At 36.8% G+C, this 72,089-nt stretch overlaps 2 protein-coding genes and 2 long non-coding RNA genes across 5 annotated transcripts; 3 read left to right on the top strand and 1 right to left on the bottom strand.

Annotated features, from left to right (window-relative positions):
• The first annotated feature begins 13,930 nt into the window (after positions 1-13,930).
• LOC120354688 lies at positions 13,931-14,734 on the top strand. The gene has a single exon (XM_039442102.1). The coding sequence runs from the start codon at positions 13,931-13,933 to the stop codon at positions 14,732-14,734; it is 804 nt and encodes a 267-aa protein (XP_039298036.1).
• Positions 14,735-19,287: 4,553 nt separating this feature from the next.
• Positions 19,288-52,472, top strand: LOC120354821. The gene is made up of 3 exons (XR_005573224.1): positions 19,288-19,534; positions 38,786-38,891; positions 52,007-52,472. It is a non-coding gene; the product is annotated as an uncharacterized LOC120354821 (long non-coding RNA).
• LOC120354820 lies at positions 19,928-33,979 on the top strand. Of its 2 annotated transcripts, XR_005573223.1 has the most exons (5): positions 19,928-20,331; positions 21,310-21,439; positions 23,590-23,764; positions 32,103-32,202; positions 33,851-33,979. It is a non-coding gene; the product is annotated as an uncharacterized LOC120354820 (long non-coding RNA). The 2 variants fall into 2 exon arrangements; XR_005573222.1 differs by lacking the exons at positions 19,928-20,331; positions 21,310-21,439 and having other exon boundaries at positions 23,060-23,764.
• LOC120354819 lies at positions 48,533-57,921 on the bottom strand. The gene is made up of 5 exons (XM_039442656.1): positions 57,767-57,921; positions 55,181-55,503; positions 54,308-54,490; positions 52,023-52,273; positions 48,533-49,895 (listed from the first exon to the last, which is right to left on the bottom strand). Exons 3-5 carry the CDS (start codon positions 54,435-54,437, stop codon positions 49,869-49,871), a joined length of 408 nt encoding a protein of 135 aa, XP_039298590.1. The 5' UTR covers positions 54,438-54,490; positions 55,181-55,503; positions 57,767-57,921; the 3' UTR covers positions 48,533-49,868.
• Positions 57,922-72,089: the final 14,168 nt, after the last annotated feature.

The following is a 72,089-nucleotide window of genomic DNA, read 5'->3' as shown; positions in this document are numbered from 1 at the left end:
GCAGTGCGAGAGCACGGCCATGCAGTGCGCAAGCATGGCGAAGTGAGGCAGTGCGAGAGCACTGCCATGCAGGGCGCAAGCCCGGCACATGCAGTGCGCAAGCATGGCGAAATGAGGCAGTGCGAGAGCACGGCCATGCAGGGCGCAAGCCCGGCACATGCAGTGCTCAAGCATGGCGAAGTGAGGCACACGCAGTGCGCAAGCACGGCATGCAGGGCGAAAGTCCGGCCCGCAGGGCGGAAGCCCGGCAAAGGTAGTGCGCGAGCCTGACCAAAGCAGTGTGGGAACACTGCAGCCAGATTGCGAGCGCGTCCGAACGTCGTGCGCAAGCATGACACATCGGTCAGTGAGTGTCTGGATTGTCATTACGCGGACGCACACCTTCGTGTGTGAAAACACGGCACGCAGTGGACAAGCACGGCAGGCAGTGCGCAAGCACAGCACGCAGTGCGCAAGCACGGCACGCAGTTCGCAAGCACGGCATGCAGGGCGAAAGCCCGGCCCGCAGGGCGAAAGCCCGGCAAAGGTAGTGCGCGAGCTTGACCAAAGCAGTGTGGGAACACTGCAGCCAGATTGCGAGCTCGTCCGAATGTCGTGCGCGAGCATGACACATCGGTCATGAGTGTCTGGATTGTCATTACGCGGATGCACACCTTCAGTGTGAAAACACGGCACGCAGTGCACAAGCACGGCACGCAGTGCGCGAGCACGGCACGCAGTGCACAAGTACGGCACACAGTGCGCAAGCACAGCACGCAGTGCGCAAGCACGGCACACAGTGCGCAAGCATGGCACGCAGTGCGCAAGCACGGCACGCAGTGCGCAAGCACGGCCTGCAGGGCGAAAGCCCGGCTATATGTTTCTGTGTTCTGTATATCCTTTTTCCTGCAGTGCGCGAGCACGGCTTGTCCGGACAGGGCGAAAATCCTTGTGCCTTGCTGTGTGCAAACACAGCCCTCCAGCGGAGCGCAAGCTCTGTTTCCTAGTGTAAAAGCAGGGGCTTGTTTCCCGGCAAGTCAGCGGGCGTGTACACTCCGCGACGACTTGAGCCCTCAGGGCCAGTCGGAGGTGCTATTCACCTTTTATGTTTTTTGTGTTTTTGTGTTTTGTGTATTTTCTGTGCTCTGTGTTACCCGCTCCTCCTGGCAGTGCGAGAGCACCGCGACTCTTACCTGCAGTGCGGAAGCACGGCGTCCCGGGCAGTGTGGAAACACGGCGACTCAGCAGTGTGAAAGCACTGCGTCCATTTATGTACAGTGCGAAGCACGACACTTCCCTGCAGTGTCCTGCAAGTGTGACACGGTGATTCCCCGGCAGTGGGAAAGCACTGCGCTCTCACCTGCAGTGCAGAAGCACGGCGTCCAGGGCAGTGCGGAAGCACAGCGACTCGGCAGTGCAAAAGCACCGCGACTCGGCAGTGCAAAAGCACCGCGTCCTTATTTTTGCAGTGCGACAGCACGGCGTTTCATTGCAGTGCGGAAGCACAGCGTTCCCTTGCAATGCTTTTCGGGTTCTCAGAACCGGTCTGAGGTGTTGCTCACCTTGTTTCTTTTTGTATTTTGTGTTACCCGCCCCTCCTGGCAGTGCGAAAGCACCGCGACTCTCATCTGCAGTGCGGAAGCACGGCGTCCATGGCAGTGTGGAAACACGGCGATTCTGCAGTGCGGGAGCACGGCATCCTTTTTGCAATGCAAAGCATGGCGTTTCCTTGCAGTGCGGAAGCACGGCGTCCCGGGCAGTGTGGAAGCACGGCATCCTTTTTGCAGTGCGAAAGCACCGCGTCCTTATTTTTGCAGTGCGACAGCATGGCGTTTCATTGCAGTGCGGAAGCACGGCGTTCCCTTGCAATGCTACTCGGGTTCTCAGAACCGGTCTGAGGTGTTGCTCACCTTGTTTCTTTTTGTATTCTGTGTTACCAGCCCCTCCTGGCAGTGCGAAAGCACTGCGACTCTCATCTGCAGTGCGGAAGCACGGCGTCCTCAGCAGTGTGGAAACACTGCGATTCTGCAGTGCGGGAGCACGGCGTCCTTTTTGCAGTGCGAAAGCATGGCGTTTCCTTGCAGTGCGGAAGCACGGCGTCCTGGGCAGTGCAGAAGCATGGCATCCTTTTTGCAGTGCGAAAGCACCGCGTCCTTATTTTTGCAGTGCGACAGCACGGAGTTTCATTGCAGTGCGGAAGCACGGCGTTCCCTTGCAATGCTACTCGGGTTCTCAGAACCGGTCTGAGGTGTTGTTCACCTCGTTTCTTTTTGTATTTTGTGTTACCCGCCCCTCCTGGCAGTGCGAAAGCACTGCGACTCTCATCTGCAGTGTGGAAGCATGGCGTCCTCGGCAGTGTGGAAACACGGCGATTCTGCAGTGCGAAAGCACGGCATCCTTTTTGCAGTGCGAAAGCACGGTGTTTCCTTGCAGTGCGGAAGCACGGCGTCCTGGGCAGTGCGGAAGCACAGCATCCTTTTTGCAGTGCGAAAGCACCGCGTCCTTTCTTTTGCAGTGCGAGAGCACGGCGTTTTTTTTTGCAGTGCGAAAACACAGCGTTTTCTTGCAGTGCGAATTACGGCGTTCCCTGGCAGTGCGAAAGCACTGCGACTCTCATCTGCAGTGTGGAAACACGGCGATTCTGCAGTGCGAAAGCACGGCGTCCTTTTTTCAGTGCGGAAGCACGGCGTTTCCTTGCAGTGCAGAAGCACGGCGTCCCGGGCAGTGCGGAAGCACGGCATCTTTTTTGCAGTGTGAAAGCACCATGTCCTTTTTTTTTGCAGTGCGAAAGCACGGCGCTTTTTTGCAGTGCGAAAGCACAGCATTTTTTTTGCAGTGCGAAAGCACGGCGTCCCACATCGCAGTGCGAAAGCACGGCGTCCTCCATTGCAGTGCGGAAGCACGGCGGTCTCTTGCAGTGTGCAAACACGGCGTCTCAACGCAGTGCGAAAGCACGGCGCAGATCTTCAAGATCTTCTCTGAAGCTAGGCCTAGGATCTGGCCAGATAGCTTGCTCATTTCTTCAGATGGTGCCGACGCACCACCACTGGTTGGCAAGGAGTCAACCTGGCGCCCAGTTTGTGTTTGGTCTATGATGACCGGCGGAGAGGCGGCAGAATGTACTCAGGCATTTGGGACATTCTGTCTGCTGTTTACCCCTTCCATCCTCACCCCCCCCCTCTCCTCCCCCTCTCTTTCCCCCCCCTCCCTTAGTAGGAACAGTGTGTCACGATGTATATCGTAACTAGAGAAAGGAATTGAGTTTAGGGCTCATTTATTTGACGCTCGGCTATCTTTGATAGAATCAAAGGAGTCAACGTGCAAGCCAGCCGCTGGCCTACCGCTCAGCGGTGCTGCGCATCCTCTCTCCCCTCCCTCTCGGTCACTGAGGGAGGCTCGAGAAAGGCTAGCAGGAGGCAGTGGAGTTCGGAGAGCCAGGGCGAGCGGTCGAGTGAGGTGAGAAGGAAGCAGCGTGCAGCTAGCAACATCACAGTACGTCTTGTACTAAAGTGAACTCCGAATCCTTCAGCGACCGGAGTTGTGTTTGAGACTAAAGACGATTAGCCTCAAACACGGTGAGCTCCATTGCTCAACATCCGTTTGGGCGAGTGCTGATCGACATTTAACCCGTTTAGACGACGGGCTACCAGTTTTGACCAACGGCGACACATCAGGTTTTGGTCAAAACCTGACCCCCCATTGGTATACCACCAGTGGAGCATCGAGGTGCAAGAGGACCTCAAGGAAGGTGTGGAAAAACCTTTCCCGTGACTCCGCGACCGATCCGGACCCCAGGAGAGGACCCGGTGCTCGAGTACTTAGACTCCGCGGCTGCAAGAGAAGTCTGGTGAACGGGCCCCCGCAGCGAGTCGATTCCATTTTGGATCGAAAGAGGACCTCGATTAAGGCCAGGGAAGGCCTTTGCGGGAACTCCGCGACCGATCCGGACCCCAGGAGGACACTTAGTGTCCGGCGAATCAGACTTAGGAAAGTCTGGAGCGCGAGCCGCCGCAGCGCACTAATTCAGTGCGGGATCGAAAGACGACCTCAACTAAGGCCAGGGAAGGCCTTTGCGGGAACTCCGCGACCGATCCGGACCCCAGGAGGACAGCTGGTGCCCGACAAGTAGGACTTAGGAAAGTCCAGAGCGCGAGCCGCCGCAGCGCACTAATTCAGTGCGGAATCGAGAGAGGACCTCTAGAAAGGCTAGGGAAGGCCTTTACTAGAGCTCCGCGACCGATCCGGACCCCAGGAGGACAGCTGGTGCCCGACAAGTAGGACTTAGGAAAGTCCAGGGCGCGAGCCGCCGCAGCGCACTAATTCAGTGCGGAATCGAGAGAGGACCTCTGGAAAGGCTAGGGAAGGCCTTTACTAGAGCTCCGCGACCAATCCGGACCCCAGGAGGACAGCTGGTGCCCGACAAGTAGGACTTAGGAAAGTCCAGAGCGCGAGCCGCCGCAGCGCACTAATTCAGTGCGGAATCGAGAGAGGACCTCTAGTAAGGGTAGGGAAGGCCTTTCCTAGAGCTCCGCGACCAATCCGGACCCCAGGAGGACAGCTGGTGCCCGACAACTAGGACTTGGGAAAGTCCAGAGCGCGAGCCGCCGCAGCGCACTAATTCAGTGCAGAATCGAGAGAGGACCTCTAGAAAGGCTAGGGAAGGCTTTCGCTAGAGCTCCGCGATCGATCCGGACCCCGGGAAGACACCCGGTGCCCAAGGACTAAGACTTAGTCCCGACACGAAGCCCTTTTTCATGACTGACACCGCAAAGTTCCTATTCCCTTCATTCCGCGACCAACCCTGTTTGGCAGTGCGAAAGCACGGCCCCTCTTTCCTAAAAGAGGGAAACATTTCACCAAAACACTCAAGACCCTGTTTCAACCCCCGACTCGAACGAGGGTGGTTGACGGACGCCCCACCAAGACTCCCGTCCCCTGCTGCGGCCCACCCCAGTCGCCGACTGAGTTTAGCCGGCCCAGAGCGACACTGGGAACTCTGATAGAGAAAGGTGTGGGCAAAAATCTACTCAGAATTTAGTGTAGGCCAGCACTAGCTTATACTATTTATTGTTTCATCTATTAAATTTATTTTACTCTCATTAATATTTGAAAAATCTTGTCTGATTATAATAAATATATATCATATTTGCTTAACATAACACAATGCTCATGAATTAAAATTGTTTGGTAACTTTGTTGTAGTTCATTATAATAGTGTTTCATCATGGAAAGCAACATCAATTGTTTGGTATTTCTATTAAAGCCTTTTCGTTATCAATTACACCCACCATTATCATATTAGCTCTTTCTCCTCTCTATATTACAGAAGCTTATATCCTAAAAATCTTGTATGCATGTCTTGTACTAAACTCACTAAACTTGTCATTATTGAAAATATCTTTTTTGCATGATTTGGATGTGATCGTTCCAAGTATGTTTTGTAGAATGATAAGCGATATTATTCTTGATATTATACCAAGATTCAATAGGCCTCATAATTGTGTAATGGCAATTGCTTGTCATAGTTGCTGTTGTAATCATTTGTTTTGAATGCAATAGTGTGTTATCATCTGGTTTATTGTTTTACTGATCTGAAGTAGTTGTTATACTGTACTGTAAATCTTGTAGTCGGCAATTTCTAGCCATATTCTAATTTTGTAAACTACCGTAGTATATAGTGAGGTTCACGCTAAAATGGCAGTGGATAAAGATAGGAGTTCAGAGTTGCCAATTCCCTGTCCTAATTAATTATATTTCTACACTGTCAATAACAGATTTGGCATTGTTGCCGAGCTAGAAAAGGATAGTACTATAAATATAAAGAAAATAAAAATCTCAGTACCTTTTTTTGAAATATTTATATAGGTATCATAAATAGCATAAATGTCTGAAACATGTTGTGATATATTTAAAAAAAAAGGGTACTGAGATTTTTATTTTCTTTATATCTATATTACAAGTAGCCCTATACAGAAAAAAGATAAAAAGGATAGTGTACTACCTGCTTTGTGGAATGATAGACAAATATAGCAACATCAAAGTTAATCAACTAGGTACTGTCATTATAACGTGGACCTCACTATAGTTTTGATCGCAGTAATGTACAGTAGGGTCTGTGGTTGTGGATCACATTCATTTGTGAAGCATGGAATCTTTTCAGGTATTTGTCATTTTCAATTTTCACTATTTTATCGTTCATGTTTGTTCTTTGGTTCTGTTTTCATTTGAAATGGGTTTATGACTGATGGTCCCGTCTGCCGGTGGGCGGATGATTTGTCATACATGACATTGAACCATCTAATTTCTATTGACTGTAATTTTCATTAATGTTTTGAGAGATTGGAAATTTTAGTCGAAGATTTAATTTTGAGTTGTAATTAATTGAGCGATGAACCTTCCAATGTGTAAAAATAAGGACGTGTGTTTCATCTTGAAGGCCACATTCTGTATTGAAGGCTATATTATTGTAATATAAGTGGCTACAATTAAGGTAATATTTTAGATTATTAGTAGAGAAGAAGACGACTGATGTGATGCTGAATTACTAAATGAAGTAGCTCGCATCAATGCCTACCCTCTGCCATTGATAAATGAGACTCTAGAGAACCTAGTACCTAGAACCTAGAAAACAGTTCTCTACTTTGGATCTGCACAGTGGCTATCATCAGCTGAAGATTGCTCCAGAAGTTCGGGAAAAGACAGCCTTCACTACATTGGGCAGCCACTTTAAATATCAAACTATGGCAGTTGGGCTTGCTAGAGCTTCAACAACATTTCAGCAATTGATGGATAATCTTCTAGCTGCAATAACAGGAATTGAATATTATGTCCACCTCGATGATGTAGTGATATTTAGCAACACAATTGAACAATATGGCATGGCAGAGGCTAGGGCATGTACTGAAAAGCTGTTTACTGGGGCCAATTTCAAGGCAAACCTGCCAAAATGTATGTTTGCACAGGGAACAGTCAACTACTTCGGCACCTCATAACAACACAGGGAGTAAGAGGTGATCCTGCAAAAATTCGAGCAGTTAAAGATTACCAGTGACCAACAAACATTAAAGAGGTGTGTAGTGCGTTAGGATTACTTGGCTATTATTGAAGATTCATTACCAATTATGCAGAAGTGGCCCTAAATTCGGCAGAATGCAATTATTTAACCACTCAGAGAGAATTGTTAGCAATTGTCATACATATGACATCAAAACCGATTCAATTTTTATTGAAATATTATTTTGTGAGTTGGAAATCTGGTAGCGGATTTAATTATTAAATGTAATTGATAAAGCGAGAAGATCTCCAATGTGCAAAGATGAACCGTGTTTTTCATATATAAAACTATAACAACTATAAAATTGTATATTCTCAATCTCATAACGTTTAACACGGCTAAGCCAAGTATCTATTAGGGATACTTAATTATTGAGCTTCTAGCATTCGAGTTTTTAAAGAGTCTTTTGTTTTCAAAACGTAGTTTCAAACGTAGCAATTTGTTGCTGTGACCTACATACAATGTTCCATGTCAATCAGTAAATGTTTTGTTCATCTAAATTATTGTTGCTGAAAAATTTTGCTGTCAGCATTTTTCGAGTCAAGATATACTAATTTAAAAATTTAGTATAGATTAGATTGTGATAGCATAAAGTTGATCTATGGTTGCGGTTTACACTATTGTTTGTATAGCATGGATTTCCTCCATATATTCGCCATTTTTATTAATAGTTTATTTATGTTTTTTTTTTTGGAGCCCGGGTTTAAGACTGAGAGTCCAGTCTGCCGGTGGGCAGGTGATATATGTCATACATGACATCAAAACCCATTGATAGGTTGACCAAGTGAGTTGGAAATCTGGTCGCAGATTTAATTATTAAATGTAATTTATAAAGTGAAAAGATCTCCAATGTGCAAAGATGAAACGTGTGTTTTATCACGTTTCGTGAAGTCAATATTATGGTTTTTAGCTCCATGCTATACAAACAAGAGTGAGTTAACTTTTGGTCTGTGAATCAAGGCTGTATGTTTTTTCACATAAATAGATTTTGAATTTTTCTTTCAAGGCCCGTATTCTTTGAACCGTTTGTGAAGTATAGTTGTTGAGTTAAGGCATTGGTTACCTGAAGGATTCAGATTTTGAATTTTTCTTTCGAGGCCCATATTCTTTGAACCGTTTGTGAAGTATAGTTGTTGAGTTAAGGCATTGGTTACCTGAAGGTCTTGAGAATTCAATTATAGGCTGTCACAGTTCGGGCAGTTTAAACCTGCATAATTGTGTTTTCAGGATTTGAATCGTGTAGGGAAAGCTGGTGCTTTGATTCAATCAGCTGGCAGAAGTTTTTTTCTATATACCATATATATTTATTTATTTGAAGTTGGGAGTGGTTTAACCGGACCTTGAGGATCAGGCCAAGGGACAATTTTCAAAGTAAAGTAAGATAATAGTTCATTCTTCATTGTACATTTTTTCTTTCCAGACCCATAATTCTAAATAAATAATAATAATTTTTGTTTCATTATTTTTCAAAAACCTGAACAACCACAGATCAGCAAGCGAGTAGCCCTTAAATTACACAACCCTTCTTCCAGGTTGACATAGTGGATGATACGATTAGAAGAGTTTAACTATAAAGTTGTGCAGAAGCCGGGAAAGAAACATACTGATGCAGATGCACTAAGCTGAGCAGTGGCACAGGTGAATATGTCACTAACCTGATGGTCCCTGATATCTCAGAAGAATAGTTAAACTTTCCTTGGTGCTGTGAGCATCTAGCAGGAGACCTTATGAAAGAAGTACATGGAGTACTATAATGAACTGCAATGGGGAGTGATCGGATCCAGTGGTGCATCACCATCCCTCAATCCCTGATGAATGAAATACTACAACTGTGTCACGGCTCTCCCTGGTGTGGTCATCCGGGAGTAGAGAGAACACTTGCGAGGGTACAACAACAGTACTATATGTCCAAACTGCAAGATGATGTGCAAAAGTATATGTGGGTGCATGTCACCAAATGTCCACTCTGAAAGACACCTAAAGCACTAAAGGTTCCACTGGAGATAGGAGCGTTCGGTAGAAAAATATTATGACATTTTGAATATCTTATTACAATCAGGTAGTGAGAATGTTTTGGAAGACGTGTCCCAGTTGTACAGATAATAATGAGAAATCAGGCCTGCAAACAAATCAATCGAGAATAGAAAAACAGACTCAGCGACGAATGTATTACAGAAGAAAATACTGCTTTTAGAATAGATGCATTCAGTTAATTTATGGTCGTCAAATGTACTACCTACTATGAAATTCATGAATCGATATCTAATAATTGTGTCTAATATGAACAAATTTATGAGAAAATTTGTGTCTAATATGAACAACGAAAACTGATGCTATGTGGAGGAAATATTGAACTACAATATGGTTAATGATAAGAGTAGAATAAGATAATTAGAATAGTATTTTAAATGGATGAAACTATAATTTTGATTGTTTTGATAATAATATGATTCTTTAGCTGCAAGTAAGGTTACATATACCTTTGATTACAAGATATTCAGCTTACTTTGTTGATTCGGATTGCTGGATTAATTACTCTTTTCCGTAATATTTTCAGTACATAGTGAAGATCGAGGTGTTATTAATCATTTTTAATAATAAAATCATGATATTTTGGGGTTCCATGGTTGAATAAGTATAGAGATTATAAGAAGGATTTTATCATTGAAAGTGAGAAAGTTGAGTTTGTTTTATAGTTAGAAATACAATTGAATTTTGGATAAATGTTATTTTTTTCATCTTCTTCAAGATTCGATTATGGCCAGTCTATTAAAATCATAATATCTTGGATTTTTTTAATATCACATTTCATCATTGCCTATCAGAATTGATTATAATATTTATGGGTTTATCATCCAGTGGTTGGATAATAGGATTATATTTTATTTATTTGATCTGTTTTCGATGGGGTCTTGTGATTTAAACCTTTAAATTAAAAGTCCTAATAGAATTTTATAAAAATATTATTACTGATTATTGTTGCTGAAGGTGAAGTCCATATTTTTTAATGGTAATATAGACCAAGTTTATTGTTCATGGGTTATAATAAACGGTTATAGGGGATTTTTTAGCTATGGATAGCAGAGTTTCAGTTTTATACATTTATATCTTCGAATTGAATTTCGTTCTATATTTTTTTATCAGTATAAAGTAATGATTACTCCGATTATATTTCATGATAATATTTGAGTTTATCGTGTCATAGTTCTAATATTAATGGTTTTGAGTAGAAAAATTTTCTTTTTGGCACAATAGGTTGAGTTTAGGGCTTATTATTATGGTTGAGTTTTGATTTTCAGAAGTGATTTTTGGTAATCATTGTAGAACCATGTTTTGCTATATAGAATCAGTTATTATAACAGAGGTTTTTTCATTCCATGACTTGATATTGAAGGTTTATGGTTGATTTACTTCTCAGACAGTAGGGTTTTTGAAATTTGAAGTGTTATATGAGTATTATATCATGCCTATTCAATGTGAATGCTTCAGTATATTTTTTATATAGTTTTTTTTTCACGTGGTATATAAGAAGAATCTCTATTCCATGGTTACATATTTGTAATTTTAGGGTACAGTTACCTATGAAAATTGGTATTTGGCTGGGTTTTACATTCAATTTCACCAGTTGCATTATTGATTTTGTATTGATTGTACAGTTATGACTAACCATGTTATATTTCATAGTCATTACAATTATATCTCAGGTATTTCAAATTATGGTTATTCCAGGAAAAATGAACAGGAAATATGGTTGATGGATAGTTTATCATTGTATGATAACCAAATGGTCATCTTTCATTCACATAATCACATATTCTGATTGCATTCTTGTACGGTAATGAATAATATAACTTTTTTTTTCTCGATAAATCATGGTGCCACGAAAAAGTAATATACTACAGTAATGTAATTCATTGTTTTGATATTTTTTGCGTTTGAACTGATGTGACCTATGTTAAAGAAAGTGCAATTGTCACGTATTTTTGTGTAGTTGTTAATCTTGTTATTCATATCCAGGGCAAGGTCGTTCATTGAGTGACAAGCCATATTGCTACTTTTAAACGTTCACTGATGGAAATTCATAATGAAGCTGTTATAAATCAATTATATTTTTGATGGATGAATATTTTATTCAAATTTATTTGACTTGAAATTCTTTCTCAATAAAAATACTAGAGTATAAGTTTCTTATATTCTGATGATTTATTGTATGATTGTGGTTTTGTTTCCATATGAATCATATATTGTTCTGATTTCAGAATTGTTTCAGTATATAGGCCGGCCTATATAGGCCTATGCACTTCTAATGAATTGTATCATTTCTAGGTTTCTGATTAATAATATATGCTAACCAGCCAGTTCAGTTGTTAATTGTAATATTTTGTTATTCACGTCGAGTTTGTTAATATTATTGTCAAACGTTTCTCTTGATTTTTTTATTACGATTCATTTGCAGTTGCTTTAGAGTTTTTTTTTTGTTTGTAAGAGGTTATGTTACGCATAAATGTCAATTATAGTACATTTTGCGCCATTTCTCATTCTCACGACTTTCACGGCGCGACTTGAGGCAGTAAGGGTCTTCGCGGGAGTTTTCTACAAGGAGCTACGTCACGTATGAATCATCGGTTCCACTAACATATGACGTAGATTTCCTGGCAGCTTAGTTCAACATATTGCAGGCGGAAAGGATGTTCTGGCCTAACTGTCAACAAGAGAATTGCAGTTTAGCGGATGCGGTAGAAGTTTTGTATAATTCTACAAACGGAATTCTTCGCAACAGTCATGCTGCTTTCAACTCTTCAATTCGTTTGGGAACTCAAGCTTCACGAAGAACCAGAGCGATCGATGCTGTCAGCGATTTTCTTCATTTTTGCTGTGCAGTAGCGACGGATGGTGAACTTCATAAGCTGGAATTCAACGAAAAACATGTAGCTGATCACCTCAACGCATTCCAAGGGTTGGTTGCAGACGACCATAAAGATTTAATTCGGATTTCTCGCAACTTGAGGCAGTTTGCTGGAAATTTTTCTCAGCAGTTTCACGATGCGTATAGCAAATTAACAAACTATTCGTAGACAGAATGAGATTATTCGTATGACAGAATGTTTCGGAGGAGAAAACTGTTTTCATAAATCAGTTATTAATTTACATTTTTCACCTCTACTCACATGTAAATATTTTATCACGGCAGGAATTCATAGATACTGTGATAAAAAGGAAGGAACACTGTGATAAAAAGCTTTTACCCTTTTCACTGGTACACCCCAATTTATTACACCCCAGTTCAGATCTCTTCAGATTGGAGGAAGGATATAAGTCAAAAGGACACCAGTTAGCTATACCTCTATCGGATTTGCAGCAATATTTTGATCTTCCACTTACAACTTGTGTGGTGAAGGAGAACTCCATGGTGCTTAGCTCAAAAGTACCGTTGGTCAGCATCGGCGGACAGTTTCAATTGCACAAGTATGTGAGGACACCTATGTACTTCGACGGCCAGATTTGTCAGATTCAGCAGCAGGATTTCGTCTTGGCGCAGAGACAGGAGGACGGTGAGATTCAGGTCATCTCAGGAGATCATCTCTCTTCTTGTCAGGCACAGGACGATTTCTTATGCTATCTTCCGCGGTAGGTGCATGAAGGACATATGTCATCGAGATGTATGCATTACTTGTTTGTGGCGACAGAGCTGAAGTACATCCAACAATATTGCAGTTTAAGCTGTTGTCCAGCTAAGCAGGAGTTGGAGATCGTCGAATTTTCGCTTTCAGAATATATCATCGCAAATATACAGGCCAACACTACAGTCACTTGTGAGGGAGGTTCGTTTCATAATCTTCAACCTATTCCGGGAGCAATGTATGTGGTTTTACCCTGTCATTGCGAGATTTTGGTCGGCGGGAGAATAATGGTGAGAAAGACTTTTCTGTGTGACGCAAATGTTGATAAACAGCCTCAGGTGCATTGGGTTAAGTTTAATTTGTTGAAAATTGATGTTTTTCAGCCGCATTTCAATCATAATTTGGTTAATTTTAGCGAGATTTTAAAATATGATATAGATATAAAGGTTCCAGAATTTCCGGTTCAAGATGTAATATCATCAGATATAATATCAGATGTAATATCAAGATTATCATCAGATATATTTCACAAAGTAGATCTACCCAATTCTTGGGGAGATGATATGAATTTCTCTAGTTTTGTCTTTTATATATTATTTGGCTGGTTAGGGGTTTTAACTTTATTCTGTGCATATTTAGGCATCAGGTTGTATGTGTGTAAAATATCTGCTGTAACGGTAGCACAACCTAATAAGTTACACATAATAGATAGTTTAGAGTTATATAATTGCTTCTTGATGGATTAACTGTTTTATTGTTTTCTTTCTTGACTATATAGTTATAAGTCATATGTACTTAAAGTATTGCAGCTTTTAAAGTAGTTCAATGTTGATTCACACATGAATATTTTGTCAATTGAGATTTTCTTTTCACAATAATTTGAATTTATGTACGTCTTATTTTCAAGATGAGATTAAATATCCAAACTAGTTGCAATGTATATTAATGTGTTTAATATTGAAAGTTAGTTTTATATTTAATCAATGTTATTGTACAGCATAGTTTCAATTTGAATTTTGGATTGAATGTTCGTAAACAGTATCTATTCAGCTTTCAATGCGACCGGTCGTTTCGGCAGCTCCGTAATCAGTGACCTTTGCCGCTGCGCGATAATTCCTAAGACGAACTTTTATTTACTTGAAAATCTCATCATGTCTCAGTGCTTCAAGTGTGAAATAGATTTCACAGAAAAAGAAATCTCAGCCGAGTGTAGCGAGTGTACTAATGTTTTCATCCAAAGTGTACTAGACTTGAGTCAATTGAAAAGTTTTAAAAAATGAACACTCAAGCAAGAGCCGTGTGGAAATGTGATAGTTGTAAGCAGGACAAAAACAATCCAGGTCAGTCATCGGACATTAACTTGAAACAATTTTCCTCTGATATAGTAGAAAATTTACGAAAAGAAATAACCGATTTGAAAACATTCTTCACCTCGAAATTGGACGACCTACAAACAAAACTAGAATCTATCAACACCAAAACAGACACTATAAAAACACAAATAGACACTCTCACACAAGAACACAATAGCTTGAAACTCAACTTTAACAACCTCGAGAAAGAAAACTTGGAAAATAAAAAACATGTTCAGAGACTAGAGAAAGAAATACATGACCTGCAGCAATATACCAGGAAAGACAATGTTGAAATTGTAGGTATCCCCGAAACCCACGGTGAGAATTTACTGGCCGTCATGGATGCCGTCGCAAAATCGTTGAATGTGGAGTTTAAAAAGGACGACCTATCCATTATCCATCGGATGCCAACCGCAAAAGGATCCACTTCCATAGTGGCTAAATTCTGCTCCAGACAGAAGAAGATGCAATGGATCACCGCTGCGCGTCAAAAGAAAGGCATCAAAACAACCGATGTGTGCGATAAGCTGCCTCCTTCAAATGTCTATGTAAATGAACACCTCTCTCCCTACTACAAAGGACTACTAGGCAAAGCGAAAAATCTTAAAAAAGATAAAAAACTAGCCTATGTCTGGGTTCGTGACTGTAAAGTTTTCGTGAAAAAAACTGAAAGTTCTCGCACAAAAAGAATCATGAGCGATGAGGACTTAATAGTATTTCAGTAAAATGGGTGTTTATCAGTATTTTTACGAATATTAGCACAGTATTACATAAAATTAGTTTTCAGTAAAAATTTTCAATACTTCCATTAATATTCAAAATTTGCGCAGTAGGCTGGTTGTATTGATTTTTGATTTCTTAATTCGAAAATTTCCTTTTTTAATACTTTTTTCTGCTTCTGAACGATTCTATTCTTACTTTTCTCTCCACTTTCTTACCTTATCTTATCTTTTTCTGCTTCTTTGTTTAATGAACAATAATTTTGATGATATTGATGATTCACTTATACATGGCAGCGTTAAAAATACAATTGAAATAGATGATTTCTTTTCATTCAATCCATTCATTTATAACAGTCAGGCAAATAAACTTTTTAATGTACTTCATATGAATATTCGAAGCATTGGTAGGAACTTCGATGAATTCCTTTATTATATTAGCAACATTAGTACTAGATTTCATATTATTGTCTTAACAGAGACATGGCTAGATGATTCAGCTAGATTTAATTTTAATATTGATGGTTATACTCCTATTAATAAAAGTAATGTGTTTACAAAGTGTGATGGTTTATGTGTGTTTGTAAGTAATGAGATAAAGTTTGATAGGATAGATGTCAATATAGAATCTGTTAACTTGATAGCTATAAAGTTTGAACTTGATAATAAATTGTATAGAGTACTAGCACTTTACAGATCACCGTCTCTAGATGTTAATGCTTTTCTTATCAGCCTCGACGCTTATCTTCGTACAGAGAGGTCTGATAATTATTCTACCATGATAATAGGCGACTTGAATATAAATATTATCAATAATGACTTTCAAAGTAACGAATATCTTAGTGTCTTGCAACTTAACGGTTACAAATCATTTATAAACAAAATAACACGCGTTCACATAATATTAGTAAAAGTGGCATTGATCATATATTTTTCAAATCTAAGTCAGTAGAGGAAAACGATGCGTTTGCAACCATTATAAAAACTGGTATAACTGACCATTATTGTATTTCTTTCCATTTAAAGCTCGGTTCCAACACTCATCACAACCCTCCAAAAAATAAAAATACGCTAACAAAAATTAACTATGAAGGGCTAATGGATGACTTAGATAAGGAAAACTGGAATTTCTTAGAAATGATCGATGGAAATAACATTGATGAAATGGTTGACGTTTTCATCGAAAAATTAGAATATAATCTTAATAAATACAAACAAAAAATTGAGCTTCCGCATAGGAAAAGACCATTAAAAAAGTGGATTACACCAAGCATGGTATGTGCGATGAGAAAGCGTGATAGAATGGCCAGTAAACTTAAAAATCAACCTTTTAATGTAACTCTAAAGGAGCAATATAGAAACTATAGAAATAACTTGAATACCTTGATCAGGAATGCTAAAATAGAATACTTTAATAACAAATTTCAATTGTGCAGGGGAAATACAAAGCAAACTTGGGAAAATATCAGAGAGATTCTAGAAATTAAGAGAAAGTCTGATACTGAACCAAACGTTGATGTTGGAAGTTTCAACGAGTTTTTTGTAAATGTAGGAGAAAAATATGCAGCCAACCTGCGACAGAACATACTTAATCAAGAAGTTCCAACATCTTTATCCAATCCTCCTGTAAATAGTTTTTATTTATATCCTACAAATTCTGTTGAGATCGGCCACATCATAAATACTTTGAATACCAATGCATCCCCAGGTTTAGATGGATTTACAGGCCACTTTCTGGAACAAATTGCTCCCTATATTGTTAGACCTTTGGAAATTATAATGAATAGTTGCTTCAGTCATGGATACTTTCCAAAACGCTTTAAAATTGCTAGAATTATACTAATACATAAATCGGGTGATAAATCAAATCCAGCGAATTACAGGCCTATTAGTTTATTAAGTAACCTGTCAAAAATAATGGAAAGACTTTTAAAAAAGAGATTGATGGACTATTTGAATAAGCAGGACATCATAGCAGCGAATCAGTTCGGATTCCAGCCAGGGAAATCAACTAAGGATGCTGTTATGTTGTTAGCAGATTTAGTTAACAGGAACTTCAATAAAGGATCCAAAACAGTTGCAATATTTCTAGATTTAGCTAAAGCTTTTGATACCATACCTCACTTAACTTTGATAAATAAGCTTGATGGCTGTGGAATACGTGGACTGGCTAAAAAATTAATTTTGAATTACCTGGAGGATAGAATGCAAATTATGACCTTAAACAATAGAACAGATACACGCAAGCTGAAAAGCTATGGCCTACCTCAAGGTACAGTCTTATCTCCCTTATTGTTCCTAATCTATTTAAATGATCTCCTCAAATTGAATATTCCAAACACAACAAAAATATCTTTTGCTGATGACACAGCGTTAATATTCACAGGTGAGTCATGGATGGAGGCATATGAGAATGCAAATAAAGGTTTAGCTCTGGCCAAGGCATGGTTTGATAATCACACTCTTACATTAAACTTGCTTAAAACTAAATTTATTGCTTTGTCCCCAACTTCGATCGGCGAGCCACCTCCTGATCTCTGTATTAGAATGCACGACCACAGAATCAATACCCCTATAGGTGAGACAAATTGTTTGTGTCAAAAAATAGAAAAAATAAATTCTATAAAATATTTAGGAGTAATGGTTGATTGCCACTTGAAGTGGAATTCTCATCTAGAGTATTTGATTTCCAAATTGAAATATCTGATATCGGTTTTCTACAAAATAAATTTATTGAATGATGTGAACATAATAAGAACCATCTATCATGCCTATGCTCATTCTTTGTTTCAGTATTGCATAGAGGTTTGGGGTGATACTTTTGACTCCCATTTCAATAAAATTTTCGTTTTACAAAAACATATAATCAGGGCAGCCCTTGGGAAACCTAGACTTTACCCTAGTAAATGTCTCTTCATAGAATTTGGAGTTCATACACTGAGACAGGTTTTTGTTAAAAACATCATAATTCACATAAATAGAAATAGAGAATTATTAACCCTAAATACCAATCCCTATAACATTCGCCCTTCAGTAAACAATTTATTCAATACATCATTTAACAGATTAACAATAAATAAACATCGATTCTCATTCTATGTAGAATTTTATGCCAATAGAGTCCCAAATCATTTTATAACTAGCAAACTTACAAAAAAGCTTCATATAGAAATTGATGAGTGGATCAAGAGAAATATTTATTTTCATCTCTGCTGATGATAAGCTGTTGTTCTCTTGGATGATAATGAAGATGTTCCTATTAGGTTGATAATTATTACGTTTTAGGATAGTTTTTTCTATTTTCTAATATTATGATGGTAATATTTGTCCTATTATATGTTGCTCTATTTTTGATGCATCAAAAGCCAAGTGCTTTTATCTCTTTGTTGTGATTGAATGCTTATTGTCCTAAAAATGTATTCTCATCTTTAGTTCATTCATTTATTTATTCAATTTGCCTTTTTAAGATTGATTTCGAAAAGACTAGTATCTCACGTTAACTTTTTTTTATGTCATGAGTGAATTCATCTTTATTTATTCATCTTTATTTATTTAATCTTTCCATCTTTAAACTCAAATTAAATTGTCTAAAATTTAAAGCCTTACAAAACTCTTTTTTGTCTATAAATAAAAATTATCTCTTTTATTTTATCCTTTCATTTTAAGCTATTCATTTACAAATTTATTTTTTTTCTATTCTTTTGTTTTTTGTATTGAATCTATTGCTGTAAATGCTGAAAATAGAAAATGCTTTTCCTTGCAAAATAGAACTCACTGCTGGCGCTCAAGTTGTACTTCTGCCGGCAGTGCCAAAAAAAGTTAATAAGGTGCTATTATTAGGCCAAGATAGGCTTACAAGTATTTTTATTTGATAATATTAAAAGTTGTATTGTGTCAAATTTTGTATATATTGTTTTTTGCACTTTGTTGCTTCAGTCTGCATAAGAATTTTGTATTTGTAATTTGTTTTTTGTCAATAGATAAATTCATTCATTCATTCATTCAAATTCATTCAATTCATTCATTCATTCATTCAAATCAATTTGAGTAGACTACTTTCCAATGTGGTTGTTGGATTTCATCTTTGTAATTTAGTTTGAGTAACCTACCTTTCTATGTGAATGTTTGATTTCAATGTATAGTAGCATTATCAAGTCAATCAGGCACACGTCTGTTTCCGAAGTATATCATTTTGTTTAATTATTTTTTTTAATTGTTGTTCCCCTCTTGACTACAGACTCGTCAGGGACGAGTCTTTCAGCGGGATGGTTGATGTGTCACCTGGTCATATGGGACATAAATATGAATCATATATTCATCTCATATTGATTTTAGAGTTTTCAAATAAAAAAAATTCAATTGACAGTGTTTTTGTCTTTGAACAATCTTTGTCATCGACAGAAAGATTGTTTATTTCATTTGTTGTCAAAATTTAACGTAGCTCCTCTTTTGTTTCTAATAACAAACGTGCCACTTGTGCGACAGATAAAAATATGTACTTGAAATGGCTCTCATGTTTGGCATTGACTGAGTTTATATTAATACCCAAATTTTAACTTTTGGAGAGAGCTCGTTCGTTAGGACTGTAAGTTAAGTCCGGCTGATCCAGTGAAAAAGGCTAGATTTAGTTTCGTTTTATAATACAGTTATTCTGTCACAGATCGGGCAGTTTCAAAATAATTGTATTGTTAAGGGAGACGGGTTCTGAGCCTATTCATTGGTTCAGTTAATATTTGTTCTTTTAAAATACTAAAGTCGCGATTAAACCAGTGGATGCCAAAAGGGGAAGCCATTTCAAAAAGGAAGGTGACTACTGGATCATTGTACTTAACGTAACTTTAATTCAATTAAAATATTAACTGCTTCTTATATTTGATAGAGCTTCTCAATCAGCGATCTATATAGCAGTCCATGTAGCATGTTTCCAGTTTTCTGCTGAAGGATAGAACATGCAACAAAAAATGTTTTGTTTCATGGTCAGGAATTTGCACTACCCTATTCAATTTTCAAACAAAAGGGAAGACAGCTTTTTGTCAGTGACATTTTGGGCTGAAAACAGGAATCCAACACTCGCCCTCTAACAGTCTCCTTCACTCACTCACTCTCTCTCCCTCTAACACACACTTTCTCACACCCACTCTCTCACTCACTCACACTTTCACTCTCTCTCACTCACACACACATACAGTCCCACACATACACAAACGCACATGCACCTACTTTCTACTTTCTATTTTCCAGTCACCACTATATTTCTCCACTATACGTGCTATAGTGTGTCCAACGGCCAACTCCAAGGTACGAAGTGGAGAGGGGATGATGGTTTGGTTTTGAATTTCTGAGACAAGACAAGAGTTCTTCCATTCGAGAATTTCTGTTTGTTAGTTCACTTTTCACTACGGTTTAAACTTTAAAGCTTTAAAGTGGATGACATATCGCACAGTGCGCTCCAGTAATCCAGTGAGATAGTTAGTTGTAGTGTATAGGTTTGTTTTAATTATTGAGTTTCTATCTGTTGTTTCTCCTGTTTCCTGTGTTCTTCATTTTTGTCTTCGTTCCTCTTCGTTACTGTGTCTGCTCCTGAGTCTACAGTGTCAGTGCAGGTAAATGAAAACTACAACCATATTTTTTTATTACGGTACCAACTTGATTTATTGTATTGGAAACAAAATTGTTTTGAAAATTCTTATTTGATGTCGTCAGATCCAGTATTGTCAGAAGTTTCAAATAGATTTGGAAATGAAGTCGTCTTTCTTTATAATTTTCTCAATTTTTAAATAATTTACAAATATTGCCCACTTCTTATTTATCTACAAATTATTTGAAATAGTATCAACTCTATTTTTAATGTTGAGTTAGAATGAATCAAAATTTCATGCAATCGCTTTTGATCTTTCACTCAGTCTGATAGCTTATTAAGAAAATACCTATAGTTGAATGAATCCACAGTTATTTTCTCTTCAAAAATGTTCTATGTCTATCCCATTTTATGAAAAATATTCAAATTTTGAACACTAGTTGTTCACTGCTTTTGGAATTTGAATTTGGGATACAATATTCCTGAATAGGACACTCCTTGTTTTTATAATCTTTGATCACTTGGTAGAGAGTTACTGGGAAGGATATTTTTAATATTCTTTCCAAAGAATGGACATTGATATGTCCAAAGCTCCGCCAATTTATGTAGATGCATTACAATATTATCTTGTATAGGTAGTTATTCCAAATTGATTTTTTTTCATACCATTGTACAGTTCAATAATTTTTTTCTAAGTTTATGTTATGTAAATTCATCTAAAACTTTGCTGTATTGTAAGCTATTGTATAAGTTTAGTGTAGGCCTATAAGCCAGTATATATTGTAATCTACATAAATAAAGTAATTAATCAATCAAGCTTCATTTTATGTTATCAGGAAACTTTTGACATTTTCTTTTCCCTTTTAATATTGAATCCCTAATTTCAATCAACTCATTTTTTTAATAGTAATACGGTACCAAAGTTACGAGAATTTTTCTAATTTAATTGCTATCTTTAATTAAAAAAATCATGACCTAATTTCAGTTATTGTTTCTATTACAGCGAAGAAGCGAGTCCAAACAGCAGTGAAATAACAAGAGCTTGCATAGATGAGGAAATATCATCAGATAATCTTTACTTCCATTGAGAGAGATGGACAATTTCCAGTCAGAATGGGAGGAGAAAATCGTTTGTGAGTAACTCCAGCAATATATAATATTTTATATAATAAATATTTCTTGAATAGAAATAAAAAATAAAAATCTAAGTACACTTTTTTAAAATTTTTAATATACCTACGACATGTTTTGGCCATGATGCCATTATCATGTAATTGAATAGAAAATAGCATTAAATAAATACTATCACAAGCTACTTATTCCTGATCACTTATGCTAGTACATTGATATGATTTTCCAGACTAGGACTATAAATTTTAAATTTATATTTGCATGATTTTATCAAAAATAGGGTTATTGATGTCCAATTGAATTAAATTTATTATTTTACCTCTTATTAATTTTGCCGGCGCATAAATGTGAAATTCGTCTTTAACATTCCAGTGCAGGTTTCAGGGCCCCAGTTTTACACTTATATTTCCATGATTAAACTGAGATAAAATAATAAATTCAGTTCAATTGGACATCAATAATCCTTTTTTTATAAAATCATGCAAATTCAACTGGATGGCTAGTTAGAGTAAGTGATAATGAACCGGTCTAATTATCACTTACTCTAACGAGCCATCCAGTTGAATTTGCATGATTTTATAAAAAAAGGATTATTGATGTCCAATTGAACTGAATTTATTATTTTATCTCTGTTTAATCATGGAAATATAAGTGTAAAACTGGGGCCCTGAAACCTGCACTGAATGTTAAAGACGAATTTCACATTTATGCGCCGGCAAAATTAATAAGAGATAAAATAATAAATTTAATTCAATTGGACATCAATAACCCTATTTTTGATAAAATCATGCAAATATAAATTTAAAATTTATAGTCCTAGTCTGGAAAATCAGTTCTGGAAAAAGTTCTAATCTCGACCGGGGGCAAAAGTTTTTGACCACAGCACAATCACATAGATATGGTCTTTCAGAGGAGACGATAAGCCGACGGTCTTGACTAACTAAAAAGTAGTCACCTCTCATCATCATCCCTCTCACTCATTACCCACGCACAAGCCTAAGCTTATGTGGGCATCATCCTCAGTATTATTATTATTATTATCATTATTAAATATAAATTCAAAATTAACAGTTTGAAAAATCATATGAATGTACTAGCTATGATCAGAAATAAGAAGCTTGTAATAGTATCTATTCAATGTTATTTTTTATTCATTTTATTTTATTCAATCACATGATAATGGTATCAAGGTCGAAACATTTCGTAAATAAACAATTTAAAAAAAGGGTACTTGGAGTTTTATTTTTTATTTCTATTTAAGAACAGCCCCAACGAAAAAATATTATATAGGTATGTCTTGATTTATTCATTCAATTAGTTATTTATCCATTTAGTGTATTATCCGATAAGTAGCCTACACCAAAGTCAAAGACGATGTGGTTTACAATCTAGGTATGGTACATTATGCTCATGCCTTGTTATACAAAGTGTTTCAGAGGAGTATTTTAAACTTTTAATTCAAAAAAGGAACGCATCTACCGATACAATTTCCAATGAATAGAAAAGGATCTCTTATCAAATTTATAACTTTTTTCTTTTAGAGACATTATGATGACATGAATCGATTATTCCCAACGCAAAATTTGTTTGGATATTCAACAGAATTAGTAAAATATTTTCAACTTCAATGTTTATTAGAATTCGCAAGGTTTTGGAAGGAATATAACTGAATATTTAATAATAACCTTGTATCTTGAAAGGATAGAACTTGTGTAAAGTTCAATGCTGAGAAAATTTAATGACCATTATTCTTTAAAATTAACTCAAACCGTGGAAATCGTGATTACATGAAGACATAACATTGAATTGTCAAATACTGTAACTGTATGTTTGGATCTCTTCAACTAATAGGAAATATAACCCCTATAGTGAGTATAGTTATGAAATTTTCTGTTAATTTGTATTGAACATAGGGAGTCTAAGAGTGCAGGGCCCCCACGCGCGCATTTTACTGCATCATTTTTGGAACGTCATCTGAGAGACATCGTAGATTTCTTTCAGCTTCTTTCCTAGAATAATCTTACTATAAGTTAAACAGAACTGAGCTCCACTCAAAAATAACGTTTTTGCGGAATGAATGTCCTTCATTTCGCAAACCATTTATGACTGATCATTTTACACAGTACTAATAAAATTGTTTTGATTTTTTTAGATAAAGCATATGAGGACAGTGGGGAGCGCTAATATTGGCCAATGTGTCAATAATATCTTGAGAAGATTAATGATTGATGAGCTGGCCATGAAATAATTCTCATATACTGGCCGTGCATCAAACGGGAACACAAAAACTCCATTTCATGGGAGTGAGATATCGAAATGCATACTGAGTAAGTAGGCTACCGTATTCCTTTATAGTCGAATATATGACATTTTTGGTTATGTAAATATGGATGTTACTTATTTTTATTGTATGTTAATTTATATGTTAGCAAGGTTAGCGTTTTAGGCCATATTTACACTGCACTGTAGTAGATGTATTTTCAAACCATATTTGTTTTTCAAACCATACCTGTAGGTACCTATGTACGAATAAAAACAAACAGAAATTCAAGTACCATTTTAAAATTAGCATATTTTTCTTAAAAATAAAAATATTAGAATATTATTTCTATATTATAGGTACTATTCCTATTTTTCTTAGATTTATATTTTTATGTATTATTCAAGAGTAGCCCTAAAGAAAAAAGACTATAGGTATGTTTTTTCCCAGTACAGTAATGCGTTCACAATAGCTTGCTCAAAGTTGCAACCATATTAGTCCAGTCAATATAGACATGAAAAAGGGGACCTGCTGGCAGTTTATATTCTATTTCTGATTTTTAATAACTATATTTTTTGATACATCAATGAAATTTAAACTTGAACTTTCAGCAGTAAAAACTTAAAAACATTTTGGGACATTATCCATTACCTAGGTATCAATATTTGGCAATAAAATAGTTTTGGGAAAGCCTGCTATTGTTTCCCAATTATATTTATATTATTTGAGATTGTATCCACAAATGGATAGATAAGTTCAGAACCAACCAATATTTTCATGATTATATTTTTCTTATAAATAAAAATATTAGAATATTATTTCTATATTATACTATTCCTATTTTTCTTAGATTTCTATTTTTATGTATTATTCAAGAGTAGTCTTGTGCTATAAAGATACAGAGTGGCCCAAAAACCTTGTGTTTCTGATTATTTATCCAGTTTTCAGTTATTTCCTACAAATCCAGTACCTAATCGGACAGAGAAATTCGTTCTCGCCTTTTTCAGATGATGGAATTCTGAAAAAAATGAGACCACTCGGAACTCTTTATCTTTAATAAGAGAACCGTACTGAGTTACAATTTTTCAAAAATGAGTAAAATTTCAAGGAAAAAATCAACTTTGTTGAATTTTAGTTTTTGATTATCAATATCTTCTGATTTTTACCATTCAAATCTTGCCGTGCTACCAATTTCTCCTAAATCGGTTGGATAGCATGTTTCACCTATTAACCTAAGGATAGTTATTGGCTCCAACGTAATAGATTCTTGATAAACTATGAATGGATCTATTGCCTATGAATGAGAAATCCAGTTTTCAGAGCAAACCAACTTATAATCTTCAGAAGAATTTTGGCAATATACTATACAAATACACAAAGAACAATACCTTACACACCTAAGCATCTAAAGTCACTACAAGCTAAATACTTATCCAATTATGTAGTTGAAAAAACAATGGCTATAGGCTTGTATACACAAGAAACAAATTATAGACAAAATAGAACACTATAAACTGTTCAAAACTCAATTTAAAACATTAAAAATTCACTTAAACAGAAAAATATTCAGAGAGCACCAAATTACAACACACATAGCCAGCCATCATTTTTAGAGAGAAGGCCAGCACAAAGAACAGAGCAAAGACAACTCAAACCAGTGACGACTTCACGGACACGTCACCAAAAAATTATAAATTACAAGTTTAGAATTCACATTTTACATTTGTTCTCAATAAAACTTTATTTTGAAACTATTATTTTAAATTTTTATATATCATCTCTATTTAAATAATCCATTTATCTGTTAATTCTGTCAACTCAGCCTCGGTGACACCATGGAACATGCAACACAATCATTTACGATAAATTCTCAGTCAAAAAGTTGTCCGTAATCAATTACTCTGATATTTACTATAAAGTTTTATAGATCTCGAATTGAAGATTCGATTCCAATTGAGAAAAAATGTAATATTACAAATACCCCCCTCTTGACATAAAAAATTTTACTGTTTGAAAATTTAAAGAAAAAAATTACATTGACCCAAATGGAAATTTTTGAATTGTAAATTCGAGAACAGTAACAATTTTTCTATAAGAACATTACATGTTGTCCTATAATATTGAAAATTATTATAAAAATTCATCAATAGCATTTGTTATATGTTTCCAAACAATATTTCAAAGTATAGAATATCAAAATTACTTTTGATTTAGCTTTATAATTTAAAGGAAAATATCTCAACAGAAAGTTTAATATATAAAGAATAGTTTTTTGAAATTGCACATAAATTTAATAGATAGAAAAATTCAATTTTTATTGCATAAAAAAAAATTTAGTATGTTGAATAAAAAATTTATTATTATTTTTTTTTTATGAATTGATGAATTGTTATATTTAATTTTCACATAAAATTTCAATAAATCAAAAAATGTTCATTTCTTTCACTATTGACGCGGTTGATTTTATCGATGCAAATTTTGGAAAACAGTCCGTTAAGGCACTCAGTATGATTTTCAGTTAAGTGTGACTCCAGTGTGATGACATCAGTGTTGGGCTGATCCGAATACTCGTAGTGTTGGGCTGATCTGGATGCACGTAGTGTTGGGCTGATGCTTGTAGTCGACTGATGCATATCAAACTCGATACAGGTGACATCTCAGTTAGCATTGCCTCATGCTTGTAGTAGACGGCTGCATACCAAACTCGATACAGATGACATCTCAATTAGCATTGCCTCATGCTTGTAGTAGACGGCTGCATACCAAACTCGATACAGAGTCACGTAAATTTTGTATCATATTTGTAATTATACAATGTACATTTCAGGCTTGAAATGACAATGTAATTTGTTTTTTGGAAAAGAGATAGACGCTGCATACAGGATTAACTTAGGTGAGGATTAATTTAGGTAAGGTTTGGTTTTTTGATATTTTCAGCTTTCAAGGTTTAGAGTTCTGCATACAGGAATAATTTAGGAGAGGATTTTTGAATCAATTCTTTCATGATACTGTGACTGTTATTCTGAATTCAAAGTTGCAAACGTGAACATGGATGGCAATTACCTCCAGGTAATGTAGTAGTGTTGAAGTTTGAGTTACATGGTCAGCAATAAGCGTTGGTATTGTCATCAACATTGGCACAGGCATTGGCATCGGCGTAGGCATCAGCGTAGATATTGGCATTGGCATCAGCACAGGCATCGGCGTAGTTATTGGTGTAGATATTAGTGTAGATATTAGTGTAGATATTGGCGTTGATATTGGCGTTCACATTGACATCAGAGCAGATATTGGCGTAGTTATTGGTGTAGATATTGACATCAGAGCAGATATTGGCGTTGATATTGGTGTAGGCATCAGCGTAGATAGTGGCGTAGTTATTAGTGTAGATATTAGTGTAGATATTGGCGTTGATATTGGTGTAGGCATCAGCATAGATATTGGCATAGTTATTGGTGTAGATATTTGTGTAGGCATCAGCGTAGATATTGGCGTTGATATTGGCGTTGATGTTGACATCAGAGCAGATATTGGCGTTGATATTGGCATAGGCATCAGTGTAGATATTGGCGTAGTTATTGGTGTAGATATTAGTGTAGATATTAGTGTAGATATTGGCGTTGACATTGATGTAGGCATCAGCGTAGATATTGGTGTAGACATCAGTGTAGATATTGGTGTAGATATTCAATTGATGAGTCACACTAGTTCGAAAATCACCCAAATGTTCTTAACACTCTTCATGGCATTCACTTGTCGTCAATTTCGAGATTCACGTGATAATTATTTCAATATTAATGTCCATGCTGTACCTGTTATCTTGAAATGCTTATAAACTAAAAGGAAAATTTTGATTAGGCTATCAATACAATCTAATACACATGAAAATTATTTCTAAGTATATAATCAATATAAAATTGAAATTTGTTAACATCTTATTATACATTCAGCAATACATATATTGTGAAATTTGGAGACATCAATTACAAAATTTTAATAGAAAAAAAATAATTTCATTTTCATTTATTCATTGTTCAAATATTTTATAAAAAGCAAATTATTCAATATTATTAATCATCCTTTGTTGGATACTATAGTTTATTTCGACTTTTCAATGTTCTAAACACAAACTACATTTCATGACAAAACTTTACTATCAATCATTAAACAAGAAAACATTCAAAACATCAATAATATTTTGCTTCAAAGGCAATCAATATACATAAGTAATCTGCATCTATGGCAATCAACATTAGTAATCAACACAAAAAATATTATCTCATTACTGCCTCTCTAAGTCATAACCTCTGTTATTCCTTCTTTAGGCAATAATGGGTTTCCATCTCAAAAAACAATCACATACCAGCAAAATTCTAATCAGCAAACCCCACTAAAAATTCTACATACACTCCAGCATCCATTTCAAACGATAATCAATCATATCAAAATTTATAGAATAAACAGTTTAAAAAAAAAAAATAGAAAAAGACATCAATTACAAAAACTTTAGTGAAATTTTAACCTTTAAGTCATTTCAATTAATAATATGACAAGACGTTTTTATTTAATGAAAACATTATTATTCAAGTTAACTTTCATTAATACATCTCATATATATGGTGACACAATTCCTTAATACTTTCAAATTTTAAGGTTTATTATTATAACAAAAGAATTTATACATAAGATTAAATTTCAGCATGTTCTAAATTGAACCATTTATTTTTTAAATAAATTCAGAATTTGAAAACTGTATAATAAGTACAAACATTTTAAGATTACAATACAAAGACGATCAAGATGGATAATGGGTAAATAAGTTCCCTAAAAAATACAAACAAGAGAAAAAGAAAATTGGGTAAATAAATTTCCTAAATAATACAAAGAAGAGAAAGATTAATTAGAGCCTATCCTACATGTCAGTACTGAACTTTCATAAGGAAGTATATTTAATAAAATATACTGAAAATGAGAAAATGGGACATAAATTTGCTCTGAAAAACCTAGTTACCTAATATGATACTTGACAAGAAAAATAGACATAATAAAATATGTAATACATGATGAAAAAATATACCACAAACAATTATTTACACTACAATGGATAGATTTTAGAAAAGTTAAGTTTTATCAACAATTTAAAGATTAGGAAAATAAGCTACTATTTTAACTTCCAAAATTATTTCAGAAAAAATACAAATTTAAATGACTATGGACAAGATTGGTTAATATATGCATCATAGAAGAATTTTACTGAACATTACACAAAGACAGGAAAGAATCGAAATTTGAAAAGATTAATGGCCAAGAAAAATAGGCTACAGGAAAGAAAAAAGACACAATTATGGACTCTTACCATACACTGCATAGCGATTATGCTATTCTGAATCCCGGCATAACACAGGATTCCTAATCATAACATAGTGCTGGGGAATACCCTTTCATCATGTGATTCACAGTCATCATCTTGTAAATAAGCAACTTGAAACAACCTTTGAATACTAACACATCAATGGAAACTTTGTGCTTTGTTTTCTTCAAGAACATGATTTTATTCATGGGTTCATTTGTTTCAACAAAGCCATTTTGCTCACAAAAGTCAGTGATGTTCACTAGATAATGCTTTGCATACACCTTTTCAATTTTCAGTTGAAAGTTGAATTCATCAACTTGATTCAAAGCAAGATTCATTTTGTTTACATTGTTCCTAACCTCTACAGAAACCTGTCTCATGTAATCATTCACTTTGTTTATAGTTTTCCTAACCTTCAATGTAGCAATATTACTTTCATGATAGTTGACTTTCAGTGAAGACAACTCCCTACCTACTTCTTTACTCAATTCTACTATCTCATTAGGGTTGACTTTTTCAACAGTAACTAGGCCTACATTGTCAGAAACTTGAATGAGTTGATCTTGTATCTTAACACTACTATTATCATGCTTCAATTTGCTTTCATCTTTATGATTTTTAATCAATGTCTCATGTGCATCTTTCAATAGAAGGTTTATACTAACCTGCTCTAGTCTTATACTAGTACATTCTTGCTTCATATCATCAAACCTAGCACTTTGATCTTGTTTCAAATTATCAATCTTAGCATTTTTCTTATCAAACTTAACATTTTGCTCATCAAATCTAGCATTTAGCTCATCAAACCTAGCATTTTGCTCATCAAACCTAGCATTTTGCTCATCAAACTTTTGTGTTAAGAATGCTATAAGATTCAGATCATTTTTAATGTTTGCCATTTTGCTAGTCTGCACAGATAATATATTCATTAGGACTTGATCTCTCTTGACCGATTTCCCACTCAGCAGTATACCATTCATAACCTATCAAGACATCTATCCTAAACATAATTTCTATAACCAGGGATTTCATGGTGTACCATTTGGGACATATTTATTTTGTAATTCGGTCCCACCACAGGGGTAACATTTGCCGTGCTACCAATTTCTCCTAAATCGGTTGGATAGCATGTTTCACCTATTAACCTAAGGATAGTTATCAGCTCCAACGTAATAGATTCTTGATAAACTATGAATGGATCTATCGCCTATGAATGAGAAATCCAGTTTTCAGAGCAAACCAACCTATAATCTTCAGAAGAATTTTGGCAATATACTATACAAATACACAAAGAACAATACCTTACACACCTAAGCATCTAAAGTCACTACAAGCTAAATACTTATCCAATTATGTAGTTGAAAAAACAATGGCTATAGGCTTGTATACACAAGAAACAAATTATAGACAAAATAGAACACTATAAACTGTTCAAAACTCAATTTAAATCATTAAAAATTCACTTAAACAGAAAAATATTCAGAGAGCACCAAATTACAACACACATAGCCAGCCATCATTTTTAGAGAGAAGGCCAGCACAAAGAACAGAGCAAAGACAACTCAAACCAGTGACGACTTCACAGACACATCACCAAAAAATTATAAATTACAAGTTTAGAATTCACATTTTACATTTGTTCTCAATAAAACTTTATTTTGAAACTATTATTTTAAATTTTTATATATCATCTCTATTTAAATAATCCATTTATCTGTTAATTCTGTCAACTCAGCCTCGGTGAAACCATGGAACATGCAACACAATCATTTACGATAAATTCTCAGTCAAAAAGTTGTCCGTAATGGATTAATCTGATATTTACTATAAAGTTTTATAGATCTTGAATTGAAGATTCGATTCCAATCGAGAAAAAATGTAATATTACAATCTATATGAGATAGAGCACTCTACCTGATCTCAGATTGTGGAGCACAAAATCACGACCAGAGAGAATTCGAATTTCTCATTTAAATGGGAACAATTGGATGATATTGATGATCAAAAACTGAAATTCATCAAAATTAATTTCTTCTCAAAATTTTACTCGTTCTTGGAAAATTCAACTCAGTACTCATTGGAGAGTTGAGAATAATATCATTTATTCAGAATTTCATAATCTTAAAAAAAGGCTACAGCGAGTTCTTCTGTCCGATTACTGGATATGTTGGAAGTAGCTGAGAACTGAACAAATAACTGAAAATACAAGTTTTTGGGCCACTCTGTATCTAGTAAAGGAAATTTTGCATGAAAAATTGGTTCTGGATTTTTCTTCTGTATCCGCACAATATATTAAGAAATCAGAACTACAATTTAAATTGCAAGCACTATATATATAGTGACTGGACTATTCTGGTAATCACAACACTAGGATTAAAGGTGGCATTCTAGCCGCGGTTAACACTTCTGCCAGTTCACTCATTCGTCAAACTTCTTGTAACATATCCAACATTGGAACTGTACCTTAGAACAAGAATCAATAATTCTAAAATTTGAAATTTTGAGACAAGAGCATTTAAGAAATTAAATCAAAATTATCTATAGCATTGAAATGCTATTTTTTGTCATAAAATTATCTATTAGGCTATAACTAGTTCTACAATTAAGAGCATAACAATAATTCTTATGGTCTATTGTAAGGCTGAACCTATGCTGCTTCTTGCTCATTGATGCGGGGGATCAAGGTTTTGCTAAAATATTTTCATTTTCATACCATACGAGAATGTTATTTTATTAGAATTTTTTTGTGGCAATTTTGCAGTATTTTTGCATCAATAGGATTCTGTGTTTCTCTTGAATAAATTCTGACTTATGATTATATGGGTTGAAGTTTGAAAAAAAAAACATTTGTTTACATTTTAAGAGAATTAAAGATGTTGGTAATCTCCAAGAGGTATATTTCATCATGAGTTCAATAATATTGATGCAATTTTTAATTTGCCACCTATTATGTAAAATAAGGTGATCTAGTAGCCCATTGTTTGCTATACTATCACTATGACTGTATATATCAATGTATTGCTATATTATTTCTTATCCAATTTTGTTACAGTTGCTGTTCAAACGTTTTTTGGTGACATTGCAATTGAAGTGAAATATGAATCGTTGGCGTCGAAATGGTTTCAACAAGCCAGAACAAGGTTGTTGAGAAGGTGAGTGAACAATTTTTTATTGTTTGAAATTACAACGTAAATTATTTAGGGGATCATTTCTAACCATGATTTTTTGTTATTGATGAAAAAGTATGGAATAATCATGAATTAGTGGTCCCAATACATCTGGAAAAATTCCAAATCAGTTACTTGAATCAAAGAAGAATCCATCATTTCGTCCACTTCACCGCTTGCTCCCAATACTCTTTTCCAATTTCTTCTACATGTTTGCTTTTTTGCATCCAATATCTAATCACTGCTATCCAAAGACGGAACCTCCTTCAAACACAGTTTTTCAACAACCTTTGAAATTCAACGATACATATGCACATATACAGAGTGAGTCATATGTATGGAAACCCTTCAATAATTTGGAGACTGTTGTAGATATAATACTGTAACTTCCAGGATAAGTTATTGATAGAATACTCTACCTTTTAATGTACAACTGAGTTCCAACCCCTCATAAGGGGTTTACTTGGGGGTTGTAACTGGAATATTTGAAATGTAAACACCCATTGTGTGGTTAATCATTGTAAAGGTATTATTAAAACAAGAAAGGTGGCATCAATAAGAATGTTCTATGATACTTGTATCCACAATGGCGGCTGATTGAAGTTTTAGTTTTTAAAGAGATGAGGGGTTGTAACTCAAATATTTAAATGTAAACACCCAATGTGTGGTATATAATTTTAAAGGCCTTTTTTAAACAAGAATGATGACATCAATGAAAATGTTCTATGATACTTTTATCAAAAATGGGGGCTGATCTAGTTCTAGTTTTTATAGAAATGATTGATAAAAGTATTAAAACTTAAAACAACACTTTTTCAATGAATAACGAAACACATTGAAAAACTGATTATTTATTTAGTAATCTGTTACATTTAATTTCAAATGATGCTCGAAATGCTCCCCTTCTCTCGTTTGACAGTGTGCCAAACTGTCATAAATGTGAATGATATGTCCTTTTGAAGGCCTAAGTCAACCCCTTATGAGGGGTTGAAGTTCATTTATGTATGTCAAAAGGTAGAGTATTTGACCAATAACTTATCCTGAAAGTTACAGTATGTATAACAGACTCCAATTTATAAAAGTTTTTTGCATGATATTTTTGAAATGGCATGGATATCACTCCAAGAACCATATGGTACCTTGCCCTTAAGTTTTTTCGAGGACACGTAGACAAAGCTAGAAGACAAAAATAACTATATCTCAGTAATTTATTATAGGAATTTACAAAATCAGGCATAATTCTCTTGAGAATTGGAAGCTCTGAATTTTACTCATCATACACATTTCCATTGAACCATGATTCAGACAGTAAACTTAAATTTAAAACTTTAATGTAGACATGATTCCATTCTAAATTTCTAAGGAAAATGTTCATCCATTAAATAAATATGGTGATTATTTTTAAAAAATTAAATGCCGGATTACATGAAAACTATGGAGGATTCAGAATATACCTTGAAGAATAGAATACCGTGGTTGTGGTAGTACTGATGTATGTATTTTTGGGACACTCTGTATGATTTGATAAGCTACATAATCAGCATTCTGAGAATAGATTACCGAGAAATTTCATATTTTACTCATAATAACCTATTAAGTTATCCCACTAAACTGTACATTTCATATTTTACAGGACCAAGAGCAGAGAGACTACGCCTCATGAAGCTCAAATCGAGGACGATAGCAGTTCAAAGTAAAAATATATAATAAGTTAAAAATTAAAAGTTCAATTTTTGTAATATTTAATAAAAATCATTGCATTTTATTGAAAATAATGTTTTCTTATTTACATTTTTCGCTCATAATGATATACTCTGGAATTGAGCTTTAAAGAAAATAAACTAATATAGATATTAATATATAATATTTAATATTTTAATAGATATTCAAAGTAATAATTGATGTGTTACTCAGATGTATATGAACTGTATTCCATTTGAGGTGTTGCAAGCATAGAGGGCTGTTTGAACTGGAGCAGATTTGATTTAATTAATTCATCAAATGGCGAGTGACTCATGCACTGCTCCCTCTCAGGACAGTCTGCAAGCTGTTATTGGTTAGCAGAGGTCGATCTCGACTCAATTAATACAGCTACAGAGACAGTTTATAGACTGCCTTGACAGGAGAGAATGAATAAGTAATTTGCCATTCACAGGAGAATTTTAAGGAATATTTCAATTTGAATAATATTGAAAATATAAAATATATATTAATAATCTGATTCAAGGCCAGTGCAATCCAATATCAATGCTTAATAATAATTCAAATTTCATCCAGAATTTGAAATAAATTCTTATTATTCATGATTCAATTATTCTTCCAAACTAATGCTCCAATCTTACTATTGCCTTAATACTCTATTTCTATACTCAGTGGACATCCATACATTCTATATATAGAAGAAATCTATACAAAATATATATATTATATAGTCTATATATATATATATATTATATAATCTATATATATATAGATTTCATCCATATATAGAATGTATGGATGTCCACTGAGTAAAGAAATAGATTATTAAGGCAATAGTAAGATTGGAGCATTAGTTTGGAAGAATAATTGAATCATGAATAATAAGAATATTACAGATTCATTTCAAATTCTGGATGAAATTTGAATTATGATTAAGCATTGATATTGGATTGCACTGGCCTTGAATCAGATTCATGATTCGAAGCTGAAACAAGCTCACTTCAAGAAGGCAGTATGCCTTGAATCAGGATTGATTCACTCCAAACATACAGCTTGAATCAGACTCTGATTGATCTAGAATCACAATAGAATCGAGCTTGCATTTAGTGAAAGGTGTGCCAGGTGGCCTTGAATGGGGGGATTGCATCCAGCATGCGTTTCAAGCCTGAGTCAAGACTGCATCTCAATCCTGATTCGACCGTGCATCTCGGGCCTGAATCGAGCTCGCAACGCGACCTTGATTTTAGCTCGCAGCACCAGCCTGATTAGAGCCTGCATTTCGAGCTCGAAACTGGCTTGAACGATGTATAAACGGACTCTTGAATTCAACTCATTTCGAGAAAACGCATGTGAATGAAATCTTGAATCAAGCCCTCACGTTTGACAAAAAGAGCTTGTTTTGATTTCGATTCAAGTTGATTTTGCTGATTGGGTCCCCTCGTGCTCGTGCTTACATATTTGGTGGAGGCTTCTCCCCCCGTTCCTCATTTTGCTTACAAATTCAATAGGAGCACAAAATTATATTGAAATGAAAGGATTGACTTCTGAATCGGGTTTGAAAAATATTGATAATACCTACCTATTATTGACCTACCTATTGAGAACTACCTATTCAATTATTGATAAACAAAAAGCAGGTCGTGTAAGATATTTTTACTATCACATTGCAATAAATTGATCAAAATTTCATCATGTTTTTGTACAGTGTTCCCATTAACAAATTCATCTGGTTCACTTTTATTATCCTTTATATCATACAGAAAATTACAATTATTCAAATCTGACTCAGTGTTTTTTATTTCACTGTTCACACGAATTGCTGATTCACATTCATGTAATCCATTCAATACAATATTTAGGCTACTTTCACACGATAGGAGACGTGCAACTTGAACACTGAACAGTGTTCACGTTTTTTTGTTGAAGTACATTGAGTCAAATCGTGTCTTTCACATGGTGACTCCTATCCAGGAACCTCGTTTTGTCACGTCTTTTCCCCTCGAGGCAAGCAGAGGCAAGATCTAACAACAACGCCGACGTTTGCTCAAAAGTATGACTCATCACTTTTTCTCAAAGTCTAACTTCCTTAAAAATATAGATGGAAGATTTCTGATTTCGGATTTGGACTCAGCGACCCCAAATTCTTTAACGCGTAAGTCCCGTTTTCGAAAATATCCGAAAACAAGGAAGTTATGGCTGTTTTTAATAAAGCTTTCTATTATCATATAATTATACGGTAAAAACGAACAGGTACTGTACTATACAGTACGTAAGTACTGTAGCTATTATAATACAACTTACACTGTATTCGTGTAGGAAATTTAGTAGGATATTTATCTTGATTTCTGAAAATACCCCAAAAGTTGTTAGATATTTATTATATTCACTCATGTAATTGACACTAATGCACAGTGAGCGGTTCTTATTTGTTTCAGAGAAATATATTCAGCCTTTGGAGATACGATAAATTTGCTTTAATTGAAAACTTTTCTTTGGATTGAAATTTACTATGATTCTTAAGCTATATATTCGTTTGTAATACCTACAGCTACTATTTATTATTTTAGCGAATTACATTTTGAGAAAACTATATGGAGTTCATAAAATTATTTTTGGCATTGAGTTTTTGCAAATTCTAATTTGAAATGAAAATATAATCGTAGTGTATGAACCTTGATTCATTTTGAGTGTTGAGTTCAATGACAGTTATTGGATCGTTTTGTCACGTTTGAAGCTGTTATTCTTTTCATGTTTTTCTTTCATGTTTATTGATATTTTCTTTTTCAATTTAAGATTTGATTTCTGAGTTATTTATTTTTGTCATTAATAATTTTGACCTTCCTTTTCAGAATTTCTGAGTATTTGCACGTAATTAGTCATTAACCAGCCAATTATTATAGTACAAGTTGTTGATGTATTATCAATCTGTATCAGTAGAGTTCTTATTATTATATAATGTTAATTTTAATTAGATTTAGGGTCAGTGTGGTTTCAGTCAGAGTACAGTTCTCTCATTTGTAAAGAGGTTCTCCTTTTTTCCCTTACCTTGTTATAATCTTCCTTATATTTCATTTCTCAATATGTATTACCCAGTATTTACATCTGTAGTTTTCCTTACGTCGCATGTACATGTAGGAGCAATCAACATTTTCTCGGGAGTGTTCTTCAAGGAACTTCATCATGGGCTCGCCTACGAGTCATCGGTTCCTCTCATGTATGAGGTGGATTTTCCGGGGGCTCAACAGGAGGTTCTAGAAGTGGAAGGAGTCTTCTGGCCATCTTGTCAGGGATCAGATTGTCATCTGTAGGAAGTTGTCGAGATGCTCTACAATTCAACAAATTCGATACTAATGAGTGGACATCGGGCTTTCAATACTTCGACTTGGATGCTTTCTCGGAAGACAAGGGGCATTGCAGCTATAGGAGATTTTCTGCATTTCTGTTGCTCAGTCGCTATGGATGGCAAGTTATATAAACTTCAGTTCAATGAGGAAAAGGTTGCTGATCACTTGAATGCATTTCAAGGATTGGTGGCTGACGATCATAAAGACCTCATCAAAATGTCACACAATTTAAAGCTGTTTGCAGGCAACTTTTCGCAACTGTTTCATGAAGCATACAACAGAGTGGTGGACGACGTCAAACTGTACATTCAAAAAAATCAGTATGTCAGATTTCGTTATATAATCAGAATTCGTTTTTTGAACAGCGACTTCTTGCATACGTTTTTCATCTTCATTCACACATCAACGTATTGGCAAGGCAGGAGTTCATTAGTTCAGCGCGGGAGCGTTGCGACAAGAAGCATCTATCACCCAGCATGGTGAATCCAGTTATTTTGCGAACAGATTTATTCAAGCTGAAAAAAAGTTATACATTGCAAGGATATCATCTAGCAGTGTCGTTAGAGGAGCTGCAGCATTACTATGAATTTCCCCTTACTACATGTATCTTCAGGGATGAGGCAGTTGTGTTGAGCTTGAAGGTGCCATTAATAAGCACAGACGGGCAGTATCAGCTGTTTCATCATATCCCGGCGCCGATGTGCTTCAGGAACCAATCATGTCAGCTGCCAACAAAGGACTTTGTGCTGGCTAAGCGGGTGCAAGACGGGCGGGTGCAACTTATCTCCGGTCATCATTTGTCTACCTGCCAGCCACAGGAGGACTTCCTCTGCTACTTACCAAGGAACCTGAGGGATGGTCAAATTTCATAACAGTGTATGGAGCACGTTTCGTCGTCGCCGGATCTTTTGGAGCTATACCAATTTTGCTGGTTAAAATGAAGTCTGGCAGGAGAGGGGATGACTGTCATGGAATATTCACCTACAGAGTACATCATTTCCAATATTCAACAAGGATCTCGTATATCATGTGAGGGAGGTTTGTTTCATAAACTTCAACCTATTCCAGGAGCAATGTATGTGGTTTTGCCTAGTCATTGCGAGGTTTCGGTTGGAGGAAGGATATTGGTGAGAAAGACTTTTCTGTGTGATGCAAATGTTTATGAACAGCCTCAGTCTACATCACTTACCTTCGCATTGGGTCAAGTTTAATTTGTTGAAAATTGATGCTCTGAAGCCGCTTTTGAATCCAAAGTTTGTTAATTTTAGTAAGATTTTAAAAGATGATATCAAAATAAAGGTTCCAGATTTGTTGGTTCAAAATGTGTTGTAATATGGGGAATATTGAGAGGTTTGTATTGTAGTTTTTTTTGTGCCTTTCTTCCAGGTTGTTGAACTGATCAAGATTGGACTGAATTTTTCCAATATCGTACGATATCGTACCATTTTGGCAATTTATGTTTAGTGGGGGGTTATCTGTTGTTCAGCGATGACGACAAATACGAGGTTTCTTGATTGATTCAGGTACCCTAGCCGATCATTCTAATTCCAACCGTCACCTGAAGAAGACCAAGAAGCAGCGACCACAGGAGGATGGAGTGGACAACTGTGAGGGTGTACATTGTGGCTGGTGAGTCCCTAATTCATTTTTAAGCTTGAGCCACCCATTGTTTCATTTTGACCAGTCCAGTTTAATCATTGTAGCCTAATTCCCTCTTTCAAATTGAATTAAAGTCTTTCAAATATTTTTCAAGTTTTAAAAGCCCTATTGGAGGAGGCCTTCTGCCTACTCGAAACCCTGAGACACAGAGATTAAGTAACTGATTAATAGTCAAGTGTCTTCAATGTTAGCACATCGTTAATATAACCATCGATAAATTAAGAAATTAAGTTCATTTATAATTTACTATTCTTTTGGATTTGTCACCTGGTCATATGGGACATATATATGAATCATATATTTATCTCATATTGATCAGGATTTTAGAGCTTTAAATTGGAAAAGTTTAATGAACAGTGTTTTTGTCTTTGAACAATCTTTGTCATCGACAGAAAGATTGTTTATTTCATTTGTTGTAAAAATTAATGTTGCATCTCTTTTGTTTTTAATAACAAACGTGCCGCTTGTGCGACAGATAAAAATATGTACTTGAAATGGCTTTCATGTTTGGCATTGACTGAGTTTATATTTAATACCCAAAATTTAACTTTTGGTCAGTGTGTGAGCTCGTTCGATAGGACTGAAAGTTAAGTCCGGCTGATCCAGTGAAAAAGGCTAGATTTCGGTTCGTTTAATAGTACAGTTATTCTGTCACAGATCGGGCCGTATAAAAATAATTGTATTATTAAGGGAGACGGGTTCTGACCCTATTCATTGGTTCAGTTAATACTTGTTCTTTTTAAAATACTAAAGTCGCGAAATACCAATGGATGCCAAAGTGGGAAGCTATTTCAAAAAGGTAGGTGACTACTGATACATTGTTCTTAAATTTTCATAGCCGCAAACATTGAATCATCATTAGCAGCAAACGAGTGTTTTCTCCATTAATTCATATCAAATATTGTTTTATAATCAAATTAATCTTGTTTTGTTCAAATGTTAAAGATTCATTAATTAAAGTTCTAGTTATTCTGTTCTTTTCTTGTTATCATAGTTCTTTTCCCCTTACATAATTGGTGAAGGCACATCTTGCTTACATATTTGGTGGAGGCTTCTCCCGCCGCTCCACAACTTGCTTACAGATTTGAGTAATTGAATATTTTTAACTGATGCTTAATAGTCTTTCCATCCATCCTCCTCAAGGTTGTTCTGTTTAATACCTCAATCACCACCTTCTCTTTTGTATTGTTGTGAGAGGAGTAACGTTATATTTGTATTTTCTATATTTTTGATACTAAATTTGTTCTTATTTGCCTCTGAGAGAGACCAGCGAAGGCCTAGGCTGTCTTCCAGAGAGCTGTTAAAGTAACTAGTGAGGTCAATGAATACCTAATCTCTAGATAAACGTTTTTTTCGGTTAAAGTCGGTTTTGTTTTCAATGCTTTTGAGCTAGATATAACTTTCGATGTCTTAAGAAATGAGAAATTTGTTGGAAATCCAACCCCTGACAGTTAACAAGCTAATTTATTTTTCCATTTTGTGTGGTTCATGACGTCCTAAATCATATGTTATTTTATTTTTCATTTTGTTTAGTCATTGACGTTATAAATTAATAGTTAATTTATTTTTCCATTTTGTGTGGTTCATGATGTCCTAAAACATAGGTTAATTTATTTTTCCATTCTGTGTAGTTATAATTATGTTCTAAATTGATAGTTAATTTATCTTTCCATTTTGTGTGGTTCATGATGTCCTAAATCATAGGATAATTTATTTTTCTCATTTTGTGTAGTTAGCGATGTTCTAAATTAATAGTTGATTTATTTTTCCATTTTGTGTAGTTAATGATTTTCTAAATTGATAGTTAATTTATCTTTCCATTTTGTGTGGTTCATGATGTCCTAAATCATAGGATAATTTATTTTTCCCATTTTGTGTGGTTAATGTCATTCTAAATTACAGGTAATTTTTTTTTCCTTTTGTGTAGTTGATGGCATTCTAAATCATGAGCAAATTTATTAGTTGGATTTTGTAAAGTCTCACCCTTGATATTGATTCATTTAGGGACTTGGTGTGTAGTCCTTTGTCAAGCAAAGAGTGGATTGATAAATGAATAGACATTATCTTCATTATCATTAAATTGGATTATTATTAATCAAAACAAACTTCAATTTTGATAATTCCGATACTCCCTGAGAAGATCGTTGTCACAGGTTATTTACTACTTTGAACTTAATCAAGTATTATCCATCTTATATTATTATCTATTATTGATCCTTTTCGCCCTTTGGGGAGAGAGCACTCGGGAAGGGCTACTAGTTTAACCTTCTGTTGTTCATACTAATATCATCTTATTTGCTGCATGTATTAGATTTATATTGCTTTCTGATCCCATGAAATTCATAGTTCTGATTGACCAATCTTTATTCATTTGAGCTACTAGTTTTTATTACATAATTTTATTTTTTTATTATTTAGTAGTTATTACATAAAATACTAGTTTAACCTTCTGTTGTTTATACTAATATCATATCTGCTGCATGTATTAGAATTATTTTTCTTTCTAAACCCATGATATTCATAGCTCTTATTGACCAATATTTATTGATTCATTTGTGTCAGATTGAATTATTGAGCTGAAATTATTAGTCCTTGGCTTGATTTCCTTACTTGAGTACCATTAAATTATCATTTTTAATGGCTTCAACTTTAATTATTTATTTATATGATTAATTGAATAACGAATTTTGTCTTTAATCTTCCATTTTGATTTGTTTGAGTGAACTTCACTAGTAACTGAAGTTTTAATTATAAAGTTAATTTTATTATTTATTTATATGATTAATTGAATTACAAATTTTGTCTTTAATCTTCCATTTTGATTTGTTTGAGTGAACTTCACTAGTAACTGAAGTTTTGATTATAAAGTTAATTTTATTATTATAGACTTAATTTATTACTATTATGAATTGATTCATTTTTTTAGTCTATTGAGTTGTCCGAAGCTCAGAGATTACCTATTATTGTTGGAAAGCCACTCGCCAAACATTTTACAATTTTCGAGACCGTTGATATGTCCTATACTGCACAGCCAATGCCCCGAGATTGATCTTAGTATTTTCTGTTTAGATTTGAGAATATTTTTATTTTGAGTTTATCGTGTTGCCACTTGTTCCTCTTTAATTTTGTGGAATAAAATCAGTGATACTATTGTTGCCATAATATGTGTTTAGATTAAAGAATATTTTCTTATTTTGAGGTTGTCGTGTTGCCACTTGTACATCTTTATTTTTTGGAATAAAATCGTTAACACTAATGTTGCCGTAATTTGTGTTTCGATTTGAGAATATTTCTAATATTATAATCTATATATTATAACATATATCTATATATTATACTATATATATTATATATTATATTATATCTATATATTATAATCTATATAGATTTCATCTATATATAGAATGTATGGATGTCCACTGAGTATAGAAATAGAGTATTAAGGCAATAGTAAGATTGGAGCATTAGTTTGGAAGAATAATTGAATCATGAATAATAAGAATTACAGATTTATTTCAAATTCTGGATAAAATTTGAATTATGATTAAGCATTGATATTGGATTGCACTGGCCTTGAATCAGATTCATGATTCAAAGCTGAAAGAAGCTTACTTCAAGAGGGCAGTATGCCTTGAATCAGGATTGATTCACTCTAAACATCCAGCTTGAATCAGACTCTAATTCAATTCAATTCAATTCAATTTCTTTATTCCAATACAAAAACAATGTACAATATAGAACAGAATAATAATTATGGAATAATTATTTCCCCGCATGGACTGTTGATCCGCATGGACAATTGATCTAGAATCACAATAGAATCGAGGTTGAATTTCGTGAAAGGTGTGCCAGATGGCCTTGAATGGGGGGATTGCATCCAGCATGCGTTTCAAGCCTGAGTCAAGACTGCATCTCAATCCTGATTTGACCGTGCATCTCGGGCCTGAATCAAGCTTGCAACGCGACCTTGATTTTAGCTCGCAGCACAAGCCTGATTAGAGCCTGCATTTCAAGCTCGAAACTGGCTTGAACGATGTATAAACGGACTCTTGAATTTAACTCATTTCGAGCTAAACGCATGCGAATGAAATCTTGAATCAAGCCCTCACGTTTGACAAAACGAGCTTGTTTTGATTTTGATTCAAGTTGATTTTGCTGATTGGGACATATAAAAGAGTTTTTCCACCAGTCTTATCGTGTCAGCAAGCACCCACACTCAGGGCCCGAGGGTTTGAGTCCAACTTCCTGATGGACGCCACGTATGGGTGAAGCCATAATCAGGGCAGAAACTGTGCCGAGCACTATTTTTAATTCAGGTCTTTTCCCAAGTTTGATTTTATTAGTGATGGTAGATAATTATAATTTTTTTCCAAAGAAGTACAGAAAGTAGAGAAGAAAGTTTTCAGTTATGTTACATTTGAGTTATTGTTTCTGAAGATATATTATTGTAGAGTATTGCTGAAAGTCAGGAAGATAGTCTTTAAATTGGAATGAAATTTTTAATATTATGTTCATATTGAGTTTAAGACTTGCTAAAGTTTTATATATTCTTTGTGTTTTCTCATGGTGTTAAGGCGATTAAATCAGGCATGGCAATAACTTATCGTAGTTTTCCTGACTCAAACCTGTTCGCCTGCATGAATTGAAATAGTATAGACTCAGATTCATTTTCTAGATGTGCCGGCCTACTTTAAAATTCTAAAAATTTTCTTCAAAATTATTTTTATTTTATTACTTTCATAAAGGTTAGGCAAAAACCCAGTGATAACAGTGCGTGAGCACGGCCACCAGCAGGGCAAAAGCCTGGCAATAGCAGTATACAAGCATGGCGAAGTCAGGCAGTGTGCAAGCACAGCCACCAGCAGGGCGGAAGCCCCACAATAGCAGTGTGCAAGCACGGTGTAGTCAGGCAGTGCGCGAGCACGGCGCACCTCTGCAGTGCGAAAGCACAGCACATCTATGCAGTGCAAAAGCATGGTGTATCTATGCAGTGAGAGAGCACAGCACATCTATGCAGTGTGGAAGCACGGCACATCTCAGGAGTTCCGCTTTTATAGGGGCGAGGTATGGCAGATGCTGCCAAGAAGCATATGGCCGGACATTCTACTGCTACTCTCCTTGACAATGCAACTCCATTGTGACTGGTTGGTGAGGATCCAACCTGGCGCCCAGTTGGTAGTGCAGTATCATATGACCGTCGGTGATATGACAGCATGTCCACTGTGTATTGGGGCATATGTCCATTGCTTACCCTTCTAATTGCGACCCCCCTCCTCCTCCCCGTTTCTCTTTCACTCAGTAGTCAAGATATATTTCGTGACTAGTGAGGGAAATTGCTTTTAGAGTTAGTTTTTCGACACTTGGTTATATTTGTGCAAGATCTCGTTGTCTAATGAGCAGCTTAGGCACTGGTCTACTGCTTAGCTAAGCCGTGCACCCTTGTCTCAACTTGCTCGGCTGCCAAGGGAGGCTCACCAAGAGAAGAGAGAGCCAGTTGAGTCAGTTGGTCTAGAGCTGTTGAATGGAGCAGAACACGGCCGAAGTGAATGCAACTTGTGTCACAGACATCCTACATACTTCTACTACACCTTCAAGATACACCGTTCCTTGGCTGTAATTGAGGAAAGAGGTGTGTGGCATCAATCTGGTAAGAAGGTGAGGTTTGTACAACATCATTTGCACTTTGTAGCAGCTATCCAGCTTGTCACAACCTGCTACGACAGGTTAGATTTTGACCAGAATCTAATGAGACTCGAGAATATTCTGAAGTGGTTCGGAATAGGAGAAGAAGACATCTAGAGACCGGACCAATTTGTTCTGTATTGTTAGCTGTATTCCTGACGACTCCAGAGAGCTGGTTCCAGTTAGGCGACTTATGGCGAAGTCCTGATCTGGGGCTTGTTCATCGTTTCAACTCGGATTGGAACAGCAAGAGGACTTCCAGTAGGGATTGGGAACACTCTTCCCGTCCCGCAAATCGCATTCCTGAAGGCTACAGACAGCCGGTAACCGAGATGTTGGACTTGGTGATCTCGAGTGAAGCCTTGCTCCAGGGCCCTTTCAAAATTCCAATTCAGCTTGGAATAGCAAGAGGAACACTTTTCCCGTCCCGGAAATCGCATTCCCACAGGCTACAGACAACCTATCAATTGGAGTCCCTGCTCAGAGTCCTGACGGTAGGCCACTCTCATAGCAACATCAAAGTCGATCTTTAAAGGAAGAGGAAATTGAGAGAGGACCAATGACACCACTTCGAGGTGGCAGACACCACCTTTGTCCACAAGGAGGACCTGGTCACCAGACTGTTCCTACTCCCGTCTCACCACACCCAACCCTGTTAGGCAGTGCAATAGCACTGCCCCTCTTTCCTAAAAGAGGAAATCATCTCTAGAAGGCATTCAAGGCCCTGTTTCAACCGCTGACACGAGCCAGGGTGGTTGACGGACACCACACAAAGCGTCCCGTCCCCTATTGCAGCCCACCCCAGACGCCGACTGAGTCTAGCCGGCCCAGAGGGACACTGGGAATTTTGATAGGAAACGGTGTAGGCAAAAACCTACTCAGAAATTATCAAATTAATAATATGATTAATTCAATGACGAATTTCTTTTTTAATTATCCATTTTTTTTAGTAAAATTCACTATTAACTGAAGTTTTGATCAATCTATTGAGTTGTAAGAATTTTGGGAATTTCCTATTGTTATAAAGCCACCTGCCAACCATTTTCCAAAATTGGAACCCTTGCTATTGCCTATTAACCTACTACTGGACGCCCAACGCTCCAAGATTAGTATTAGTGTCGCCATATTTTGTGTTTGGATTTAAAAATATTTTCATTTCCATTCTGTCGTGTTGCCACTTGATTCTGTGGAATAAAATCGTAGTTAAAATCTTCTTATCGTCCTCAGTGTGTTCTACACCAGCATCCTGCACAGTCCAATCCAACTAGAAGGTAATAGAATTCTGGGTGTCATAGACCCAAGTCGATGACAGAAGTAGGCTACTACAACCGACCAGGAGAATGTTCGCCATGTGTTACGGATTAATTGAAAAGTAGGCTACATTTTAATATACAACTTTCTGAGTAGTTGTGAATGAAATATTTTATCCATACTGAATAAAATAGTATGTCTTCTTAGGTTTCTCCATCTCATTTAAAAAATTAAAAAAGGATGTAGAGATCAATGATATACACTTATTACCTATACTGTTTAATAGCATACAGCAATGTTTAAGATCAATCTACAAAAATATAAACTGAATAATTATGGTATTAAAGTACGCAAATATAGTATATATTTTCAGAAAACATGTCCCAGGGTCTCACTTCATTATGGAACAAGAAGGTAACCCGTGCTCTGCAAGGGCCTAATTGAAAACTTGACGTAATGGAATCTTGGAAAATTGAAAATAGGCCTATAACCATCCTCGGCGAATGAAAAATTTCAAGTCCAGTGTAGTTCAGACGTGATGATGTGTCAATCGTGAATTTCCTAAGCCAGTTTTTTCCTTTATTATATAATATAGATTTTTATTTTTATACCAATTTTTAAACTCAATATAAAAACCTCAAAATCAAATAAAAACTTATAAAATGTTAAAAAACAAATAAAAACCTTCAAAATTACAAAATATAACCTTGATCGAGACTGCAATGTTTATTATGATGTACTAGGCGTCATGATGCGAAATTACAATTGACAGGATACGAGGCATTGAATAAAAAAATGCTATCGTGATAAAAAAAATATAATACTGAGGGTATAATGCGCGAGGAAGGCCAAGACTGGACCTATGTAGAACAACTGAAGAAGGATCTGAGATGTGCCAACTATAGAGACCTCAAAAGGATGGCAGATGACAGAGAGGCATGAAGACGAGTTGCTGCCAACCAGCCCAACAAATGTTAACCAAAGAAGAATAATACAGAAAACCACAGTAACCAACATAAGTGGTGCCCTCATAGCACAAGCAGTAAGTTCCGAAGTAAGAGGACTAACGTTTATGCGGTCAAAATTTGGCCTGCCCTTGAAACTGGTAGGGTGGATACAGGATTCGGCTCCAACATCTGCGAATTCTAGGCTTTGGCCCCCTCACATCATGATATGTTCATGTAGGAGTGGCGTGGAAATGACAAAAATTGTGTGTGAATTGAGCTTTAGGCTCTTAGAATCATTCTGAATAAATGATCGAGCTTTTCCTTCTCTTAAAAAACCCAAAAAAGAAAAAGTATGCAATATTTTTTAAAAGTTGGTAAACAAATATGAAATATTACATAATAAATATTATACTTCCTGCAGATCCGCACCTTTCAAGAACATAACACACATAAGAAATTCAAAACCATTGTTCAAAAATGGATACCGTAATAAACCCAATATTTCCATTAGGAAGAACATTACTTTCATTGGGAGAACATTATTTAGAACTTTGAATATTAATGGTTCGTATTCCGGTATAAATCACAAAATAATAACCAAAGATATTAACTTTTTTCTAATTAATTTTATGATTGCCTGGCTTACTTCTTGAAATGGTTAGGTACGATGTAATTCTGTTTATTTTTCAGGTACATTTCTTTGTTCATCTATTGGTTATCAAGAGTTATGAGCACATTAAACTGTAATCCTTGATACATTGATTTTATGTTATTTTTCTATTGATTGTAGTCAAGTCATACATATTTGATACTGTCACTGATATATGTTCAAGATGATATGGAATGAAAATGGATTAAATAGAAATACTCTTCATTCAACAAGGTAACTGCTCTTTGCAGCATGATTCAAACTACTGCACTACTGGACATTTTTCGGGAGTCTGTATTGAGTAGGAAATGGCAATGCTGTCTGTTGATGTCGAAAAATGTCTGCTGATTGTCAGATCGCCTACGTGTCATTGAAACTCCATCACTATTCAATTAATCTGTGATGAAATGTGATGCATAAAATAATAATCATGTCAAAAAATATATGATACTAAAATTTATACCTAATACCTAATTTTAATACATAACATGAACTATAATTCGTCATAACACATTTTAAAAAATATATTTTTCAATTAAAGCTCTACTGTTTTAGTATAAGTGGATTGTAAAATTTGCGAAATGTGATAGCCTATTTTATGAACTTATTTGCTAGTTCAATAATAATGTGTTGGATGAAAGTCCCAAAACGAAAATATCAAATCCTCACATGAAATTATAGCCTATTTAATTTACATATTAGTTAGTTCAATAATGTCAAGTCCCAAAACGAAAATATCAAATCCTCACTTGAAATTATTACCTGCTGTGACTTGGAAGCACTCCACACAATGCCTCTACAAAAAGTTATTTCCACAAGAACTTCATTACAGAATATTCTCTTGAACACAAGATATGACTAGCATAGTCATCACTATTACACGTGTAATGTAGCCGATTATTTGACATGCATTTTCACAATTCGAGAGTACCCATTGTTTAAAAATTGAAAGTGTCGACGACGGTGGAAATTCATGACAAATAAAATTGGACTGAAAAATGTATGGCTCTTGGCAGTCGGTTACGAGGACGGGACCCCTGGAACTATCTACAGCAAACGGGCCCGTTTATCTGCTGTAGATAGTTTCAGGTCCCGTCCTCGTAACCGACTGCCAAGAGCCATACATTTTTTAAGTTCAATTTTATTTGTCATGAATTTCCACCGTCGTCGACACTTATAATTTTTAAACAATGGGTACTCTCGGATTGTGAAAATGCACGTCAACTAATCAGCTAGGTACATTACATAATTATGATAAGAGTGAACATTAGAAAACATCTCTGTAAAGAGGTGAATCTCATAGGAACACATATAAAGGTTAACAATCAAATTATCTCTTGCTATTTAATAGTTTTAACTGCTATGGTTGCTTATGGTAATTGAAAAAATTAAAATTAAAATACGGGTGAACATGTGATACTAGTTTTCTTCAATACTTCGAGGTGAATAAGATAAAATATTCATTAATATGGTTATTTAGCTAAACCTAAAATCAAGTTATTGACAAATAATATAGATAATGAATTTTTATCCAAAAATTTGGATAACATTAGTACAGAGCTGAATCCAATCAAGATAGAAGTCGAGATTATTTTAAATTCTTGGATAATGTTGAAAATATATTATATTGGTGTATATGTTTACAAAATGAATATGCTGGCTCCCTGTACATTGCGAAAGAAGGTCATTTTAGATGAGATAGATCAAATACATTCAAGATAACCAAATTAAGATTTCCATTTTCATTAAATAATTATAAAAAATATTTCATATAATGAAACACATAGGCCTAGTATCCTTCTCCAGATATCTCTATAATTTGAAATTTAAATCTCAGATTGAACTCTATTTGCAGTCATTCAATAAATTATCAAATAATTGATGAAATATTAAGTTTATTGTTATATAAAAATTTTGATAGTAATTTCAATTATTAATAAAGATTGATTGACAATCTATTTATGAATTCTTGGAGAGGTAGGCCGTAGTTTATCAATGTACAGGGAAGCTCATAAACATATATTCAATAACTTAAAATAATATATTATCAAGCTCAAGCTTAACTGCAGTAGTAATAGATGAATCATGATGAGGCTTCACTTATTCGAATAAGACTATTTAAATTACAGAAGAATTACACCTAGGCTGCTAACAACTATAATGTGGATCTGTTCGGAAATTCATGCTGAATGATACTCGCCTGGAGCCGCCAGTTCACTCGATTGGTGACCACATTTTTCCGATTCTCCGAGTTGATTCCTTGTGTGATTTGAATTACATTGGGTGATGATATGTTCCATTTCCATGTTCCAGTGTGTTCCATGGATGTTGTTTGGATGCATGTGATGTTGTTTCTCTCTTGAAATGTAGTTGTAGTAGCCTTGTATTAAATGAAAGTGATATAGCTTCTTATGAAGATCAGAAGTATGGTCGCAAATCTCGTATCTGAAAAAATATAGTCCAGTACTTAAAATAATTAGTATATTATATAATTGGTATAATATTCAAGTATGAAAATACAATTGGTAATTATGCATTTAATACGTATTAGAAGCATGAATACCAATTCCATGTGCCACGTTGCTTATTATATCAGAAGAAAATATTATTATTGATAACCTCCATTGGAAACCATCTCTAGTATTTTAGTGTGACCGATCATAAAAGTAAATTGCCATTCATAAAATATGAATACTAAATTTTATTCTAAATTCATAATATATCTATTTTACTCGAATCTTTATTCTAAGATCCCAGGAGCTGGCCAGAATAAGGTCCAAAACTCATCTATTTCTCAAGCTACATGAAAATAAATAATATTCAATATGATTATTTGTATGACTCAAATAACTGGGTAGTACCCTTTCAGTTTTCTATATTTGGAGACACAACATGCATTTTTAATCAATATAATTACTTTTTCAAACGGAAATTAAGGAATTGCTGAACACTTATTTTATTACACATCAGTATCGGAGATTTTGTGAAATATGTTTACTGATATTTGAAATAGATATGAAATAAAAAAGGAATATGATGTCTTTTTTACTGAAAAAGTATCATTAGCACAAAACTTGAGCTTTGATGAAACTACAGATTAACGGTATGTTTGTTTATGGCATCATCGTCATTTGAGTATTCAGTAAAAGTAAAATGCTAGATGAGTTCTGGATTTATACGGTAGTGGTTGAGGTAGTCAAATCTCTCCAACTGAAAATTGTTCCATGAGAATTAAAACTTGTTTTTTGTGAATAGATAGATTACCGTAATAGAAGTATCTCAGTGGAAAATCGAAATACAAACTATGTTTTAATTCATTGCGTGAATTTTGTTTTGATCTCTTTGTGTGAATTATCACTAATTTGAAAGATTTTTTCATGATAAAAATTTAATTGATTGTTTTCAAAAAGCACTGAGATACTCACATACAGAAAAGTTGATTCTTTGAATATTTTATAATCTGAATACTATTTTGATCGATTTTTGAGTGCATATAGGGATGGGCATATAAATACACTAATATTTCTCTAGCACGAAAATGACTATATTCATCAATTTTTTCTACTATAATGAAAAAATATATTGAATGAAGCAAGTTTGTTCCTCTGAATATTAAAAGACAATAAAAAATTCAAAATATGTTTGTAAAATAAAAACCAATTCTATATATATTAATTATTCAATTTAAACCTGTAGAATCAGCGAAGATAGATTAAAATTACATATATAGGAGTGGTATATGGAACTAGTACGGTATAGTTTGCGCCCCGTTCTCTGTAAGGGTCTGTCGAATAGATATAATTATTTTAACCGATATAAGAACATAAAGCACCTTTTATTTAAAACATTTTTGAGTGCATATAGGGATGGGCATATAAATACACTAATATTTCTCTAGCACGAAAATGACTAATTATTCATTAAATTTTTCTACTATAATGAAAAAATATATTGAATGAAGCAAGTTTGTTCCTCTGAATATTAAAAGACAATAAAAAATTCAAAATATGTTTGTAAAATAAAAACCAATTCTATATATATTAATTATTCAATTTAGACCTGTAGAATCAGCGAAGATCGATTAAAATTACATATAGGAGCGGTATATGGAACTAGTACGGTATAGTTTGCGCCCCGTTCTCTGTAAGGGTCTGTCGAATAGATATAATTATTTTAACCGATATAAGAACATAAAGCACCTTTTATTTAAAATATTTTAAATGAAGAATACTTTTTGTTTTTATATTGTGTTTTTTGATAATTTTTAAAAGTAGCCCATGCAAGTGAAGTGATTTTATTTTAACCGGTTTATCACATGTAAAATTGATTGCTGATTCTTGTTGATAATGATTAACTCTAAATAAAATATATTTTATTCACCAATAAATGATTTATTATCATTTCATTATAAATTTGAATAAATTAAATGAGATAGGAAAGGATAGAGCTATCTGCTCTGTCGAATGGCATATACAAAAAGGATAGCAACACCAATGTTAATCAGATTCTAACTTTATAACGTGAATCTCACTATAATGATCAATGTCTATGTTTAGGTGTTTTATAGCTCACCACAACAGTAGCCTGTTTGAGGCCAGTGTATCCATCGCAGCCGGAATGCAGATAGGGCTTGATGGCAAGCAGGTACTTGTGGTTGGGATCGGGATACTCGTCGCCCACCCTGACCAGCGAGGCATCCACCCTCTGCCCGGGTGGGGCCGTCGGGTCGAAGCCAAAGCTCACTCCGGTCACTTGCGGGAACCGACCCTCCAGGCGAGGATAAGCAGACACAGCGTTCTTCAGAGCTAGCAGAATGTCTGCACCTGGTCATAGAATAGCATAGAAATGAACTTTATTTATTTGACAAAACAAATTTAGACTACCGTAGTTCTTAATCCAATAAGAAACAAATTGAAAGAAATAAAAAGTTCATAGGGCTTGGCACTCTGCCGACAGCCAAAGTTTGTGTTAAATTATAATAATTACCGGTAACTCTTGAGGCAGAATAAAGAACATGAATATATAAATTGATCTCTTTTCTGTATAGGGCTACTTGTGATATAAATATAAAGAAATAAAAATGTTGTGATAAAATATTTCAAAAAAGGGTACTGAGATTTTTATTTCTTTTTATTTATATAAATTGAATATGTATATACAAAATGAAATATGAAATTGGCTTGGTATCCGTTTCATAACTAAACAAACTGCTTTGAATTAATAAATATCATACATAGAGTTTAAAAGTCAAAATATTGAACAACAAAAAAATGCACCCGTTTTTCTTCAAGTAATATTAATGTTATATGTGATGGGAATGATAACACGCTATCAATTGCAGAATTTTACAGTAATAATAATACTGTGATGGATGCTCGGTAGTAGTATATACACGACCAAAGATTTATGGTGTTAAGATAATATCCATTTATAACCCCTCCGCCTGTCGGGCGGACTTGCCTGAGCTGGCAAGTTGAATTTGGCATGTATGCAGAGGGTTTACTTGAATAATGGTAGGAATACATCTGAAGCACATAATACTGTATAATGTATCATGCATCGTTTTTTCTCAGAAAATCTCCAGGAATAATATTTGGAGATAAAATCATTTTAAATTTGTTTTCAATTTTCAATTACTTATAAGTTTTTTGGACTGAACACAGATTTTGAATACCGTACCTGGAATACTCATAAGGGTCATCTACATTTATTATGAAAACTTACAGCCTGAAAAAATGCATGGAAGGAGACTTATATCCTAAAATATGTCATAACTATACTCCGTACAAAATTACTTTGAACTTGGGAGGGACATGCACAGCAGAGAAGTCATACATACAGAGGTAGGGATACAACGGCGGCGAAGATACCGTTCTGAACTGGCTAACATTCTCTAATATTTTTAGTGAGTTTCCAAGCGCTCATGTTAAACTTGAGGAGTTTCCTCTCTGGATGCATTCAGTCGACTGACTCTAATCGACAAATTGGCAACTACGATTCTACCTATGACTTTATCCATCACTGTGATTGGCTGATCTCCCTCCAATTTCTCTGCGAAAAATATATTTCTATATTCAAAGCTATGTATCTCGGTAACCCGTTACCTATTTTGACTTGATCTTGAAATGTCTTGAAGCTTGTGTCAAAAGTAATGAGTGTTTGAAATGTTAAACATAGTATAGAGGATCACTAGTATATATGATTGTCATCTGGATAAAGCTATTGAGATGGATGAGGTACGGTACATGTAGTTTTGAAAAAAAGTTTGTGAGAATAAAGCCCCAGGAGATGACAAAATACCAAGGGAATTTTATAAAGAGTCACCAATTGAGAGAAGAGAGCTACTATTGCAGTTTTTCGAGTGATACCGAAAAGGGTGAGCTTTCACCAGTTCGATCATATTCCTTCTGCATAAGAAAGGCGATAATTCAATTTATTGTTTCCAACTACCGGGCTATAAGGATCAGCAATATCTTTCAATTGTGTGTTGAAACAAACACATCTACTAACAGCTGAAGATGTTTTGGTTTCAAAACAAAACTGCAGTCTTGTGTAAAAGTCTAATAAATGTGGATGTGACAAAAAATGTGTTTTTTTCAATTATGGAAAGATTACACAATATCAATATTCTCATTCAACAAATTTTATAATCACAGGTCTCTTTATAACATTAAAGATTTCTTAGATCTCTAATCTTTTTCTCTGTCCATCTGGGACTCCTTCATTGCATAATCTCAAAATACCTTATATTCCTTAAGATATCCCAAAACTCCGGCTTTCCCTCTTCAATAAATGTTTCTACTAAAATAGAACTATCAAATTTTCTCAAAGATTAAACAATTCATTATAGAGCTTACCTCGCAAACCAGCTACATTGTAAACAACTATCCCTAGATCACAAGTATTGTCCATTGTTCGGCTGACGGTCTCACTCCGTTTATTTAGTGGTTGCTGGTTTCTCGGTGGTACCTGAGTGGTCTCGTTCATGGTGCTCAAAATCAGCGCTGCTCGATCCCCGACGATCCAGCTTTGCTCTGCACCTGGTCATAAACAATCACAATTAAATAGCATTATAAAAATTGCAGTATTTCGATTCATTCAAAATATAAAAGTCTCGTGTGTCGTGTCTGGTTTCATCAAACTAGGTCAAGAGATTTAAGTTCATAGTCAAAACAGGTACACTTTACAGCGAGTACACTAAAGCATATAATTTCTATGGTTATAGTTACTATCCGTAACTCCAGTACACTCGTAAATCATACCAGTATGTTCAAATGTATCGACCACGGACCAAGCTTGGTGAAACCGGGCATAAGTGTTTCAAAATTGAATAGAGGTATTATTCTTCAACTTCAATTATGATCTGGATAAAATTATGAATTAAATGAAATAATCTATTATTCTGTCATAATCAGCCTATATGGATTATTTTCAATACAGTTGAATATCCTTAGCTGAGAGTTTCGACGGAATATCGGTAGGAACACAGAGCCTTCTATTCCAAAGCCGCATAGTCATAAAAGTATATTCTATTATTTCAGATGTTTCTGAAATAACCTCCTTGAGTTTAAAAAGTCTGATTATTAACTTTGAACCTACATCATGTTATAAAGTGGACAACATATTGGAATGAAGAAATGAATTTCGTCTCGACCAATCCTTTCTCATTTTTTTGAAAACTTTAAATCAATTTGGACTGAATGAATATGTAAAGTGTTTATTCTACTCACCAATAGCTCAATTTTAATAAAGTAGGCTGTTCTAGATGTATGAATCTGTCTCCAAGCACTGTTGAACTCAAACTGCGTTTGAGTTGCTGCGTTGGTAGCTGCGAGCTCAATAATTATTATTATTGAGTACAGAGAAAATATTGTTCCGACGAGTGCTCGAGAACAATGGATGAATATTCCACATCAACTGCGAGGCAATGAGAGAGAGGAGAGAGGAAAAATGACGCGTCAGCAAGAGCTGTCTTTCCAACTGCAGTCAACCAACGACCACACAGCATTGCCACACAGTAGAAATTATTGTGAAAATTCCTGGTATCGAAATTCTGAAAGACGAATAATAATCATAAATAATGTGATACGTATTGAAAATGTTGAGAACTGCTCCACTTTCTACTAAAAAGTGAACAACGAACTATTGAAATCTGAAATATCGTAAAATCGTGAGTAAAATGTATAATAACAATCAAAGATTATGATATCACTGTAATCTATTATCACTATTAAAGATTACAATGCAATAGATTAAAGCTCATGGGACACCCCCCCCCCTGAAATTGGGGGGAATATTCAGCTGCTACCCCCTCCCTCGAATTAAAAAAAAAACAAAAAGATGACTGCTGACTTTTCATCTCCTTTTTTTGGGACCCGCCTCACCCAAAACGTGTGGGCACCCTTGTAATAGAAAAAGGCTTTAGATTCTAGCATAGAAAAACAATAGCATAAGTAGATATTCCATGGTATAAGGGCGCAACTATTTTTAACGTTTATGTCGCAACTATTACTGCTAACTCAAACCGATTACTGTCGATTATTGTCGATTTTTACTGGGGTGAGACTGTATGAACGGCACAATATGAGAGACTATCAGCGTCACACAGCTTCACGGGAAAGAACTACGTGGACTATCGGCTTGAGATAACAGTAAAAGTTGCGACATAAACGCCCTATACCATGGGATATCTACTTAAGCTATTTTTTCTCTATGATTCTAGTTTCTGGATTCTAAATTTGATCAGATTCCAAATACGGTAGATTTTGTTCTTTGTAAATTGTGAGGAAGGGATTGGCTACAGAGAACACTGATTGAATAGAAAATTGGTCACGGAACAAGGAAATTGATGAAGCTTGTTTGCTAATTCCTTGCGTACAGACCTGAGCGCTACGAACACGCGCATTTTGATTTTCATCAGCTGATTGAAGCTGATGATTTACATTATCGCTTATTATATTATATATATTTATTTGTACAGATACAGTAAGATACATAATTATATAATAACTGTAACGCAAGGTTGGCCGAGGTAGTAGCCAGATAGAGACAGCAGTTCCCAAAAACGTAATAATATTCTCTCCCATCCTGGGGTACAGATTGCGTAACTTGCGTAACTTTAGAAATTGACTCAGCTTAACTATCTTCCACTTTACTAAAATGACACCAGCCAATTTAAGTAATTAGCAATAACTTTAAAACCGTAACATTACACAAATAGAATTGGAATCCTAAAATTAAATAAGTTAATGGACAATATTTATGATTTCAAGTCTCTGTTCAATGTATGAGCCTCACAACACTCCCATGAACTCTTTATGAATCTCAAACTGTAAATTACTTCGACAATCTCATAACTCAATTAATTGACTAAGTTCTAGACTTAAAACAGCTGGAGTCAGAAAATTCGCTTTTCGAAACGGGAAGTAGTCATAGTCATGTTTGAATTAAATTTCGAAAAACTAGAAAATCGTACACAAAATAAAATAAAGAGAAAATATTGTAAAGTTTCAGCTATTTTGAATTATTTAGTAATGTTTAATTTTGTCAAGGAAAAACGTTTACAACTATAGAAATGAGGAAATGAAAACTGCCACTACTGTCATAAAAACTGCGACCACGCCCCGTTTTGGAAAGCCAATTTTCTGACTCCAGCTGTTTAAAGTCTAGAACTTGGCTAAATCACGCGCTCGGAAGCCGGCCCTGAATTAATTGTTCAAAGCATTATCCTTCCATACTACTGACAATTATAACTGTCGCTAGGGCGACACCAATTCAATAAAAGTGAGCAGATATTAAAAAAAAAATTGAAAAAGACATTAGTTGATAATTACTTAATTAATTTGGACATAAAATGAACTCATAGAATAATGAGTTTTAGAGCAAATGCATAAAATAAAATAAACAAATTCAATTTCTTGACCAATACTACTAATAATTCATACGAACAAATTGATTCCGAATGAAGGAATTATACCAAAAGTAATAAAACAATAATTTTGTAATTGAATTATTCGATTCCTAATTGAATATTTAGGAATCAGCCTTCCTATCCAAAATTTAAAGCAATGGGAACAACAAAAATAGAATTGATAAAGCTATTCAAAATTCCACCTCCTATTACGAGAAAGAATAAAATTCTATAGTAGGTCTCTGGATGTCTGAGAGTTACAAGAGAATATCAATCTACAGAATAATTATTTGATTCAGAATAAAACGGTACATTAATAATACAAAGAGAAATAATGTGTCGCTTGGATATGAAATAGTGATTGAGATTGTAATGTTTTATAGTGATTGAGATTTTGCCAACTCACCGAGCACAATAATCACACCGATTCTCGATTTATGCATTGCCTCAAGGAACCCGTCCTGTTTTCACCAGAGTTGCACACACCGAACTGACAAGCGCCGATCAAAATTTTTCCACGACGTGGAAAATTCTCCGGGAGCCTGTCCGTAAGGTGCTGCTATCCGACGATTCACCAGAGAAACAATCAATTGAAAAGAAGATAAATAAGAACATTATTTCTCCTTCCGAGTGAAAATTTACTATGGTGATGAGCAGGATTGCACAAGTAAATGAAGTAATGAGACACTGGCTGCTGAGACAGCACATTCCGGCGCTGTAGCTCAATTCAGTCAAGGCTACAACAGTGGATTAAATAGAATGTATTTACGTTCTATACTCACTGGCTACAATAGACTTTTATTTTTTACACTAAACTCTATATAATTCATAAAATTAAATTGTTCCTACACATTATCACATAAGCTGATGAAAGTTCATTCAGCTGATGAAAAGCGAAATACGCGGGTTCGTAGTGCATATTCTGTATAGTCTGTATAGCGCATAGTCTGTAGGCGCATAAGTCTGTATGCACCTCTACACTAAGCAATAGAATGAATAAGCAAAGAGAATTGAGACATTGGATGCTCTTGCCCCTCTTGAAAAGTCCAGCTTCAAATATGAAATTTCAATTTTTATCCATATTAAATAAATTTGGGGCACGTTATAATATCAAAAGTCTGATTATGAGAGGCTTCACTTTAACCTCATGTACATTAAAATTTTCATCTTTATGGAATAATATCTTCACCTCTATTTACTCACCCCTTCTTCTATGATTTATTCTCCATTTTAATGCCATGGGTGGCACAGTTCGCCACATTAACAATAGTCATACTACACAAAGAGCAATTTAATTTGAAATTGAAAGTTTCCATAGAATTAAATCCTCTAGTTTTTGGTGGACTGTAGGCCTATTAATTTTATCATTAAAAATAATATATCCAAGCCAGCCAACAAGTACTCGAACTCAGGAAAATAAATAATCTATTTATTTTGGAAGACCTGTTACTCAATCCAAACTGTGATTTAATTATACCAATTTATTACAAACAGGGGTTTCGGTGGTAAATTTGTAAAGGAATAGGCTATAATGAGTTTGATTCCTTAGTTCTCACACAATGGAACTGACTGAATATTTGACTCAACGTATGAACAAGATGGAGAGCGTTGGTTTCACTTTTTTAATATATTTCAACTAGTGGAGGTTATAAGTCACTATAAACAAATATATTCAGTTGTACAATATGTTGGGCCGAATTTCCCTTTTCCAGTTGGGCCCTTTTCCGGTTGGAAAAGGCAAGGTAGGAGAGCCCTTGCACCGGGCGTTACTACTGGTCACCGGGTCCCTAACCTCGGGCACCGGCTATTTCCTGCGGCTAGGATCGTGTCTCGTGGTCAAGAAAGGCCATCCCAAGCCTTACTCGAGGTCCTCTGGCTTCTCCAGTTGGAAATAGCAAGGTAGGAGGTCCCTTACACCAGGCGTCACTGTTGGTCACCAGGTCCCTAACCTCGGACACTGGCTATTTCCTGCAGCCAGGATCGCGTTTGGGGGTCGAAAAGGCGTTCCCGAGCCTTACTCGAGGTCCTCTTACCGTTCCTGGTCCTATTTATGATGTCCCAGGGTCTAGTCAGGTTTTAGCCAAAACCCGACTTGTCGCTACTGTGAGTGCTGAATCTCGGAGCTTTCAGCGCCTTTGGTTAACTCCAGTTAACCTAAGACACAACTCCTAGTAGTCAAAGGAGTTGGAGTATACTCTGGACACGAGTTGTACTCACTTGCTAGCCACGCACTGCTTCCTTCACTAGTTCTCGACCAAACGCCTGCACTAGACTGAACTTCTACTGCCTCTCTGCAAGCCTCCCTCGGTAGCTGAGTGGGAGTGGGTAAAGGTGCACAGCACAGTTGAGCAGTAGCTCAGCGGCTGTCTTGCTCTTTGGACAATGAGATCTTATCATGAGATTACCGAGTGTCTCCAAAACTAGCCCTAAACTCACTTCCCCTCACTAGTTACAATATACATCGTGATACACTGTTCCTACTAAGGGAAGGGGGGGGGAAGGAATGGTAAGGAAGGGGGGTGAGAATGAGAAGGGTATGCAATTGACATATGTCCCCAAATACCGGGTACATACTGTCACCTCTCCGACGGTCATGGGAGACCATACAATCGTTTGGGCACCAGGTTGGGTCCTCACCAACCGGTGATGATGTGGCTGCACTGTCAAAGGGAAAAGCAGTAGGACATGTGGCCATGTTCTCGGCCTGGTCCCATTGGAGTGGAACTGCTGAGTTGCGCCGTGCTTCCTCACTGTGTAGGTATGCCATGCTTGTGCACTGCTTGGGGGTGCCATGCTTCCTAACTGCTAGGGGCGGGGGTTTTCGCCCCACCAGGGAGCGCCATGCTATCACACTGCACAGGAACGCCGTGCTCTGGTACTGCTTGGTGTAAGGATTTTCACCCCACTCAGGACCGCCATGCTTTCGCACTGCTTAGGGATGCCATGCTCCCGCACTGCTAAAGGACACCATGATTCAGCACTGCTTAGGGACGCCGTGCTTCCGCACTGCATAGGGACGCTGTGCTTCCACACTGCAAAGAGACGCCATGCTTCCACACTGCAAACAGATGCCATGCTTTTGCACTGCAAGGAGGCGCCGTGCTTCCGCACTGCAAAGAGACGCTGTGCTCCCGCACTGCAACGGGACGCCATGCTTCTGCAGTGCAGGATATAGGGAAACACAGAACACAGAACACAAAACCATAAAAGGTGAATAGCACCTCCGACTGAGTTCTTACTCAAGCCATCACGGTGTGTCCACATCTGCTGACCTGCAGGAGACTGGCCCCTGCTTTTACACTAGGTAACAGAACTTGTGCTCTACTGGAGGGCTGTGTTTGCACACAGCAAGTCACGAGGATTTTCGCCCCGTCCGGACAAGCCAAGCTCAAGAAGATGATGAATAAGTGGAATAAAGGTGGAAGAAAGAAGGAGAAGAGAAAAAATGAAAAGAGAAAGAAAGTGAGATGGCAAACATACAGTACTTGAAACAAAGATAAGAGTCACTCAGAAAGTATGTCCTTGATTTTAATGGTAATTATCCATTCAATAGTTCTTTTTTTAAGCAATGTAACAGAATTTGGATTAATATGCTCCATAAGGTAATTTGGAATTTCGTTGATTAATTTATAAGCTAGGTAAAGGTATTGTCTCCAGCAAACATTAAGATTCCTTTTTTATATTTTCAAACCTATTTCTGGAAGGTCGTAAATTGAGGTTTGATTCACCAAATAGAAAAATATCTTTATTACTCCTAATGAAATTACCGATATGTCATGTTTGCACACAACGTTTGGACGAGCTAGCAATCTGGTTGCAGTGTTTCCACACTGCTGAGGTCAAGCTCGCGCACTACCTGTGCCGGGCTTTCGCCCTGCGTGCCAGGCTTTCACCCTGTGGGGCCGTGCTTTCACACTGCCTTACTTTGCTGTGCTTGCGCACTGCTATGGCCGGGCTTACACCCTGCAGGTGGCCATGCTCTCGCACAGCCTTACTTCACTGTGCTTATGCACTGCTATGACAGGCTTACACCCTGTGGGTGGCCATGCTCTTGCACTGCCTTACTTCGCCATGCTTGTGCACTGCTATGGCTGGGCTTACGACCCTGCAGGTGGCCATAGTCTTGCACTGCCTTACTTCGCCGTGCTTGTGCACTGCTATGGCTGGGCTTACACCCTGCAGTTGGCCGTGCTCTCGCACTGCCTTACTTTGCCATGCTTACGACTACTGCTATGATGGGCTTATGCCCTGTGGGTGGCCGTGCTCTCACACTGCCTTACTCCACCATGCTTGTGCACTGCTATGGCCAGGCTTATGCCCTGCGGATGGCCGTGCTCTTGCACTGCCTTACTTCACCCTGCTTGCACACTGCTATGGCCGGGCTTACGCCCTGTGGGTGGACATTCTCTTGCACTGCCTTACTTCGGACATATGAAGCACTCAATGCTTCATCTACGTGCAATGTCTGTTGGGAAGGCAGACCCGGATCCTCGGTTGATCTGAGTGTGGGTGTCTGCCAACCCAGAAGGACTGGTGCATCAATTTCTTCACGGTGGGCCTGTCTCCAATGGTTAGCAGGGCAAGGCCCCGTCCGCGGTCAGTGGCAGTCAACCAGATGGGTGGGGGCAGGGGTACTCCCTCTCTCTCCTCCCCAGAGGAAACCACCATCACCTCCAGTGCTTCCAAAGGGGTCAAGCTGGGCCTGTCAAGAGGTGGTAGAGGCAGGTCACAGGTGTGGGAGGAGTCGGCTGAAACCTTGGGGGCGCCGCGTGCCTCCGTGGGAGCTGCTCCCCAAGCCTCTGTGAGACCCCTCTCCTGAACCCAAAGAGGGGTTGGGTGAGTTGGCGAAGTCTGCTGTGTCACAGTGCAGGATAGCACTGGGAGCTCCGAGACCTTCTCTGACATTCCATAGGCCAGCGAAATGGAGAAGCCGCCCCCACCACCCTCTAGGAGGGCATCCTCGTCCTCTGTCAGGACTTTGGGGACGTCCATTTTGGAGGTTGCTGCAGCGGAGGTCGAGGGCAAGGGCTCCTCAGCTCAGCTGGTGCTGGTTGTGGTCTCGGGTGTGAGGAGGTTGGATGTAGACACTACATCACGATCGCGGCCTGTCCTTCAGAGTGGAGAAATGATCGAACAGTTCGCGCGAGGCCGCCTCCACCATGGCATCCTCCGGTGGGGTCTGCTGCTGCAGGAACCGAAGCAGCTGGTGACCAATGAGCCGCTCACACTGCCCCCGCCTGGATGTACTGCAGTCTCTTCACTTTGCAGTTCTTTAAAGTGACTGTGTGGATGGCATTGAAGTCCTCAGGCGCGGTTCGGTGCCCCGGGTCGAGGATGGTCATGGTGCCCTCATTTCTATTGACTACGGCGAGAGCGATGCCTCCTCGCCGCACCAGGGGGATGTCCAGGAGGGTGTCTCTCCTCATATTCCGCAACACATCCCAGAGCTCCTCTGGGGTGCACCCCGCATGTCGGGTCCAGAGGGCCTGAAAAGGCAGGAACTTCCCCTTATCGCTGAGGGAGAGTCGTTCCAACTCGCCGGTGAAGGAGGTACAATAAGATGGCATCCTTTCGGGGATAAAGATGAAGAAACAGGGAAAAGCACAGTGATAAAAAGATGGAAGAAATGAGAAGGCACTGAGGAAGGGGACGTTTACAATGAGGTAATGCACCTCTAGAGAAAAAATCACAAATAAAATAAAAGGAGGAACAGTGAAAAATAAAATTAGAAAAGGAATAAGAAAGTTGCAGTGGAACTATTAATTAGAAGGGGAGAACTACTGAATAACTAGAGATGACAGCAGTCAGAGGTTCTGTTCAAGATGGACCAGAGCAGCCTCATGTTACCTGGTTGGGATCTAACAACAGACTGACTGTAGAGAGCCAGAGAAGTTTCAATAAACTGGAGGAAACAGGATTGATCTGGAATTATCAACTTGAATATAATGAATTTGCAAGATCCCACGAGAATAATCTGAGATATAGACAAAACAAGTTGATTGTCTTATCTGATCGTAAGCGATGACAGCTCAACAGTCACCTAGTACTGAGATTCAGATTATACTGGCAGTAATACAACATAGGGCTAGTGCCATTTCCCACTGTTCATTCCAATATAAAAATGATGACAAATATTCGCTTATTGATTTTCTCAATAGAATTGTTACATTGGAGAGAAAATATAGCCATGGAAAATAATCATTCAAGCACAGGCCGTGTGAAACTTGGATCCGTCCTCAAAAACGTGACAAATTCACAATTAGAACAATAGCACAAGAGAGCTTCGACTACTGCAATACTAGTACAGTCCAAGAAATTTTCAAAACCAATATGGAATCAATTGAATTGAAATAATGAAGATTTTATTTCAATTTATAACTGGCCCTCAGGATTTTATTTTTGAAATAATATTGGAGAGATCGAATCATAGTTGAAGCTAATAAAATACGACTGCAGTGCATCATGACTCACAATCAAACGCAACTTATTCATTCACTATGAATAATCCATTGCAACATAATTGACTTATATCCCACAGAATAATAACACCTGTTATTTACTGCATCATAATTTACTAATTACCACGGATTAAAGCAACTATCACCAGCTTCATTCTGTGATTGCAATAAATATTTAAACCATTACCTCATGGATAAATATCATTCAGAATAGACTGACATATAATTCTCTCCTAATATGCATAGATCGTTATATAGTTTAAAGACTATAACTGACGATTAGAAGAATAAAATGATTCAAATTCCATATTTTAACCCGTGCTTGGTAACGACAAATTGATTAGAAGTTTCGAGATGGAAATGGGGTGATTTTATTGGGGATGGAAGGAATGATAGTAACAAGACTTTCTGATTTAGCAGATAAAACCCAAAGACTAATTATCTGAATAATTAAACTGAAATGGTTGAGTTGCCATTCAGTTTAATTTTAATTCTCTCTGACAATGAAAAATTGCCTGGAATCTGTTATTAATTTTACTACCTTTAAATAGGCCTATTATCAATGAATTCCTCTAGACAAGAAATAATTATTTCCATCTCCCAATATTATCATTATTTTCAACTAGTGCTAATGCAACCAACTACCTCGAACCCCATAATTGAATGTGAACTATAAACTCTAAGTGCATTATCTCCAAACTTGATGCTATTTTCCCCTTCTAGCCTCTCACCTTATTGCTGATGGCAGATCTCCTTCCTCGGTACTCCATCAGCCAAGTGGGTAGCGTCACCCTGTGTACATGATTCCTCCTACCATCACCGTCTTCCTTGGCACCGGCTCCTCCCTCGTTGCTGACTCCTCCATCGTTGCCGACTCCTCCATCCTCGACCTCTTCGTCCTCGGGAAGGGGCGGCCAGATCTTGATGTCCTTCACGTGAACTGTCAGCCTCTTACTGGCAGCTCGCTTTAACAGCACTACTGAAGCACTCAACATTTTCTCTACCTCATAGGGCCCAGAAAATTTCGGAGCTAACTTAGCTGCAAGCTGGATAACTCTGGATGAGAGGTAATAATCTTGCTTATACATCATCTGCCCCGTCCTTAGTTCAAACGGTCTTCGCCTAAGATTATAATACCTCCTAGGATTATTATGGGCCTCGTTTAGATTATCTAAAACTAGCTTCTGTGCACGCTTCAGCACATGAAGCCTCCTCAGCTGGGCCGCTCGACTCGTGCCTCAATCCTCTTGTCGGGGATCACCTTCCTCCTCGCAGCTAGCATCTCCTGGTGCTCTCAATTCTCTTCCGAAATTCAGGAAAGCAGGAGTATACTTAGTACCGACATGTACTGCAGTATTCATGGCAAAACAAAACTCCTCCACGTAATGATCTCAATCAGCATGGTGCTCTCCCACGTAGAGCTGTATCATAGTCTTTAAGACTCTGTTGACCCTCTCAGTAGGGTTACAGCTTGGTGAATACGGTGGAGTGTAGAATAATGTAATGCCATTATCCTTACAGTATGACTTGAAAAGCCTACTGGTATATTGTGTTCCATTGTCACAAATCAATAGCTTCGGCACCCCAAACTTGGTGACAACCAGCTCCCACAAGGCTTGTGCAAGTGCATTACTGTCTGCCTGAGCTAGCGGCCGAGCCTCCATCCACTTTGTGAACTTGTCTTGAAATACCACCAGGTATTTATTTCCTCTCTTTGAGCGAGGTAATGGGCCCACAATGTCGGTGCTAACGGTCTCCCAGGGTCGAATCACCTTCCTCTGGCTATTCATCTGTCCATATGGAGGCCGCTGCTCCACCTTGTGTTTCATACAGGTCTCGGACCGCCTCACATACTTCGCAACATCTGCATAGAGGCCTGGCCAGTAATAGCGACAGGCTATCCGGTGATAGGTCCGGAACACCCCTTGATGGCCAGCTGTCGGTTCATCATGGCTGTGCTGAAGTATCTCAGCCCGTGCACCGCTCGGGATACACAGATTCCAGCCGTCACTCTCAGGTGCATTGGGAGGCTGCTGCCAGGCCCATATATGTCGATATAGGGCCTCACCCCTCACCATATAATCGGGATATTCACCCGGATGATGGAGTAGGTTGCTTTTCATCTTCCTTATCCATCTATCATCCTCTGTGACGATGGCGGCCACCTCCCTTGTAGCCTCCTTTTGGCCTCCATTGTTGTCGGCCGGTGTGTCACTTCCTGGCAACGCTCGGGAGAGTGCATCTGGGACCACGTTCAGCTTCTCACATCGGTATTTAATAACCAAGTTATACTGCTGCATTTCCAAAGCCCATCTCGCGAGCCTTCCTGTTGGGTTTGAGATTGCTCTGAGCTACTTTAGAGCCTGGTGATCTGTGATCATGGTAGTCTCATATCCCTCTTTATATGGCTTAAATTTTCTCAATGCGAAAATCACAGCCAGGCATTCCTTTTCGGTTGTGGAATACCTCAGTTCGGCCCTTTTGAGCCCTCTGCTTGCATAGGCGATGACCTTCTCCTCTCCATCGACCTCCTGGGTAAGTACAGATCCCAATCTGTATTCTGAGGCATCTGTCTGGAGTGTGAATGGGAGTTCAAAATGAGGGTAAGTCAGCACTGGTGATCTAGTGAGGGCCCCCTTTATCTCCTGGAAGGCCCTCTCCTCTACCGGTCCCCAGTGCCACTTTACTCCCACCTTCAGCAGCTGGTGCGAGGGGGTTGCAAGGTCCGAAAAATTTGGAACAAACCTCCTATACCAGGACGTCAATCCTAGAGAACTCCGGAGCATTCTCAGCCTCTGTGGAGTTGGAAACTCGTTCACAGCTCTCACTGTTTCTGGATCGGTTCTGAGTCCCTGCTCCGTAGGGCCTCCACGGTACCACAACTCTGGCTTTAAGAACTGGCACTTCTCCTGGTTAATTATCAAGCCAGCCTCTCATATACTTCTGAACACTCTAGCTAAGTTTAGCATATAAGCTTCCAGTGTCTCTCCCAAGACGATGACATCATCCAAGAAAGCAAAGGCACGTGGCCCCAACTCCGGCCCAATTACCCAGTCTAGAAGATGTTGAAATGTCGCTCCAGCTGAGTGTAGTCCAAACGGCATCATCCAGAATTGGAATAGCCCCCTTCCAGGAACTTTAAACGCTGTAAGCTGCTTACTATGCTCCTCCAATGGCACCTGCCAATACCCACTCTTCAAGTCGATTTAAGAAATATATTTAGCATTCCTCAATCAATCTAAGATGCCTGTCATATTCGGCAAAGGATATGCATCTCGTTCTGTGAGTGCATTAATCTGATGGAATTCAATGCAAAATCGCATCTTCCCATAAGCCTTTTCCACCAAGACAATTGGTGCACTCCAAGGGCTGCTGCTCGGCTCAATCACCTGCTGATTGAGCATACTGTTGACTTCCTCGTTTATAACTGCTTGCATAAGCGGATTGCGAGGATACAGACGTTGACTGAATGGTTCAGCTCCTTCCTTCAGCCTGATTCTATGCACTATGAGGTGGGTCACACCTGGCACATCTCTGAATTTTTTAAGCTCCGTCTCCAGGAATTTTTCGAACTCCTCCTTTTCGAAATTCACAGCTGCCACCTGTTCCACTAAGGCAGGAGGTAATACCATCCTTCTCTGCCTTAGATTGAGTTTTGCTCGAAGTGCTTCCAAATTTATTTATTCATTTATTTACAATGGAGACAACGGGTTTCCCCAAACATGTCTCCTTTACAAGAAAATGCAAAATCTTAAAATATAATATATAGAAAACTTATAAAAAATCATAAAAAGAAATAAGGTACAAATGGTAATATTTATCCTATTACATATGGTAATAAGGTACAAAATGATAATATGGAAAAATACAATAATTTAAAAAAAAAAAAATATGAAAAGATGAGATGAATACAAAGCATCGAAATACTACTCATAGAAGGTCCAAAAATTGAAAATATAAAATTCTAATAACACAAGTATTAAAAGAATGAGTTCCAAGTCCCAAAACATATGCACACCCACACATACATGAAAAAATGATCGATGTAGACCAGATAACAATATCAATGCTCAGACCAGACCATTGTATAGAGCTTTTTGGAATCTAGCGCGAGAGAACCAGAAGAGATCTAGGTGCCCGGACAAAGTATTGTAGCTCCTCTGAATTCTGTTGAGAGGAGAATTGTAATTTCTAAGTGTTCTGGAACGAGGAACCAGAAAAGAAAATTCAGATCGACGAGCCACAGGTGAGATATAAATATTCATTTTAGATAGCAAGTATGATGAATCAATTCCATTATTTAAGAGATCGAATAGTATCCACAATTGCGCCAGCATTGCCACTCCTATTAAAGAACATCTGCAAAACTCTAAAAACGTACATATATCTAAGTGGCAGAATATTTAAATTTAAAAAGAGAGGAAAGGATTCATGCAATCTTGTTTTCTTCATCATTATTCTTACAAAAGACTTCTGTAATCCAGATAGCGGCTTCACATGAGTATGATAAGTACTACCCCAACAAGTAATAGCATAGTTTAGTCTGGAGTGCACAATTGCAAAATAAATCTGCCTAATGACACTCAATGGACACAGAAATCTCAAAAAATAGAATTTGCGCATGAACATGTATAAATAGTTTTTGAGAGATAGGATGTGCTGCTTAAAACTGAGCTTTTCATTGACCATTAAACCTAAATATCTTACAACATCCGTTTGTGGAAAACTGCTACAAGGACAATCATTTAGCCGCCCCTGACAATCAATTGAATGATATTTAATGGGAGTGAGCATTTGAAAACCTTGAGACAGTGAAAAATTAACAATTACAGACTTTTCAATATTCAGACTTAGCCTATTACACGTGAACCACAATGACAGCATTTTAACATCGTAAGTAACACTCTCCATCAGCAATTGAGTTGTTTTTTCACCGTAGGTTAGGGCCGTATCATCCGCAAAAGCTGTAAACTCTCCTTTGAATGATGAAGAGTACAGATCATTAATGAAGATAAGAAACAATATTGGCCCAAGGACCGAACCTTGTGGTACTCCACTATTAATTTTCCTCAGTGAACTTTTTTGACCATTGAGGAAAACATATTGATGCCTTTCTTCCAGATACGATGCAAACCACTTATGTACCAGTCCTCTTATTCCAACCCTTTCCATCTTCCTGAGGAGAATATCATGATTAACCGTGTCAAATGCCTTTCTTATATCAAGAAAGACACCTGTGACTCGGTTTTTATCATTAGAGTTCAAACTATTATGAACCAGCATCATGAACCTCCGAAGGGCCATCTCAGTGCTCAGACCTTCCCTAAAACCAAATTGGACATCAGAAATCACATTCAGCTTATCCATGAAATTAATCAATCTAAATTTTACAATTTTTTCAAACACCTTTGAAAAAACTGACAACAAAGATATTGGTCGGTAATTGCCAATCGAAGCAGCTTGTCCCTTCTTGAAGATGGGAACAACTCTAGCGATTTTCATATTTTGTGGAAAAATGCCCTCTGCGAATGATTTGTTGAAAATGTAAGCCAGCACAGGAGAAATAACATGTGAAATTGTCTTGACCAGAGCTGTAGAAATACCATCATCACCTGTCGCTGTACCTCCTTTCAGTCTTGAGATAAATAATTCTACTTCTTCACAAGATACTGGAGACCAAAAGAAAGAATTTGAAACGTGATTTGCATTAAAAACTCTATCATATGCTTCCTTTTGGTCTATACTGGGAGCAATAAGGGAAGTCGACAATGAATTAGGCACATTAACAAAATACTCATTGAATTGTTCAGCAATAACTTTTGGGTCGTCAACAGTTTTACCATTAATCTGGAGACTCTTTACACAATTTTTCGCCTTATTATTGCCAGCTAAAGAGTAATGACCCTCCACTGAGCTCTGGAATTATCCTTGACCTTCTCAAACAGCCTACTGTAGTATCTTTCCTTTGTTTCCTTAATCCAAAGATCAATTTTGCGCTTGAAATTATTATATTGAAGCCGAAGTCGAGCATCGTCAGGCGACCTTGATACTTTTTTCCTTAGCTTATCTCTATTCAATATTGCCAGACATAGCCCATCCGTCATCCAAGGTTTCAGTTTCTTCAAGCGGCGATCACTAGGACGAGCAAGAGTTACTTTACTCTCAGCAATTGAATCATTCAGTATTTTAATAAAAGAGTCAAATGATTTATTACAACAATCAGCCGAGTACACGGACGACCACGACTCCTCAGTAAGGATATTTAACAATATATTGTAATCAACAATTACTCTCTCATCACTGACATTGTGGGTAGTATGCTCATAAGTGCATGCCAATAAACAACCAATGCTTCGATGGTCAGTTAATTGAGGATCAATTACAAAGGCCTCATTCATAAGTGGCTTATTACTTCTGAATAATAAGTGATCAATACAACTGGAAGTGGTGTCTGTCACTCTCGTATTTAAGTTAATCATATTCTCAAAACCGTTGCCACTAAAAATACTCTTATATCTATCAACTATCTCATTATCCAAGTTCAAATCAATATTGAAATCACCTACGCATATTGCGGTACGATTAGTACCTATTCCAGCTATTACACTCGAAAAACTATTGAGGAAGTCAGCAACAGGTTGACTATGCCACCTGTAGATAGCCAGAATAGTACAGTAAACAGACTCTCCCAACAGCAAGTCGAACATTAAAGAGTCAGCTCCTTCGATAAGAAATTTGTTTGTTTACAAGTGAGAGGCTTATCTTTAGAATAGAAGACAACGATGCCACCAGCCCGTGTGCGGCCGGCCACCGATAACGATTGATAGCCATCCAACTGATAAAGACTATCATCGCCCTCCTTTAACCAAGCTTCAGTCAGAACTATCACATCGGGCTTAGTATACAACGTGCTTACAAATGATATGAACGAATCAAAATTCCTACTGATACTCCTAATATTCTGGTGCATTATAAAGAGCGATCCACTATGACACATAGCATTGTTGAATGCCAACGCATCAGAATAAAAACTAGTAATTATATCATCCATTTAGATTAAAATAATTAAGGGTATAGCTTGATAAACTTGAAAACATATGCAATTAAAATGGATGCTCTCCTGTGAAATGTGAAATGTAGACGCAAAAGAAGATGTGACCCTCAAATCATTATAGTAGCAATGTAGTGAATCGAACGATAAGGATAAAATTGTCGAAATAGCAATGGATAAAGGAAGCAGACAGATAGAACACATATATCATTTATCGGCATTAGACTAATCAGAAATAAAATAATGATTTTAAATCAATGATTTTTAGTAAGCTCATAATAATATATTGAAAGTTAATATTTTCCTTGGTATTGGATATAGTACTGTGAATAGTGAAAGATTTTGAACTATACATTTGCACTGACCTTAGAATTGTTAACATCATGAATCGTAAATGAGCTTTGAGATAATAGCATATATACTTGTCTACTGCACACTTTGGCAGTCAGCTTCAGCTTCTCCACTACGGGAAGCTTCTCTCCGGTCACCAAAATAGGTTGATGACTGATTGCTTTAAGCTGGCAATCCCCAGACTTCTTCAGGCGTCGTGCTGCCTCTCCAGAGACATAGGACAACTCAGCCCCGGTATCAACTAGTGCATTGAGCCAGACGTCTTGGACATGTACAAGCATGAAGATACATGTCTCCTGGGGCTGCGGACACTCTCCTTGCGTGTCTATGGTGGCTGCAACGGACTTCATCTCTCTCCCTCAGACCCTCACAGTCTTCTGGGTAGTTGGTGCACCCTTCTCCCTGGGTTAAGCCTCCCACTCCATGGTACGGGTGCGAGTGTCGATCTTCACCCTCTGCTCCCACAGAAACTGCATGCCAAATAAAAATTCGGGTGATAACCCTTCCATGATAGTCATCACTGTGGGCAGCACCTCTTGGCCGACTCTCAGGTTGATTTCCACCTTCCCATATAGCCGCGCTGCTGTTCCATTGGCCAAGACCGCACCCTGCTGTGTAGGTGTTTTCCTTGCACACCCAGCTGCCTCTAAGCTTGCAAATGTGGCTAAGCTTAAATAGTTGGATTCAGCTCCTGTATCGAGAAGAGTTCGATATTGGTTGCCAGCTACTTTGACTGTTGTATACAGCCTGTTGTCGAACTGCAACGCCAGTTCCAGTTGGAGTTGATTTTAGGTTTTCACCACAGCAGCTTTATCCATCATCCTCTTCTGGTCTCTCTCACAGGTGCAACTGGGACAAGACTTCCCACA

This window comes from Nilaparvata lugens, chromosome X (genome assembly GCF_014356525.2).
Source record: "Nilaparvata lugens isolate BPH chromosome X, ASM1435652v1, whole genome shotgun sequence".
Classification (NCBI taxonomy): domain Eukaryota; kingdom Metazoa; phylum Arthropoda; class Insecta; order Hemiptera; family Delphacidae; genus Nilaparvata; species Nilaparvata lugens.
Note: the sequence above shows the minus strand (reverse complement) of the source record. Positions and strands in the feature narration are given on the sequence as shown.

What these genes read in the sequence shown, in the direction of transcription:
- LOC120354688 (XM_039442102.1), top strand. Translation starts at nt 13,931, where the DNA reads ATGAACACTCAAGCAAGAGCCGTGTGGAAATGTGATAGTTGTAAGCAG.
- LOC120354819 (XM_039442656.1), bottom strand. Translation starts at nt 54,437, where the DNA reads ATGAACGAGACCACTCAGGTACCACCGAGAAACCAGCAACCACTAAAT. An exon ending in CAATGTAGCTGGTTTGCGAG is followed by an intron (nt 52,274 to 54,307) that starts GTAAGCTCTATA and finishes TTCTATGACCAG; the next exon opens with GTGCAGACATTCTGCTAGCT. An exon ending in TCAAACAGGCTACTGTTGTG is followed by an intron (nt 49,896 to 52,022) that starts GTGAGCTATAAA and finishes ATATTTTTTCAG; the next exon opens with ATACGAGATTTGCGACCATA.